The sequence below is a fragment of the Talpa europaea genome, assembly GCF_964194135.1.
Source record: "Talpa europaea genome assembly, chromosome: 6".
Classification (NCBI taxonomy): domain Eukaryota; kingdom Metazoa; phylum Chordata; class Mammalia; order Eulipotyphla; family Talpidae; genus Talpa; species Talpa europaea.
Window position 1 is genome coordinate 40,573,741 of NC_140072.1, and position 71,115 is coordinate 40,644,855.

At 45.3% G+C, this 71,115-nt stretch overlaps 2 protein-coding genes and 1 pseudogene across 3 annotated transcripts; 2 read left to right on the top strand and 1 right to left on the bottom strand.

The window, feature by feature from the left end:
• Positions 1-4,373: 4,373 nt before the first annotated feature.
• On the top strand, positions 4,374-37,242 carry KANSL3 (KAT8 regulatory NSL complex subunit 3; the record flags this gene model as incomplete). Its single annotated transcript, XM_084234802.1, has 21 exons — positions 4,374-5,390; positions 7,801-7,971; positions 19,332-19,422; positions 19,562-19,747; positions 24,327-24,458; positions 24,697-24,813; positions 25,047-25,148; positions 25,263-25,334; positions 26,639-26,713; positions 26,871-27,028; positions 29,627-29,690; positions 30,078-30,278; positions 30,458-30,614; positions 31,810-31,887; positions 33,482-33,670; positions 34,141-34,225; positions 34,613-34,743; positions 35,583-35,692; positions 36,113-36,335; positions 36,616-36,749; positions 37,225-37,242. Exons 1-21 carry the CDS (start codon positions 5,176-5,178, stop codon positions 37,240-37,242), a joined length of 2,709 nt encoding a protein of 902 aa, XP_084090928.1. The 5' UTR covers positions 4,374-5,175.
• A 14,530-nt stretch (positions 37,243-51,772) lies between these two features.
• LOC311171740 (NADH dehydrogenase [ubiquinone] 1 beta subcomplex subunit 8, mitochondrial-like) lies at positions 51,773-52,907 on the top strand (annotated as a pseudogene). Its single transcript has 2 exons — positions 51,773-51,828; positions 52,293-52,907. The product of its transcript is annotated as an NADH dehydrogenase [ubiquinone] 1 beta subcomplex subunit 8, mitochondrial-like (transcript).
• A 14,452-nt stretch (positions 52,908-67,359) lies between these two features.
• ARID5A (AT-rich interaction domain 5A) lies at positions 67,360-70,575 on the bottom strand (the record flags this gene model as incomplete). Its single annotated transcript, XM_084235044.1, has 5 exons — positions 70,506-70,575; positions 70,120-70,172; positions 69,549-69,646; positions 69,015-69,174; positions 67,360-68,592 (listed from the first exon to the last, which is right to left on the bottom strand). The coding sequence occupies exons 1-5, from the start codon at positions 70,558-70,560 to the stop codon at positions 67,360-67,362; spliced, it is 1,599 nt and encodes a 532-aa protein (XP_084091170.1). The 5' UTR covers positions 70,561-70,575.
• Positions 70,576-71,115: the final 540 nt, after the last annotated feature.

Genomic DNA, 71,115 nt, shown 5'->3' on the forward strand with positions numbered 1-71,115 from the left:
TCTTGTTTTTCCGTATCTTCTTATGTTGCTTAGCATAATCTCCCACACCTCCATCCATGTTGTCACAAATGGCAAGAGTTTATCTTATATAAACTCCTGTGGTGGTATTCCATTGTGTATATACACCACATCTTCCTGATCCATTTACCTGTTTTTGGGTGCCTGGGTAGTTTCCAAATAGTGCTGCAATGAACATAGTGTTTCCTCCTTTTTCCAGTCTCTTCTCCAGCTTTTTCTTTTCTCCTTAGCTCCACCCTTCTCTGGGTGGGGCAGGGAACCTGGAACTTTCCCTTTTCCTGGGGACTACTCTGTTACAATAGGAGTGCATAGCTCCTCTCAAATTAGTGTTGTAGTATTCTTCCAGAAGATACCTAGGAATGGAATTGCTGGATCATATGGTAGATCCATTTTTAACCTTTTGAAAAACCTCCATAAAATTTTCCACAGGGGTTGTGTAACAGGGTGGTCCCCAGGAAAGGGGGAGGTTCCCTGCCCCACCCAAGGGAGGGTGGAGCTGAGCAGGAAGAGGAGAAGCTGCAGAAGAGACTGAGGAAGGAAGCAGGATGGAGCCAGGAGACCTGGAGGAGGCGCGTGGAGCCTAGAGACACGTAAAGAAACTGCGCTTGTCTTTTGGTCGTGGACTGGGTGACACAGATGTGGGTGAGACCCGTGGGGAGGTGACCATGGCAGCTTTTATCTTGATGTTGATTTTGCTCTTTTCCTTCCGGACTTGTCCGGTTGTTTGTGACCCTTTGCTGTGGGTCCCCACTGGAAGATGCTTTAGACTTGTAGCAGGCTTTGGGGCCTTGTTCTGGGCCGATCCCATATGGATGGACTTTTACCCACGAGGGGACGGGTAACTTTGGGTGCTTCATTTAGAAACTAGACTCTTTGCCTTACCTGTATTGTTTCCTAGTTTTATTAAAGTTCCTTCCCATTAAAGTCTCCTATGTTTTGTATTGATGCGGCGGATGGCAGAACCCATGTAGAATAGGCAGGTTTGCGGGGTTTGGGCTGCCCCTCTCCCTGTCCTACAACAGATGGACCTATCTACATTCCCACCAACAGTGTAAGCCCTTTTTCTCCACATCCTCACCAGCACTTGTTGCTTTTGGTGTTTTTGATGTGGCCTATACTCACAGGTGGTATTGTTGTAGAGCAACCCCGATACAAAACGGGGTAGAACTAGTGCGCTTATGGTGACCAACGCAAGGAATGTTACTTTGGGCTGGTCAACCGCGGGTGTAACTTGGAAACCACGCTGGGCGCCAAACTGTTGTAGAGCAACCCCGATACAAAACGGGGTGCCTGACTGTGGGTCCTCATCCGCGCGCTTAAAAGGACTTATCAATGCTCTACTGCAGGCACACGTGAAAGGTTAATAAAAGGTTTATTTACAAGGGAAGGGGAAATGAGGAAATGTACAGCTCTGGGAGAAAAGCGGGAGACAAAGTTTTAAATGAGTCCTACCCGATCCGCCGATCAGGAATCCCAAAATGGCGCTCTGAGAGCTGGCCGCCAGCCAGGAGCGGTGAAACCGGGAGGCGAGCGATTGCGAGCCAGAGAGCCCAAGGCCCACGTGTTTGGTTTTTATATCCAACCTGGCTGCCCAACTCCACCCTCAGGTCCCGGCCACCCTCCCCTTGGTGGTGATGGGATTTGTCTTCCCCAATGTCCTGATGGTTTTAGTCTGGAGTGGGGGTGGAGTCCACAAAGCCTGTATGGGATTAACTGAGGACATCACTTCCCCCTAACAGTATCTATTTGTGGTTTTGATGTGCATTTCCTGGATGATAAGTGATGATGAGCATTTTCTCATATGCCTGTTGGCCATCTGAATGTCTTCTTTGAAGAAATGCCTGTTTAGTTCTTCAGCCCATTTTTTTGATTGTGTTGAATTTTTTGTTCTTGTTGAGTTGTATGAGTTCTTTGTGGATCTTGGATATGAGTTTCTTTTGGATGTATGGTGTGCAGATATATTTTTGCCCATTCAGTAGTGTCTTTTTGTCCATGAGAGTTAAGGGAATAAAGGGGAGGCCTTCCCCTTCAAAGTAGAGCCCAGACTACTTGGGGGTGGGAGTATCAATTCTAGAGCTTAACTCCTTGGCTTTCTGACCCCAGCAAGACCACTGTGTCCTTTCAATGCTACATGTGCAGATACTTCACTAGGCTGCTGAGAAAATGGAAAGGGTAATGCACTGTATCTGGCAAGAACACTACTAGATTTCAAGGTGGTAATTACCATGAAGGACACCAGCCTATTTTAGAAGAAGAAAAATTTCCCTAGGAGTGGGTTGGATGGTGTCATGGAAGGAAAGACTCCTAGAGAAGTATCTGCACATGTAGCATTGAAAGGACACAGTGGTCTCTCATGGGCAGATCTGTGGTCTGATTGACCTCTGTATTTCAGCACTCAGGCAAGTTTTGGGCAGATCTTTTTTTTCCTCTTAATTATTTTTAATAGACTTCATTTTTTTTTTTAAGATTTATTTACGCATACAAGAGCTGGGGTACAGGCCAGAGATGCAGGGGGTGAGAGGATTCACCAGAGACAGAGTGGGGAGCAGAACAGGCAGACTGACCGAAGTACACTGCTGAGGGGAGCAGCGGGCAAGACAGGAGAGGTCTGCTGCTCCATATGGGTTGCTCCCTGGCCGGCCAGGAATCGAACTCTTGCTGCAGAGGCTGCGGATTGCTTCATAGTGCAGTGCTTAATCCCTTGCACACAGGGAGGCCCAAATAGACTTAATTTTTTAAAAAGAAGTTTAGACTCAAAATATCCTGTATTTATTTGTTTGTTTGTTTGTTTTTGCTTTAGCTAAGATAGCAGAAGGGATGATTTATTGTACCCGTGTTACATTAAGCCATGACTTAGAAGGTCCAGAAGGTCACACACAGAGGTCCAGGGCAAAAGACAAAAAGGCATTGCTTTGGTGCGAGCAAGATGGGTCTCTCAAAGGTGGTCTCTCAAAGGTGGTCGCTGTGATGAGATGGTATTGGGTGTTTAGGTCCACCGAGACAAGTTCCAGATAGTATAGCATTCGGTCCAACAATGTGTACCAGCATCTCTGGCTTCTGGCTTTCTTTATTTCTGCTCCTGCGGCTTCCACGGCTATCACGGCTGCTACCTTACTTGGACCCCTGCCTCATCTTTCTTTTTTATCAGCTTCAGTCTGCGCATTCACTTCTTTCTCCGCTCGGCTCTCATAGCGCAGAGGCTTCCAAGAAGATGGTGCTAAGGCCGAGAGAGGAGCAGCTTTTTTGTTTTTATTGTGGGTGTTTCTGAAGGGCAAATTTTCAGCGAGTACCTGGTGGGGCGGAGGGCAGCCAGCTCCCACCCAGGTGGACAGTCGGTTACGCCCCCTCCCAGCGCCGACCAGGTAACAGGCAAAAGCACAATGAAATGGCGAGAGCGAGAATACGGCCCAGGCGCCAGCCTCCGCCTTCGCCCTAGCTTCCTAGTCGCAAATGCAGGAGGCAGAAACTCCCGACTCCTGCTGACTTTCCCTCTCCGCGAGCCGCCTGCGGTCTGGGGTCTCTTCCTGATGTTGTGGCCGCCGTTGCATCCTTTCCGGGTTTCCCCGCTCACCGCCCCTCCCGTCCCAGGGGAAGATCCGTTTCCGCGTTTTGTTTGGTTCCGGGAGCGCCGGGGCGTGGAGGCGGTAACGCGCACGCGCACTGCGATCCGGCCCGGGCCAAGCGCGCGGCCCGACGATTGCGGGTGAGGGAAGGTCGGCCCCGGCGGGGTGGCGGGCCCTGGGGGTCGGGGCCGGGGTGGGAGCGGGAGGGGGCCTGGCGAGGTCCTCGGGGCCCCCGGGCATGCCGAGACCGGGGGCTGGAGCCCGGGACTGGGAGATCCGGACCCGGACGGGCGTGTGGGTCTGGGGAGGGACTTGGGCCGCCGTGACGCGGGAGCCCAGCCGGCCCGGGCGGGCGGGCGCTGGGCTGCTCCTCCTCATCGCGAACTCGCGGTGACCTTGGCTAACTCGGTTCTTCTCGCCGAGCCGGCGCCTTCATCGATTACGCGCGAATTTTAAGCTCTGCCTACTAGATGGGCCGTTTTGAGGTTCACTGGAGAGACCCCATCGGGGTACCTGGAGCGCCGGGCGGTTTGCCGGGACTGCTTCACCTGGGGTGAGGGAGAGCGCTCCTGGGGACTGCGCCTGGGCAGTAGGCTGTGGGGAGGGCCTCTCCCGTGTATATGTTAAATACTCTGGAGTATTACGAAGTAGTTGCAAAACTGTTACTTACCATTAAACAAGAAACTTCAAGGAAATGAGCGCTTGCTGGGATTAGCTTCGTTGAGGCCCACGTTGCTGGCTGTTACTGGGATGCTCAAACTCTGGCTGCCCAGCCGGCTCCGTAAAGCTTTAGAAAATGCAGCAGGGGACACCCGTAGCTTTGGAAGAATTAACTTTCCTGATTCGTGTTTGTCAAAACCCCTCCAGCCCACTTAGGAAATTGTGGTACTGGATAAGCAAGTCTTCATATTTGTCCACATGAGGCCTTTGTCCACTGTGAAGTCACTTAGCTTTCCTGTTAAGGAATTTTGCAGAGATTGAGTATGAGGAATTCAGGGCATCATAGTTTTTTTTTTTTTTTTTTTTTTAATAGAGGCATGTTTTATTTATTTATTTATTGTTTGTTTGTTAGTTTTTGTTTATACATGCACTGGGTACAGTCAGAAGCACGGGAGGGTGAGAGAATTCACCAGAGCCAGAGCGGGGAGCAGAGCAGGCAGAAGGACCGAAGTACACTGCTGAGGGGAGCAGCGGGCGGCAGGAGAGGTCTGCGCGCCATGTGGGACCCTCCTCTGGTGGCCGGGGAGCAGCCGGGGATCGAACCGGCGCCTTAGAGGCTGCGGGCAGCTTCGCAACCGCTGCGCCACCGGGGAGGCCCATCATAGTTTTTTTTTTTTTTTTTTTTTTTTGTTTGTTTGTTTGTTTTGTTTTTTTGTGGTGATGTGAATCTCAGGAATCCTCCCTTTGTGGGTGAGGGTCTACTACAATATATAAGGGCTGTTCAATTATGAATGATAAGGTCACAAAAGAAGCATATTAGATATGTGAGATTAGAAGACAATTTAGAATGTTTGAATTGACTTAAATTGAAACTTTCATTACAGGTGATGACCAGCATGCAGACACCTCTTTGACTTGCTGCCCCTCTACTGACATGGCCCACCGGGGTGGGGAGAGGGACTTCCAAACTTCAGCACGACGCATGGGCACCTCCCTGCTCTTCCAGCTTTCAGTGCATGAAAGGGAACTGGACTTGGTTTTTCTGGATCATAGCTATGCCAAGCCATGGAGTGCCCACCCAGATGCCAGTAGTGCCCGCCCCACCCGCATGCTCTTTGTTACTCCCCGAAGGCAGCATGAAAATACCATGTGAGTTTGGGCTTCTCTTTTAAAGGCTACCATGGGCCCTGACTGGGCAGTGATCATATGGTGGGCATTAGAGAGAATTTTATTGGGGAAGATCACATGGGGGCTTGGATGTTTATTCTGACATCTCTGATAAGCAGCAGGAGGATATCAGACCTATATGTAGACACGTGTTCAAGGTATTTTATGATTTAGGAAAGCAAAGTGTTCAAAGGAAGACAACTAACCTTTTCTACTTAAATAATAGGATTTAAATGGAAACAGGAATGTGAAGATGATTATGTAACTGATGAAGGAAAAGACTGAAGAGTTGATTTAAAAAATTGCCATACAGAATCGCTTATTCTTTTAATTCAGTGTCCTGTTCCAAAAGTGTACTGTTCCAACATTAGCAACAATTAAGTTTTTTCTGTCGGTAGTTTTGCATCTCCTGACTTTGCCTGCAATTTAGGAGCATTGTCCCAAGACCTTTCTTTCTTAACTTGTTAGAGAATAGTGACTTTTATTTGATTTTTTAAAAAATATTTATGCATAAAAGAACTGGGGCACAGGCCAGAGGTGTGGGAGGTGAGAGGATTTACCAGAGACAGAGCTGGGACCAGAACAGGCAGATCTACTGAAATATACTGCTAAGGGGAGCAGAGGGCAAGACAGGAGAGGTCTGCTGCACCATATGTGTCAGCTCCCTGACTGGGAATTGAATTCATGCCACAGTGGCTGGTGATAGCTTGATAGCACTGCGACTTTAACAACCCTATGCCACCAGAGCAGCCCTTAACTAGAATTTGAAATCTTCTCTTACTTAGGTAATAGTTTGTTGCTGACAGTGAAACTCCTTGTTCATATTTCATTATATTTCTCTTAAAATAAGATTCTATGGGCTTGGTCATTTCAGTACGTAGAAAATTATTTGCTCTTATAAACTGTCTTCACATATAGACCCTGAAAGTAGTTGTTGGGATATGTTTTAGGAATGCTTTAATAGGCCACTGTAGTTGGAAGATGGTTGCAATAGGGATTAAGTGAGAGCTAGGGGAGAAGTTGTCAGAGGCTACCAGCTCATGTAGATATTTATTTCTAAGAGTGCCAAGAAACCATTGAAAGATTTTAAGTTAGAGACTAGGTCTGTATTTTGAAAAGATCACTTTGAATTTTTGTTGGATAGATCCTGTAGAGGACTGGAATAGAGGAAAACCTTCAAAGAGGCCATTTCATTAGTGGGACCCAGAGATTAAAATAACTTGGAGAAAAATGGATGGCCTTGATGTATATATCATAGGTAGAGCCAATAGGATCTTCTGTGATTGATTGGAAAGAGGAGTCAGGTAAAGGACAAAGGTGAAATTAAGATGACTTTTAGATTTTTATCTTGAGTAGCTGTGGTGACATGAGTTGGGAAATATTGGTGGAAAGGTAGATTTGGGATGGTGAAATCAGGAGTGCTTATAGGCTGATAAGTCCAAGTCCCTAAGCCCAGCATCTCATCCAGAGAAGATAAATCATCTCTTTCACCCATCACCACATTTAGCTGCGAATATTTCACTTCATTTCATAATAAAGTAATTATTCCAGTCATTGGAAATGGGTAAGATTATCAAGATTCAAAAAGTTAAAGTGAGGTTTGGTACACAACTAGTAGACTGGTGTAGTATTTTGGGTGACAAAAGTGGTACAGTAAATCCTCGTGGCACTAGGATTTCATTAAAATATGAAAGACCCTTCAGGTGTCCATTTCTGTTTTTGTACTGGGATCCTTACCACATGTGAGTTAATAGAGAAGGTGTCTGCATTCCAGATGATCTGTATTAGGCAATCATAGGCTTTTAAAACATGCAGTTAACTGCTGGTTGATTGCTGATGAAGGGGAAAGTTTGCGTGAATGATTTAAAACTTGAGACCAGCACTGTCCAACAGAATTTTCTGCACTAATGGACATGTTCCATGTGCTGCCCAGTGTGGGAGACGCTAGCCAGACATGTCTATTGAGCACTTGAACTGTGACTAATATGACTCAGGAACTGAGTATTTTATTCTCTTTAATTTATATTTAAATAGTTGCATGTGGTTGTCACTACTATGTTAGAAAGCAATCTAAGCAATCAGCTAGTTGCTTATGGAATATATTTGCCTTTTTTGAAGGAAATTTGCTTTTTGTCAGTTTTTGCCATAGACTTACCTTAAAGTGATTTTGTGTTCTCCTAGCAGATCAAACACCAGTATGTCAGAGGTCAGAAATCTAGACAGTATAGGAAAGATAACTTTGGATCAAAATTTTCTTGTGAATATATAATGGAGTTCATATATACTTTAAAGCTGGCTATATTCAAGAGACATTTTTGGGCAATCAGGTTATTGTTAATTAAGCTATATTGGGTAAACTACATGTCCTATTTATTTCCTCACCTGTTTACAGTGAATCAGATGTCCCAATAGATGTAGAGACAGTCACATCAACTCCTGTGCCACTCTACGACAATCAGAAGGCACGCACCGTGATGAATGAGTGTGAGCGCCACGTTATCTTCGCCAGGACCGATGCTGATGCCCCTCCACCTCCAGAGGACTGGGAGGAGCATGTGAACAGGTAGGCTGCTCCTCAGGGGACTGTCACTACACGGTTAATGGTCACTGCACTGTAAATTTTTAATCATCACTTTCATTGAAATACATTTTTTAGGAGCTTATTTCATTTGCATCCATACAGTTAGAATGTTCTCCTAACTTTCAGCTCACTATTTAGTGAGCTTCTCAAGAGCAGGGCTTCCATCTCAGCCATCCTTGTATCCCTAACAATTAGGACATTGCCTGGTATGAAGTAGGAATAGAATAAATGTTTATTGAATAAATAAGTGAATTAAAGTTAGTTGTGACTAACTCTGTAGCTTATACAATACATAATGATATGGAAGTTACCTACACTATTAAAAAAAGCAACAAAAACATTAAACATGTACATTTGTAAGATACTACGTTTATGTGCTATAACTAGGACACTGAAAATGTTCTGGAGCCTTGTGAAAAGCTAACATGTTTGATTTAAATGGCTTTTAACAATGGCTATGCAATCTTTGGTTCTGAGGGATTATTTCAGCCCATTTTCATGACTTAGCTGGCTAGTTTTATTCCTAGTGCTGAGGACTCACTAGAGTACTTTAGGTCATTGTTGTTCGTTTGGCAGATACTTAACTAATTTATGAATTATGAAGATTAAATTCATATACCATACAGTTCACCTATTGAATGGTGTACAATCAATGGCTTTTAGTATATTTGCCACCACAGTCAATTTAATGAACATTTTCATCACCCTAAAATGAAACTGTTAATAACATTAACAGTTACTTCCCATTTCTCCCCAACCCTTAACAGCCCCTGGCAACCAACAGTCTACTTTCTAGCTTTCTAAAATTGCTTTTTCTGGATGTTTTCATTTAAAAACAATCATGCGATATGTGACCTTAGCATAATGTTTTCAAGGTTCATTCGCATGGTCGTGGGTGTCAGTATTCATTCCTCTTTGTTACAGAATATACTGCATTTGGTTTATCCATTTATCCACTGATGGATATTTTGATTGCTAACGCTTTTTGGCTATTATGAATAATGCTGCTGTGGGCATTCGTGTACTTGTTTTGATGTGGAGATGTTTTTTCAGTTCACATATGTATAGGAGTGGAATTGCTGGTCATAGTAACTCAATGTTTAACTTTTGTGGAACTTCCAGACTTCCCAAGGGCCTGTACCATTTTACATTCCCACCAGCAATGTATGAGAGTTGGCAGTTATTCTACATTCTTGCCTACACTTGCTACTGTCTGTCTTTTTAAAAAGTTATTGCTGTCACCATTCTAGTGAATGAAATGACCTCATGTGGTTTTAATTTGCCTTTCCCTGATGGCTCACTATCTCTGTGTTTATCTGCTATGTATAAGGAAATGTTAAAGTCCTCACATCAGGAATTAGTAGGTGTCAAGCTTGCCATAATGTTGGAGAGCTCTTATTTTATAATAATTGAAAAAAAAGGATAATTTGGTAGGAAGAAGAGTAGGAAAGTTTGAGGTAATTTTATGATTTATGAGTCTGGCCAGAAGCAGGGAATGAGATTGAGCAGGTATGCTTGTGTGATCAAGGTAGGAGCTATTGAAGAAGCAGCATATTTGTACCTAAGTTGAAGGGCTTGTGAAGAGTTGTTTGGGGTCTTGAATTGTAATTAATGTGCCCCAAGTAGGACCATTGTTCTGTAGATCTTCAGATAAAGAGGAAAACTACAAATGACCATCAACTACTGGAACACCACAGGAGTTGATGAACTCAGCGAAACAGTTTATCTTCATTGTTACAGATAATAACAGTAAAATATAATGGCAATGGTAGTAATAAAAAAAAGCTGCCACTTACTGAGTGCTTTCTAGGTGCCAGGCATTGTGCCAAGAGCTTCATACATATTATATCTATTTTAATCCTCATAGTAACTCTCTAAGGTATATCTTTCTAAAATTGCTTAAACAATTCAGAGTTTAAGAAACCTTAAGAAGTGATTGTGTATTTGTTCAAAGGAAGCAATTTGACTCCAGAGCCCAGCGTTCTTGACTACTGCACCCCTCTTTTTTTTTTTTTTTAATAAATTTTATTGTTATATTCCCCATACAATTGCAGCCCCCCATTCTGACCCCAATCCCTCCCCTCCCGCCCCCGCCCCCCTAAAAGTGTCTCTGGTTCATAGTTTTTTGTTGATTTTGATTTTCACTTTCTTATAGTTATTCATTTTCCTGGTCCCTTATTTAAGTTTTCTAGATTCCTGCTATGAGTGAGACCATCCGGTATTTTTCTTTTTCTTTTTGGCTTATTTCGCTGAGCATGATCCCTTCCAGCGCCATCCATGTTGCAGCAAATTGCATGTGTTTATCTTTTTTGAATGCTGAGTAATATTCCATGGTATATATGTACCACATCTTCTTGATCCAGTCATCTATTTTTGGGCATTTGGGTTGTTTCCAAAGCTTAGCTATTGTAAACAGTGCTGCTATAAACATAGGGGTGCAGGTGTTCTTTGGAATTGATGTTTCTGTGTCCTTTGGGTAAATACCTAGGAGTGGAATTGCTGGATCATATGGAAGCTCTATGTTTAGTAGGTCCAGAAATCTCCACACAGCTTTCCACAGTGGTTGGACCAGTTTGCACTCCCACCAACAGTGCAGAAGAGTTCCTTTTTCTCCACACCCTCGCCAACATTTGTTGTTGCTAGTTTTTTTAATATGTGCCATTCTCACTGGTGTAAGATGGTATCTCATGGTAGTTTTGATTTGCATTTCCCTGATGACAAGTGATGTTGAACATTTTTTCATATGCCTGTTGGCCATTTGCATTTCCTCTTCAGAGAAGTTTCTTTTAAGCTCTTCTGCCCATTTTTTGACTGGATTATTTTCTTTGTTGTTGTTGAGTCTCATCAGCTCTTTGCAGATTTTTGTGATCAGTCCTTTATCATTAGTGTTGGGTGCAAAAATGTTCTCCCAGTTGGTGGGGTTTCTCTTTGTTTTTGTTATTGTCTCTTTTGCTGTGCAGAAGCTCTTTAATTTGATGTAGTCCCAGCTGTTTATCTTTGCCTTCACTATCACTGCTTTGGGTGATGTGTCTGTAAAGATGTCTTTGATGTGCAAATCACGTAGTGTTTCGCCTATATTTCCTTCTATATATTTTATGGTTTCAGATCTTATGTCTAGTTCTTTAATCCATTTTGAGTTGATTTTTGTGTATGGTGTGAGGTGGTGGTCAAGCTTCATTCTTTTGCATGTAGCGACCCAGTTTTCCCAGCACCATTTATTGAACAAACTTTCTTTGCTCCAATGCATATTCTTTGCTCCTTTGTCAAAGATTAGTTGACCATAAATCTGTGGGTTTATTTCTGGATTTTCTATTCGATTCCATTGGTCTGTATGTCTGTTCTTGTTCCAATACCATGCAGTTTTGATGATTATGGCTTTGTAGTATAGTTTGAAGTCTGGGAGTGTGATGCCTCCATTCCCTTCTTTTTTTTTTCAGGAGAGCTTTGGCTATTCGGGGTTTTTTGTGATTCCATATGAATTTCATCAATAATTGTTCTATTTCTTTGAAGAATGACATTGAAATTTTGATTGGAATAGCATTGAATCTGTATATTGCTTTTGGAAGGATGGCCATTTTAATAATGTTTATTCTTCCAATCCATGAGCAGGGGATGTCTCTCCATTTCTTTGTGTCTTCTTCTATTTCTTTTAACAGTGTTTTATAGTTTTCTTTGTATAGGTCCTTTACCTCTTTTGTTAGATTTATTCCCAAATATTTGATTTTTTTTGTTTCAATAACAAAAGGGATGGTCTTTTTGATTTCTTCTTCTTCAGATTTATTGTTTGGACTACTGCACCCCTCTTTAAAGGGAGTAAAAAAAGAGGCCTCCCTGGTGGCACAGGGGTTAAGATGCAACCTATGGAGCAATCTGCAGCCATTGCAGCACAAGTTCGATTCCCAGCCGGCCAGGGAGAAACCCACATGGTGGGACAGGCCTCTCCTGTCTCGTCCGCTGTTCCCCTCAGCAGTGTACTTCGGTCCATCTGCCTGTTCTGTTCCCCGCTCTGTCTCTGGTGAATCCTCTCACTCTGCATCTCTGGCCTGTACCCCGGTTCTTGAATAAAAATAGATAAATCTTTTAAAAATAAAAAGAAAAATAAAGGTAGTAAAAAGAGAATAATTAGTGATGGCCGCACAAGGTAGCCTCACAGTTACGTGTCCCTTTGTGGTGTTATTGTTGTCTTGTCCTCAGTTTGCAGTTTCCCAAACTGCGTTGGAGAACTCAATGGTGTTTTTTTTATCATTTCACCCAGTGTCATCATCAAGAGGTTTTTGGGGCTCCTTTATGCTCATCAAAGCCATCAGAGACTTAATATACACATGAATACCAAGTTTCTTAATTTGTAAGGAGAGATATAACTGAAAGGCAAATGAGATACTGAGGTGACCTGGCTAGAGCCTTCATTCACAGTGGGATAGTCAGGGAAGCCATTCTATTCCAGAAGTGGATGGCGAGTGGAGAGACCTCTCCTTCCACAGGTAGCTGGATGAGCTACCTTTCCTCACAGGAAAGTCCTGCAGAGTAATACAGATTCTTTTTCTTTTTTCTTTTAATTTTTATTTATCTTTGCAGAGAAGAACTGGGGTTTAGGCCAGAGGGTGAGAGGATTCACCAGGAACAAAGTGGGGAGCAGAACAGGCAGATTTACTGAAATACACTGCTGAGGGGAGCAGCAGGCAAGAGACAGGAGAGGTCTGCTGCACCATGTGGGTTAGGTAACTGGCCAGGGATCTAACTCAGACAGTTGGGGTGGGCCATCTCTGTGGTAGCCCTTAGACTTAATCTGTAGGCCACCAGGAAAGTCTTTTTTCCATCTTTTTCCATTTGAACCTCCATCCTTCTGTTATAACAGAGGGATTGATATGATTAATTAGTGTTCAGTTTCTCTCAGATGATTTGTGTTTTTGTGGCTGAGATTATAGAAGCATCCTTCTCTCATTAGCATCAGACTTATAAACTATCTCTTCAGGTAGGTCACTTTGCATTGCACACAGCTAATTTCATTATTTGGTGATACTTACTGACTAGTTTTTTAGTCACTGTTTTTTACCTCATCCCCAACTTCTGGATCTTTAGCCTCTTTGGACTTTGCAGTTCTCTCTTCTCTGATTATAGTCATCTTGTTGCCATTCTTTCCTTTGACTTGATTGTTAAATTGCTGCTTCCTTCCTTCCTGTATAAAATCATGTAAAATTACAGTTTCCTACATGAAAAATTCATGGTCTATAGGATAGCTCCCTAAAAGTGTTATTTTCCCTCAGAGAGCTTACGGATGTCCCTCTCAATGGAGTCAGAAACTTAATTTCCCTTTTTAATGTCCTTTTTTTGCTCCTTTTGATAGCTTTAGATAGTTTTCTATGTAGACAACATGAGGCCCCACATAACTGGCTTCTCTAGTAATGCCTGATATTTTATGAAATAGTTTAAGTATCCCCCTTAACCTCATTTAATTTTCTAGGGTTGGCAAGCTGGCTCATGTACCATATCTGGCCCATTGCTTGTTTATGTATGGTCCACGATTTAAGAATGGTCTTTACACTTTTATGTGGTTGAAAAAAAAATCGACAGATGTGTAGCTTTCAGATTTCAGTGCCCATAAATAAACGTTTTATTGGAACACAGTCATGCCTCTTCATCTGCTTGTTGTCTCTGACTGCTTTTGCACAACAACTGCAGAATCAAATGGTTTGTTTCAGACACCATGTGACCCACAAACTGAAGTTGATATCTCCAGTCCTTATCGAAAATGTTTGCCGACCTCTGGTCTAGATCATGTTCTTAGGGCTCCCTCCATGCCAAAGTCCTGTGACTCGGAAACCTTTGAAAATTATTTACATTTGTTGGTATAGTAGTGTTATCCCGAAGAAGTTGGGCCAGCTTTTCTTCCACAGATGTTTGTCAAATGCATACTTGTTCAGAGTCATTAATAAAATATTCCTAATACATGATTGCTCAAATGGATTTTAGGACATTTCCAACTTTTCAATAAAAGAATTAATGTTGTGCAACAGGTCGTCTTAACTTAGATACCAGAACTTCTGAATTTAGCCAAAAAAAGAAAGCTATCCTCTTTTTCTAAATTTACTCTAATTGCTTCTCAATATTGTATGTATGTTTGTCTTATCATTCTTAGGTTGAACGTTTGAAATTTTGAGTCTAAGATTTGTGACTTGTTTATTTTCCCTTTCTTCCTTCACTCTCTTCCTGTTTCTCCTTTTCCCCTTCATTCCTTCCTTCCTTTCTCCTAGTGTTTAAACAAAGAATTTTTATAATCTCAATAAGAAAAGTGTGACCTATTCAGTCTCTGTGTTCTCACTCTGTTTGAATTCTGCTTAAAAAAATACTTTAGACATTCTGGTATTAAATTGATCTCCCTTGAAACAGTCTCAGAGAAAGAATACCTTTGAAAATATCAGACTTCCCTGGAACAGCCCAGTGTGACTTTTTAGCTGCTTTGGATAGGATGAACCAGAGGTCAGGATATAATTCAGGTTCAGTCAGAGCATGGAGAAAATAAGATTTCTGATCTCATCTAAGAAATAAAGAAAAGGTATTTTTGCACTCACAAGAATTGAATAGGTTTAGGTGGGGGGATTATGTTGACTCACCACAGTTCCCATCAGCTATTTGACTGTTTAGACTTGTATTTAAAATTCTGTCTCCTGTTTTTAAATTTTGCTTTAATTATATCTCTTGCATGCTCTTTACCTTAATCTTGGGTTAGATCATTTTTTATTCTGCCCACTTACTTTTCCAGCCCCCCTGAAGCTGACAAAATATAGAGAACATGTTTTAATTCATGGAATCACTTTGTTAATATATCCACCAACAATCTTAAGAACTTTTGAGGGGATTTTAGACTCTCAACATTGTGGCTTTAGATTTAATTTCAACTGTCTTTGGTGTATTATAGTAATTTTCAAATAGTTTTCTAGTTCCCCTCTCATTTTGTTCATATCATTTTCCTTGGTCCCATCATTTTGGGCTTCAGAATAAATACAGAGTAAGAAAAACAAATAGAGAAAACATCCTGTTATATAATAAAGAACAGGATAATTTTGGAAATGTTGTTGGTGCCTCATAAATAAATTATACTTCATTCTGTGTTCTTGGAATTAAAAGTTTACAACATGATCAATAGACTGTGAGAAAACTCAGGAGACTGTTGTACCTAAAGAAGTTGTATTTGTTGCTTCACCTGTTTGATTATCAGTGAGCATTGTTGCTGAGGGTAAGGATACAGTGTGGTACCATTTTCTTTTTTTTTTTTTTAGTGTGGTACCACTTTCAAGTTGTCATGGATTCTTTTTACATATTCTTTTCAGGGAACTGGAAACTTGAGAGCCATAGTACAGATGCCTTTGTGCCGTAGATAGTTGTATGACTATGTGTGTACATAGGTAGATGTATATGTATATGGTGGGGAAGGGAGGAGTGGTCACTGTAACTGGTGATAATAGCTATAAAGGACACAACCTAAATGCCCACCAATAGGGTAGAACCAGACATTAAAAACAAAAAGGTGTATTAACATGAAAATAAATCGTGTATCTCCATGGAACTTTTTCAAACTACGTGTGAATATCCTTGTTGAATATATTACCACCATCACCAAATCTCTAAGGCCACCTGAGAATCTCTACATAAGAGAGATACAACTCATGTGGTATGGTGTGCATTTAAGTAATGAGAAGGTGGGGCCTCCCCTGGTGGCACAGGTGGTTGAGCACCACGCTGTGAAGCTGTCCACAGCCTCTGCAGCGCCGGTTTGATCCCGGCTGGCCGGCGAGGGTCCCACATGGCACAGCAGACCTCTCCTGTCTCATCTGCTGCTCCCTTCAGCAGTGTATTTCATCAGTCTGCCTGTTCTGTTCCCCACTCTGTCTCTGGTGAATCCTCTTACCCTCCTGCACATCTGGCCTGTACCCTGGTTCTTGTGTAAAATAAATAAATAAATCTTAAAAAAAAAATAATGAGAAGGAAAATGAGTCTGTAGACTAATGGTCTAGAGCTGCTGGGGTCCCTACGTAGAAGCCTTCCTGGTCCCAAGATCCTGAATCCCAGCATTGACTCAACATTAAACAGGAATTAAGTCTTGAGAACTAGCAGGAAAAGGATAATTCCAGGAAATCTAAAACTGCTTCTTGTACCCAGAAGGGAGTTTCAAAAGGGTGGGAAGCTTTAGAGGTTAAGAAGGGATTGAGCTGTAGCAAAGGAAATTACTGAAGTTAGAGGATGCTTCTGAAGTATTCTGTGATCATGGACTTCAACTGCTCTCATATTTTTTGCCCCATCAATAATCACAGCTAACTTGAAGTTTTTATTGCTAGAAGGAACCTTAGAGAACCATTTAGGCTATGTCTATTTTATAGTCAAGGCGACTGAGGTCACAGATCCAGTTCTTTATTGTAGAGCTGGACAGAGTTCTGGCTTCTACCAGGTGTTCTAGATTATAACTGTGATAAATTAGAAAGCCGGAGATGTGGTAGGTGGAGACTATTTTATAGAAGAGAAAGACGTTGAGCCATTATTTTCCTTCTTTCTAGAGATTTTATTCTAATTTCCAAGGACAGTGGTTATAACAAAAGTTAATTTGTCCTCTGACTTTATATTTACTGATGACCTATGATGGGAAGGAAGGTAGTCTGTTAAAAAGTTAGAGAAATTAAGATTGTTGTTTCAGATCGCTTCCCTGCAGTTTGACCACCCTCATATGGTAAAAGGCTTAGCGTACAGTTGAGTCTAAATCATGTTTCAGTGTCCTCAGTACTCATCTGCTTAGTATGAGAGGAAGTGTTAGAGTTTGGGTCTGTGCTCACCTGTTCACGGGACTCAGACTATGAGAACGTATTTATTCAGCAGATGTTAAAATCCCTACTGTGTGTTAGGTACTGTTTTACATGCTGAAATATAGTACTGAAGTAAATTCAATATCTCCCTCCCGCCCCCCACCATCTTAGCCTTTACGTTCCAGCAGGGGGAGACAGATTAAACAAATAAATATAGTGGACAGAATGTGAGGTGGTGATACAGCTGGACAAAGGGGTAGGGAATCCCAGGGTGGGAGTTTCATAGGTGAGTTAGGGGAATCCTCAGTAGAAGGTGACATATGAGCAATGACCTGAAGTGTCCCCTACTGTTTCAGGTGGAGGGAATCAAGGACAAGGACCCACTATCTGATGCAGGAGTGTGCGAGATCTGTGGGGGTGAACAGGGGGAGGGGAGTTAGGGGTCAATGCGGTTGAAGCTCAGTAAGTAAGAAGCAGTCATGGATAATGAGGTTGGAGAGGCAGTGCGTCCAGACTGTCCACTGCAGGGCTTTTAACTGACTGACTGGGGTCACCAAAGGACTTTGAGCACAGTGACATGATCTCACTTATTTTTTTTTTTAATATATTTATTTATGCATACAAGAACTGGGGTATATAGGGGCCTCCCCGGTGGCACAGCGGTTGAGCGCTGGATTGTGAAGCTGCCCACAGCCTCTGCAGCGCCGGTTTGATCCCCGGCCACCGGGCGAGGGTCCCACATTGTGTGCAGACCCCTCCTGCAGCCCGCTGCTCCCCTCAGCAGTGTATTTCTTCGTCAGCCTGCCTATTCTGTTCCCTGCTCTGGCTCTGGTGAATTCTCTCACCCTCCCATGCTTCTGACTATATCCAGTGCTTGTATAAATAAATAAATCTTAAAAAAAAACTGGGGTATAGGCCAGAGGTGTGGGGGGTGGGGCGAGAGGATTCACCAGAGACAGAGTGGGAAGCAGAACAGGAGATTGACTGAAATACACTGCTGAGGGGAGCAGCGGGCGAGACAGGAGAGATCTGCTTCACCATGTGGGTTGCTCCCTGGCCGGGAATCGAACTCATGCTGCAGTGGCTGCAGATTGCTTCATAGTGTGGTGCTTAACCCCTTGTGTCACAAGGGAGACCCTAGATAGATACTTTTAAATCACTGATTTTTCCTAATATTTTGATAATTTTATTTTTTCGATATTTAACTTTAAAATTTTTTTTTGGTGTAGAGTGATCCAGACTTTCTTTTCCTTTTGGGTGTCAAAGCTCTGCTTACTTTATCCCTATTGATTTCAAATGCTATCTTGATCTCATTTAGGTCTGGCATTTACTTAAATTTAACCACCATTTTATTTTTATGGTAGGAAGAGCTAGTCAGCAAATATTAACTGGCATCTTCTATTATCTTCCTAGTAGTATCTTTAGAAGGATTACTGACCAGAGTTGGAGTGTCAGTGCAGTTAAGGTTGCCAGTGGGATAGAGAGGGTCTTTAGTAAGGTCCATACCACTGTGTTAGGTGTGATGAGGTGGGAACAAGAACAGGACAGGTTGTGGGCCTCCCTGGTGGCTCAGTGGTTGAGCGCTGGGTTGCGAAGCTGCCCGCAGCCTCTACAGCGGGGGTTCGATCCCCGGCTGCTCCCCGGCCACCGGAGGAGGGTCCCACATGGCGTGCAGACAGCCCACTGCTCCCCTCAGCAGTGTGCTTCAGTCCTTCTGCCTGCTCTGCTCCCCGCTCTGGCTCTGGTGAATTCTCTCACCCTCCCGCCCTTCTGACTGTACCCAGTGCTTGTATAAATAAATAAAAATATTAAAAAAAAAAAAAAGAACAGGACAGGTTCATAGATGCAGGGAGTTTGTAACTTAGTTGGAGGAGGATACACAAAGCCTTCAGTAGACAAGGGAAACCTGCATATGCCAGTGTCATACGCTGGATAATAAAATGTTAATTTGTATGGAACAGACAATTCAAAAATAAATTTGTTAAACCTGCTATATACAAAAAATATAAAAACTACATGAAAGGAAGAGATGTTAGTGTGGGGCGTAATGTTGGAAAGTGGAAAAATAACCTCTTCACTGGTTATAATTCTGTTATATTTTTGTTCTCAAATAGCCCTCTTATCGTAGTCTGAGATTTTAGTACATTAAAATGCTTGCTTATCCTGTCTGGCATTTTGTGTGAAATATTAAATTTGTGAAATTCAAATATATCTATCTCTGCAATGGTGTCATGCTTTTATTTGCTAATGAGATTATTTTCACCACCAGGAAAATAATTAGCTTTGGTTGCACTGAAAGGACTTTGTGACTGGTTTTCGCTTACAGTGTGTAAACTAACACAGTGAATCACAAATGAGGTGATTCATTGGCAACATCGGGACCAGAGTCTAGGTCTTGTGTTTTAGGTCAGTGTTCTTAGGCTAAGCTACTTCAAATTACACTGTTTCATGGTGACAAGAAAAAAAGAACATATGACCTTTTTTATACAAAGTATGTGCATGGGGAGTGTCTCAGGGTCTGACTTTAACTCCTCAGAGTTTCCCTTATAGGACTGGCTGGACCATGGCCCAGAATAAGCTATTCAATAAGATCCTCAAAGCTCTTCAGTCTGATCGACTTGCCCGCTTGGCCAACGAAGGGGTAAGACTCCAGAAATTGTCCATCTGTCCATGGGGGGCTCTCCCTAGTTTTCACTGACTTGACTGATTTGTTAGCCCTTTACCCCCAGTTGTTGACAGGGTAGCCTTCATGTTTTATCACTCCACCTAACATCTTTCAGGCTTGCAATGAGCCAGTGCTGCGCCGTGTTGCTGTGGACAAGTGTGCAAGGAGAGTTCGACAAGCTCTGGCAAGTGTAAGCTGGGACACTAAATTGATCCAGTGGCTGCACACCACTCTGGTGGAGACCTTGAGTCTGCCCATGCTGGCAGCCTACCTGGATGCTTTGCAGACACTAAAAGGGAAGGTAAGGCTATACTTGGCTTTTCCCCTGTCCTGGGGTAGCCAGCCTCTGCTGTGGGTTCTGGAAGTGGGATTGGCAAAGTCATTGCCTGGTTAACCTGGAGGGCATGATTAAGCTAACGGCTTGCTATTAAAAATAGGAGACATGGTGTCATTACACATTTCTGTCTGGTGTAAACATCTTCAACCCTGCTGTCTCCAGTGTGGGGCCTGAAAACCAGAGTATACCTTTAGTTTCTGCTGCACTGTAGCCTGTGGTTTAAGTCACCTCTGAGGTGAGATGAGAATTATGGAGAAGGTGAAGGATTTACCAGGGAATAGTATCGAGAGGGGGGCAAGGAGCAGACCCTTGGTGCTTAGAATATGCAGGTCAGGGTGGGGAGATGCTTACAAGCTGTGAGGCATGGTGGCTTCCTCCCTATCTCTTCATGGGATCAGCCTCCAGTAGTGACACTCTGACTTTAATGATTCTTCATAAAATGTATCACTATATTTTCCTGCTTTCTTTCTTAGACAACACTGCACAAAGTTATATTTAGTAATTTCAGTTTATTGTGATTTCAGTTATTGCACTAGATTGTGTTCAGTCTGGTGTCACATCCAGTATCATGGAGCATCAGTTCTGCAGGCAGATTGCTTATCTTATTAACTTGATCACTAGTTAACTTGATTTAGTGTCTCAGTTTCCTCACCTCTAATAGGATTTTTGTGAAGATTCAATTATAGGATAGAATGCTTGGCATAAAATTTGCGATATTATAAGCCCATGGTAATTACTTACGATTATTAAGTGTTACCTCCATAGAATCTTGAAATTTTTAGTGTTTTCCTCTAAGACAAAATGATGTCAAACAACTTGGACTATTTCATTTGTTGACCTTTTTGCTTTTTCTCAATAAAGTTTTTCTCTCTTCTCCTTTGCAGGAAGCTGGCCCATCTTTGTTGTCAAAAGGTGCCTGGCCAACAGCTTCCCCCTGATATAGCCCCAACATTTGTAGACTTATTTTTTCCTGACTGTTTTAAGGTTGAAGCATCCTTAGTTCAAAGCAAAGAAAGACTAGTTTAGCATAAAAGTAAAACCCAGGGCTAGATATGTTCATGATATGCAAGATAGGGCATTAGTTTATTCATTCAATACATTTTTTTAAAATCCTGCAATGTACTACACTTTGGGGTGAGCAAAACAGCTATGCCCCCTGCTCAGATGGAGCTTATTTTGTAGAAGAGAAGAGACTTATAATATGTAGTCCCAGACTTCCCCTGTACTGCTTCTCGGTAGTGGAAACCCAGGAGGTGAATGGTGGGCTGGCATGGGCGCAAGTAGGTATGGGGCTAAGACAGAGCCCTGGTAGAAAGTGGTTGCCTGTGAGTATTTTAAGCATTTTAAAATGCCCTCTACTGCATTACATCAATGATAAAAGAACAACATTGGTGACTATTTGTAGGGGATGAATGTTGGTGGTACCCAGAATCGCACTTCTCTAGTGACTTCCTGTCTTTGCATGGCCAGTGTGATTTGTGTGTAATTTCCTTTGTAAGGAAGTTTAAACTGCTCCCACATTTAAGTCACTGTCTAGACATTCCCAAATGAGTGAGATGATGTTCAGGTTTATAAGTGTGATGGACCACTGGGGTGACTCCGTAGGTATGCACAGCACACGCTGCCCTGCCCTGCTGTGAGGTTATAGTGTGGGTCAGTTAGAATGGAGTGTAATGCACCATCAGCAAGGGCCTCAGACTTTGAGGTGCTGTCCACTCTAAGCTGTCTGTCCAGAGTAGTTTTTCTACCATCAGGCTCATTATCTTTCTATGTCTGTCAGATTAACAAATACTTTGGTTGTTTCTCAAAGCTTTTTTTTCCCCCAAAGAACTACCCATTCATAAAAGAACTGGGGTACAGTTCAGAGGCATGGGAGGGTGAGAGAACTCACCAGAGACAGAGCGGGGAGCAGAACAGGCAGATGGACCGAAGACACCGCTGAGGGGAGCAGCGGGTGAGGCAGGAGAGGTCTGCCATTCCATGTGGGTTTCTCCCTGGCCGGCCAGGAATCGAACACGTGCTGCAGAATCTGCGGACGGCCTCATAGTGCAGCACTCAACCCGCTGCACCACCAGGGAGGCCAGCTTTTTTTTTTTTTTTTTTTAAAGATTTATTTATGCATACAGAGCTGGGGTGTAGGCCAGAGATGCAGGGGGTGAAAGGATTCACCAGAGACAGAGCAGGGAACAGAACAGGCAGAATCACTGAAATACACTGCTGAGGGGAGCAGCAGGCGAGACAGGAGAGGTCTGCTGCGCCATGTGGGTCACCTACCTGGCTGGGGATTGGACTCATGCTGCAGTGGCTGCGGTTACTTTCATAGTGCTGCATCTTAACCCCTTGCACCACTAGGGAGGCCCCTATTTCCCAAAACTTTTAATTTACCTGCTAGGTGAAAATGCACATGGATGCGATCGTGCTTTTGGTCCAATTATTTTGACCACTAGATCTATTACTAAAAAGGCAGAAAAGGTATAGACCTTAGTCTCTTAATTGTTGAGAATGATGCAATGCTGTAAAGATGGGGAAACTTGGCCTGCCCAGCTTTGTAATTGATTATTTGTGAGTATTCTCTATTGACAGAAAGTGAGTTACAAGGCTTTTAAAAGCTTTTAACATCGAATTCAGGTCTGATCTTCTGTCTCAAGGTGTTGAGTATCTCACAGTTATAAATTACAAAGAAATGACCACTTTGCGTGAAGATCCTTTGCAGTTTGGCCTTTGTCTGTTACTAGCCTTGTGTCCTTCTACTTCCCTACTTGAATCCTTGACTTCTGTGCCTGGAATAACTGCTGCACTTTCTTACTTCTATGTGCCTTTGTTTGGAAGCCTTTTCCCACATCTTCTGCTGTTGGAATTCTGAATCCAGCTCCCTTCACATGATGTATCTTCAAAATGAAAATTGCCTGTTCACTTCCCCCTTTTCTCTTGGAATCAGCTCTGGTTTGAATCAGCAGTGCAGGGCTTTTGTTTCTTTATGGCACTTACCTGTCTCTCTTGTTATTTGTGTGTTTGTCTTCAAACACCTTCGATTAAATCTTTACAGTACTGAATTAAACTGAGAAAATCTCATATTTATAGTCCCCTAATTTCTCATGCAGAAACCATTCAAGTCTCCCTTTTTTTAAAATTAGGAATATTGTTCTTGTTTGTCCTTGCCTGGAGCAGCTTCTCTTTTGTGGTCTGTGAAGTCACCAAGATAATTTTTATTCTCCAGACTCAAAAAATTGTTTTTCTGAAAACTGTCCTTAACGTTGGAAAATCTTTTCTTTCCCTTGGGTCACTTTGACCTTTTGTGAATAGCATGGGATTTACAAATCTTAACGTAAGCATCAGCATGTCTGAAACCTATTTATACATCTATAAGGTCACATTTTTGGTGAATAGTAAAAAATGGCATGTATCAATATAAATCCAATATACACAATATGGTAGGATGTATTTTTGGTGGGGGCACACTAACAGATTTTTTTTAACAGGTCATAGCTTGAAGACTATACTCTAAAAGAAAATGCAAAATATTTTTTTTAATTTGTGAAATTAACTGATGTTCATTGACATAAGTTAGAAAGTATAGAAATCTAAAAAGGAAAGTCATCCGTAATTCCATAAAGATCACTATTAACATATTCTTATAGGGTTTTTTTTGGGGGGGTAAAGATCATTTTTGTATTTTCTCTTTAACCTTTAACATGTTACTGAAATTACTTCTTTATATTACAGATTCTTTTAAATATTTTAAATTGATTCTTAATATCAAATATGTAATTTGCTTAGCCACTGTCATATATATACATACACATACATTTAGCCTGTTTCCATTTTTTGAATATTATTGTGAGTCAGTGTGCATAATCCCCCCCCACCTGTGTGTGTGTGTGTGTGTGTGTGTGTGTTCTGGTGCATATTCTTTTTTTTTTTATAGACAATCAACTTTTATTTATTTTTTTTTTATAGCTGGATAATATTCTATTTTGCAGTATGAACCACATCTTTTTAGTCCACTCATCTGTCAGTGGCACTAAGATTGATTCTGTAACTTGGTTATTATAAACAATGCCACAAAGAACACAGAGTACATATATTCCTTCAAAGTGTTTTTGTGTTCTTTTTTTTTTCCGAATCATCTGTATGTTTTATTTTTTATTTTTTTTAAATAATAAATTTTATTTTTATATTCCCCATACAATTGCAACCCCCCCATTCTGATCCCAATCCCCTCCCCTCCCGCCCCCCACCCCCCTGCATATTCTTAAGATTCTCAAAAGTAGAATTCTTTGGAAAAGATAGAGGAATCAATTTAAGTCTCTTACATGCATATCACCTGATTGCTTTCCAACAGTCTGCAGCCATTTGTTTTATGATCAGAGCGATACTTTTAAGCTGTCTACTTATTTATACTTTTGCTCTAGAGGAAGGTTTGAAAGGTTTAATTAAAACCTGTCTGTGGCCCATATTGGGGGTTCTTCTGCTCACTGATTGCACATGCTGAGCAGGTCTCTTGCATCACACTGGAAGCATTTTTGCTCTTCCTTGCTTCTAGATCCCTTCCTTGATTGACCGGATGCTTGTGTCATCCAACACGAAGACTGGGGCTGCAGGAGCTGAGGCCTTATCCCTCTTGCTAAAGAGGCCCTGGGACCCTGCTGTGGGAGTGCTTTCTCATAACAAACCAGTAAGTTGGATGCTCAGGACTTAACTATGTTCCATAAAAGTTTTAGAATCCAGCCTTTGAACCTTTGCAATGGCTTGTTTAACATAATTTTTCATTAATAGCCAATTGCATGTAGTGCTTACATAGTCTCATAAACAAATCAGAATTGGTTGGGATAAGAAAGGTATTGGGATACTTGGAATTTCATTGAAAAGCACCTCTCAATTCTTAGTTCTCTGGTGGGGTTCTTTCTCCTTAGAGCAAACTCCCTGGCTCACCTCTCATCCTCATTGCCTCCTCCGGACCCTCCAGCTCTGTGTTTCCTACTTCACGCCGTCACCGCTTTTGGCAGTCTCAGCTTTCCTGCTTAGGCAAGGTATGTGTGGGGTAAGAGGAACAAGCTCCTCAGTGTATATTGTTGGTGGATTGCATAGACAAAATGTAGGAGATCAAAATGAATCACCTTAAAGGTGGAGCATGCCCTAACCTTTTCTTTTGTTTAGAATTGAACGCCGCTTGTCCGAAGTTGAAGGGATTTAGGGTAGATTGAACAGAATTGAGAGAAGATTTGAAACTTAGCTCTGCTGGCTGACATTTTCTTTCCTTCAGGTCATCCCTGTAGCCACCCATCTGCTGAACAATGGCAGTGGGGTGGGAGTTCTGCAGTGTCTTGAGCATATGATTGGAGCAGTGAGAAGCAAAGTGCTAGAGGTGAGAATGCCTCTAGTTTAGATCATTATGGTGCATCCAGCATTCTGGATTAGTTCTGCACTCATCTGTGGCCTCCTGTCTTACTGTCTTTTTTTTTTTTCTCTTCTCTCGAAGATTCACAGCCATTTCCCTCACAAACCCATTATTTTGATTGGCTGGAATACAGGAGCTTTGGTGGCCTGTCACGTAAGTAATTCCCATCTTTTTTTTTGTTTTTGTTTTATTAAAGATTTATTTATGCATACAAGAACTGGGGTACAGGCCAATGGTGTGGGGGGGGGGTGAGAGGATTCACCAGAGACTGAGTGGGGAACAGACAGGAGGAATGAGTGAAATACACTGCTGAGGGGAACAGCGGGCGAGTCAGGAGAGGTCTGCTGCACCATATGGGTAGCTCCCTGGCTGGGGATTGAACTCATGCTGCAGTGACTGCGAATAGCCTCATAGGTTGCTTCTTAACCCCTTGTGCCACCAGGGAGGCCCAGTAATTCCCATCTTACTTGGAGATTGTCCTAGGATAGAATATTACTGCCACTACTGATAGCTACCATTGATACTCCAGGTACTATACTGGATTTGCTTTACCAATGTAGTTGCATTTTAAGCTATAGAAGGAAAAAAGTCCAAATGTAATGTCATTTTATTTATATATTTTTTGGCATGAATCTCTAAAAAGAAGACTCCCTTTCCTTGTCCCTTACACAAATACCACACTGTACTCCCACCTGAAAAGCAAAACCAAAAAAATCAATAATTTAGTTGGCAAAAATTTAATAGCTTTGGAATTTGATGTTGTATCCATGTTCTATCCCTTTCTAAGACATCCTTATTATTATTTTATATACACATATTATTATTTTATATATATATGTATATTGTTTATAGGTATATGCGTGTGTGTAAGTGTCCCTGACCTATCCAAAGCTCTAATTCTCAAGCAGTTCAAATAAATAAAGTCTCTGCTGCTTCATGTGATCTAGTCAGATATGACATCTAGGGCCACAAGAGGAAGAATGCCATCTCTTCATACTTTCTGATTCCAGGGGTAGTAGAGTTCACAATCAGCAACTGTTCTAAGAAATTTGGGGGATTTGAGAGCTATCCATTAAACTCAAAAGGGGGACATTTGCCTCGTGTAGAGGAGAAGAGCAACACTTGTGTTCTCCTGGTTGCATTTGCTACTAGTGGAGGGAAAAGTGAGCAGAAGGACTCTGGTCTAGGGAGTTGAGAGGGTGGATGTATTAAACCCATCATCCTATGGTTCAGGTGTCTGCTGAGGTCCTTTCAGGGTCCAGTTTTATAGTTGCCTCCTTGTAGCACATCTTCTGTTCTGTGCTCCTACGGCTGCTGCCATGGTTATCCTCACTGTCCTCATCTGTAAAATGAGGGCTGGGGCAGTCGGGTTGTTCTAGACCACCTCTGGATTCTGCACAGGATGTAGCTGCAGTGAAGTTAGTTGACCTTGAGACATACTGTTCTGTTATTTCCAGGTGTCTGTGATGGAGTATGTCACTGCAGTTGTCTGCCTTGGGTTTCCTCTCCTTACTGTGGATGGCCCCCGAGGGGTAAGAATGGGGTGCAACTGATTGTTGGGTGGTTAGCGGTGAGAGTAAGGGAGTGCATGTCTGGCTGCAGTTGTCCAGTTGACTCTTCTGAATGGATTTGCCAGGTCAGTGCTCCGTAAATATTAACTGCCCATTGTAAAACCTGTACCTGTTTTAGGATGTGGATGATCCTCTCTTGGATATGAAGACTCCAGTCCTCTTTGTCATTGGTCAGAATTCCCTGCAGTGTCACCCTGAAGCCATGGAGGACTTCCGGGAAAAGATTCGGGCTGAGAACAGCTTGGTAGTTGTTGGGGGAGCTGACGATAATCTCAGGTGGGTAGGTTCCCCCAGAACTGTGATAGTGTTAAAGAGATGCCTATAGGTGCCAATATAACTATAGGTTATCCTGGTTCAATGAAAGGGGGACATTAAAAGCTTTTATTTTTTACATTTTTTAAACTAACTTCAAATTTATAAAGTTGCAAAAATGGTACAAAAGTTCCTGTTTACCCTTTACTTGAATTTCCCAAATGTTATCATCTTACATAGCCAAACTATTATGATCAATCAAGAAATTAACATGATGTGATACTATAATCTACAGATTTGGGCTTTATCACTTGTCTCATTAATGTTTCTTTTCTGGTCCAGAATTCAGTCTAGGATCACATGTTGCTGTTGGTGGCTATCTCTCTTAAGTCTCCTTTAATTTTATCCTGTTCCTGAGTTTTTCTTTGTCTATATGACCTTGACATATTTGAGGGGTTCTGGACAGTTATTTTGTACATTGTACCTCAGTTCTGGCTTTTGACATTTTCTTAATGTGATTAGGTTGAGTGTGCATTTGGGGCAGGAATGCCACAGCAGTGATGTGCACTTAGTGCATCTCCTAAAGGGTGGGTGATTTTGAGGTATTTTATCACAGATGATGATATCACAGATGATGATATCCTTGATCACGTGCTTATATTAGCATCTGCCAGGTTTCTTCTCTCCACTGTAAAAATATTTTTCCCTCAGTATTTAGTAATTATCTTGCGAGGAGAAGATACTTTGAGACTGAAAATATAATCTTTAACATGGTGCTTTCACTGGCATAGACATTTCTTTACATTTTGTTCCACTAAAGATGAATATGAACATAGATTTTTTTTCTTTGTATTAAGCATTCTTTTATATATTTGGAGTATAAACAGCAGAGTTTAGGAGGGGGTTTAGGAAGGCACTGTTGGTCATTGAGATGGCCATCTTTCTATTGACTACATGTAGAACCTTCAGTTATGTCTTCATGACATAACTAAATGTACTAAAAAAGGACCTCCCTGGTGGCGCAACCAGTTAAGATGCAACCTATGAAGCTATCCGCAGCCTCTGCAGCACCAGTTCAATCCCTGGCCATCCAGGGAGCAACCCACATGGCGCAGCAGACCTCTTCTGACTCACCCGCTGCTCCCCTCAGCAGTGTACTTCAATCAATCTGCCTTTTCTGCTCCCCATTCTGTCTCTGGTGAATCCTCTCACCCCTACACCTCTGGCCTGTACCCCAGCTCTTGTATGCATAAATAAATCAATCTAAAAAAAATGTACTAAAAAAGAGTTTGTGACATTGGGCCTCTTTTATTTTGAATGTTCAATCTTGAGAGATTAATTTCATTTGATGTTTTAACTAGACAGTTTAAAGCAAGTATTGTACCTACCTGTCAGTTTCCTATCCAGAGGCTCAGGGGAGAAGTCTTTCTGGCTTTTTGTGGACTTAATATCTAATCCTTTGGTACTCAAGGCAGTGTTTCCTTGTAAATACATGGTAATTCAGATGTTCTTATAGAGAGAAGAATAGATTGTATTGAGTTGCTGTGAGGGAGTGAGAAGAGAGAGGAATACCTTTGCTGAGAGTTATATTGTGAGGCTGCTTATGAGACATTTGCATGATATCAGGAGCATTGGACAGAATTAGGAGACCTCTATTCTTGGCTCCTTTACTAAGAAGCATGGGTAAATTGCTTAGCACTTGGAACTCATCTATAAAGTGTCTCATCTATAAAGTGAGGGTGTTGCAGAAGCTCAGATGCCAACAATCAGTAAATTGGGATCAGAATTTGAAGGCTCAGAATGTTGTTCACTCTGTTGGTTACTCCCTCTGCTGAACATATCCTCCCCCCACATCCCCTACCAGAAATCATAGTTTTGAAAAACTAGCTCTCAAAGAGGAGAACCAGCTGTGGTCATTTTCTCTTATCCCTTTAGAACTACCTGTGGCCATTTTTTTTAAAGATTTATTTATTTATGCATACAAGAGCTGGGGTACAGGCCAGAGGTGCAGGGGGTGAGAGGATTCACCAGAGACAGAGTGGGGAACAGAACAGGCAGATTGACTGAAATACACTGCTGAGGGGAGCAGTGGGCAAGTCAGGAGAGGTCTGCTGTGCTATGTGGGTTGCTCCCTGGCTGGCCAGGGATCAAACTCATGCTGCAGTGACTGCGGATTGCTTCATAGTGCTGTGCTTAACACCTTGCGCCACCAGGGAGGCCCTACCCGTGACCATTTTTCCTCCCTTTCTGCTAACCTCATGTCAGCAGCTCCCAGTCACCTCAAGGTTTGAGTATGTGTTGGGGCATTTCTAGATGAAATCTTAACAATCAGGTAGAATTTGTCTGTTAAGCCAACATTTAGGACTTCTCAAGTATACAGTCCCAGTTACTTTGCATATTTTTTTGGGTCCTTTATTTTGTGTAATCCTCACAACTCCATGAGAGAAGTATTCTTGATTTTTCATTTTGCAGATGGGGAAGCTAGGTTCAAAACAGTTGTATAAACCTACCTGTGGGCTCACAGTATCTTTTCTATACCTAGAAAATACAGAAGAAAAATCCATTATTATTTTTCCATATGAGGCCATGGGATATTTAGAAATTAAACTTTTTGTTTCTTAGAATAAGCAAAGCAAAGAAGAAATCAGAAGGGTTGACTCAGAGCATGGTGGACAGATGTATTCAGGTATGGTGCTTTCTGTGTTTTTCTCAGTTAGGTTTGCCTTTCTATAATACTTTGAGGTTTGTCTGTTGGCAGCAGCCTCTCTGACTCAAAGGGGTCTCTAGGGTCTCAAACAAAGAAAAGGAGGGGACAAAGGAGGGGGGAAAAGGAGAGTAAAGGAACAAAGATGCAAGCAAAGCATGGGGGAGAAAAGCTTTATTGGAGGAGTGTTGGCATGTGACTGCCCCAGAGTGCCACCTCACAACGGTGTCTGATCTTTGACTGAGGCTAAGGTTTGTGCCAGAGGGACCAGTACATCTGATGTCAAAGCCAAGGTGAATCCATTTTAGTTGGAACTATTGAGGAAGTTTCTGTTCTCCAGATGGGGACTTAAAGACCTCTTTAAACTAGGATGAGATTGTGGACTTTCTGACTGGAGTGCTCACTCGTGCTGAGGGGCATATGGGCTCTGAGCCTCGGGATCAGGATGCTGAGAAAAAGAAGAAGCCCCGGGATGTGGCTCGCAGAGACCTGGCCTTCGAGGTCTCTGAGCGGGGCAGTCGACCTGCTTCCCCAGCTGCCAAGCTGCCTGCCTCACCTTCAGGCTCAGAGGTAAAGCAGGAGGGTGGGAACCATCTGGGGAATCAAACTGTAGAGTTAATTCCTTTGCTTTCTGGGGTTGCCTGTTTCCTTTTTGGTGCTATAGGCCAGGGAATTCCAGGGGGACATGCTCACTGATGATCAAATCCAAGCAACATTGACTTAGCTCTTGTCCTTCTCATGCTACTCAGGATCTCTCCAGTGTGTCCAGCAGCCCCACCTCCAGTCCCAAGACCAAAGTGACCGCAGTGGCCTCTGCCCAGAAGACGAGTCAAATTGGGAGCTCACAGTTGCTGAAAAGACACGTGCAGCGGACAGAAGCTGTGTTGACTCACAAACAAGCCCAAGGTATAGGTGCCTGGCCCAGGGGCCTCTTGGGGTTCTTTCAGTCAACAACTGATGGCATGTGGCAATTGGAAAGTATTGGCATTACTGTTTTTTGACAGGGGCATGTGAAAGGCACTCTCCTCCATATTTCTATTCAGGCAAAATTAGCTTGAATTGAATATGTAGTGCTATTATCAAGGGTAAAACATCACAAAAGGACTGTAGTGGGACTGTATAGTTCCATTAGTTAATGCTTTGTCTTGGTGTTCTGATGAAGTTAGACCTTATGAGCTGACTACATGCATATTAGCCTTAAAGTTTTCTCTAACTCCCAATTGGGGAAACTAGATCTATCATTCCAGGCCCTGCCTAGCCTCTCCTGCAATCAGGGAGTTCTGTTGTGAACAGGGTGATTGGTTTTATTCATCAGGTTCTAGGCCAATTCAACTGGTTCATGCCCTTTGTTTTGATCTTAAAGAGCTAGGATTCCCACACTGGGACTCTCAGTGAAGTTTATAAGGAGTCTTTGCAGATAGGTTTTAGATCAGCCTGAGACATACTTGTAGGGTTGAAATAGAGTTTAGAGCTCAGTGAGTGCTCCATTAAAGGGGAGTTTGGTAGATAGGGGGAAGAAGAAACAGTTGCTGTACTCTGCCCCCCACTTCGATCTAATTGGACAGCCCTAAAGTAAGGGATTTTTGTCATTGGTGTCTGATGTGTAATTGGAACATCTTCTTGGGGTTTAATAGAGAGCCAGCAGTCTGCTCTGCTTCGGAGGGGACAATTAGTTGAGATTCTTAAGACGTTCTGGACGACTGATTGGTGAGTTGGCTTCAGAATGAGACTCAGAATGTTAGAGGAGGGCAGCAGTGTGGCACCTTGTGTTGGCAGAGCTACTAGACAAGGAGAGGGGTGATGGTAACAGCTAATATTTATGGAGCCCTTACTAGGTGCCACACCTTCTCATTGGCACTTGCTGTACTAACTAAATCTTAGCAGTGGCCCCAGGAAATAGGTACATTTACTATCTTCAATTTATAGATGATTCCACAGAACTGCAAAGTAAGAGAATCAGCTTTCAAAATCATGCAATAATTCCAGAAAAAAAACCCATTTTGCATTTTCTAGAACCTTTTTGTATCTTTTTCTGACAGCCTCTCTTTTTCTTCTCTCTCTGGCTGGCTGTGATTCTGTAATTCTTTCTGATTCATTCTAGCACAGTTTGCTGCTTTTCTGAAACAAAACATGCTGGTGAGGAAAGCTCTTCCTCCTGGCACCTCCTCCTGTCTCTTTGGTGAGTATTGCTCTTTCTCTCACCTTTCACCTGTGCTCTCTGCTTCTCTCCCCTTCTCCCTCATATTCTTCTCCATTCTTTCCTTGACCTCTGGCTTTCTCCTGTTCTCGCTACCTTTTTGTGTCTTATGATTCTATTTTTGCTGACTCATTTTGTTTAATCTACAGTCTTTGTGTTGTCTCCATTTCTCATTATTTTCCTCTCATGGTGTTTTTCTCTCTTTGTCTTGCATGGTGGTTCTGTCACTGTGGTTCTTGGCTCTGCTTCTCCTGTGTGTACCTGTGGCCCCTTGCCTGTGAGCCTAAGTTCCCTTTCTCCCTGCTTCTGGTTTCCTGCTTCCATCATGGCTGCTACAAGCACACCAACCATTTATCAATATAAAACCTGTAACTCCTTTTCCTTTTATCTTCCTTCCTATTGAGATTTTAGTCACTACATGTGTTGCCTCAACAATCCTTCCAGCTGGTTGTACCCTGACTGTTGTCTTGAGTAGTACCCTATGGCCAAATGGGACCTCCCCACTCCCAGCCCAGCCTTGTATGACTGCCACCATCCTCTTGCTTGACGCTAAGAAGAGGGACTGGGGTGAGCTCCTGGGTTTAAAGAGGAAGGGAATCTAGAAGGACAATTGAATGATAATTTAAGAATCCAAGAGACTTGACCATGTACACGATGAGTCGTTGGTGGAGAGAGAAGCCTGTGGGTAACAGATGGCTTTTCTCCATACTAGTAGAAATGACCTGCAGACTAGGTTGTGACATGGGCCATGTTGCCCTGTTATCTTTGGGTAGGAGCTATAGAATTGTCTTGACTGAGATGTTCCATCACCTACTAGCTGCTTAAAGTCAACCTTAAATCTTGGTGATCATTCCTCTCCTTGCCTCCATTTGACAAGCAAACCCTCAACCTTGGTCCCTTAGGGTAGGGTAGGACTCTTGAGAGCTGTGTGAAAATTTCCTTTTCAGAATGGTCTGGATAGTCTGCTCCTCTGTGGGTTCTTCATAGAATGTTTACTGCGGTGAGTCCTCTGTTATTTTGTTGACCTTTGCTAGGCAGGATCAGGGTATCTTCTTTTGTTCCCACCAAGAGCCCCTTTTCTTTTTCTTTTTTTTTTTTTAAGATTTATTTATTTATGCATACAAGAGCTGGGGTATAGGCCAGAGATGTAGGTAGTGAGAGGACTCACCAGAGACAGAGCAGGGAACAGAACAGGCAGACTGACTGAAATACACTGCTGAGGGGAGCAGTGGGCGAGTCAGGAGAGGTCTGCTGCGCCATGTGGGTTGCTCCCTGGCCAGCTGGGGATTGCTTCATAGTGCGGTCCTTAACCCCTTGTGCCACTAGGGAGGCTCCCCTTTCTTCTAAATCCAGGCCTAGGTGAGGGATGGGGATGGAGCCATCGTCAGAGAGAGTCAAGGTGGAGTCCACCACAGGGGGGCTTGAGTGAGGTGGGACTCAACACTGGCAGTTTTCCTTTGAAGTGTGACCTGGTAAGCGTGATGGTTCCACATACGGCCGTGCCTTTGCTGCTACTGTCGGTAGCTGTTGGGTTCTTTTGGAATGTGGAAGACCTCCTCTCATCTCCATCTCTTAGTTCCCATTTCATCAGAACAAGTGGAAGAAGCTGAGAAAGAAGATCTTAGGGTCCAGCTGAAGCGGCACCATCCCTCCAGTCCTCTTCCTAGCAGTAAGACCTCCAAGCGACCAAAGATCAAGGTGTCTCTTATCTCCCAAGGGGATGCAGTTGGAGGGCCTTGTACTTCCCAAGGAGGAGCGCCAGAAGGTGAGTTTTTCTTGTCCTGTTTAAATAAACACCAAGCTCTCCTAGGGCCTGTAGCATTGCCCTCTTTACTGTTTGGAATGCCTCAGCCTCTACTCCAGTGTGAGAGGGCATGGGCTGCATATGGGGGGAAAAGAAGGCAGTGACCTGATCTGAATGAGAAACAGAAACTGAGGTCATTCAAAGCATTATAGTTCAGCATCCTTTTATTTTAACATTGATAATTTCATGTCTTTGTCAAATGAGGACTTACTATATTTTGTTCTGTTTGATTTCAACTAAAGATAATAAAATATTTAGGTTTAGAAAAAAAAAATAACTCCAATTCTCCCTACTCTAATCTCTAGTATATTTATTCTTTCATTTATCTATTTATTTTTGGTTATTCTTTGTCTTTTAATATCTTCTGGAGCCCTGAAAGGTAGAAGCCAAATGACTGATTAGTTGTCTTGTTGGGGTTTTCTGTTTTGCAGCCACAGGAGGGAAGCCCATTGCCATGACACTGGGGCAGGCTTCCGCAGGGGCCAAGGAGCTCACAGGGCTTCTCACCACAGCCAAGTGAGTCTATTTCTTGGTGTGTCTGTTTTTTTCTCTTTACCTCTCGGATCTTTTTAATGCTCTGGGAAGATGGTGGCTTCTGGATGCTCTCTCTTTGAGGAATGGACTTCTTTCCAAGTAGGATTTTTGTTTTTCTTTTGGGTCAACTTAGAGCTCATTCTTATTTAAAGTGTGCACTATGTCCCGTGGCTGTTGCTTAAAGATCCGAAGTCCTTACTTTATAGATCTTTAGAAGAACTAGAAGCTAAATTCAGAAGGGGCGATAAAGAAACTGAAGGTTCTACCCTGGTGTCCATTTCCTTGCTGGGCCGCACTCTTACTCCTCCTTGTATTTCCATATTCTCCTGCCCTCTGATTCTTGGGTAATGGAACTGGCTTTGTTTCCAGGTCAAGTGCTTCTGAAGGAGGAGTCTCAGCCAGTCCCACTTCCTCAGTGGTCTCCAGCAGCACTGTGCCCAGTGCCTTACACACACTCCAGAGCCGCCTGGTGGCCACTTCTCCTGGCAGTTCCCTCCCAGGTATCTGGTAGTCCATCATTTCCTATCTTTTGGGTCTGTTACTGAACCATAGTCCTAGGAAAGCATCCTTGGAACTAAATCTGGAGGATATTTGTTGGATCTGAGACTTGTCTTAGGTTTGGCATGAAGCTGGAATTAGCTTTGAGGTGGGGGAGTTCTTAGCCTCAAAATTTAGGTCAGTAAATACTATAGTCTGCAGGGAGTATATCCTGACAATAAGGGGAAAAAATGCTGGTGGGAGATGAATGTATTATTTTCCGTTTTGTGTTTCTAAACCTATCTGATTGAATAGAACTGAAATGGTGTTATACTGGGCATTAGCAACATAAGACATCTTTCTGCCTGTGCTCATTTTTCCAATTTCTCTGCCCTGATCATACAAGGAAAAGCTAGTTGCCTGAGCCCAGCCGGGCCAAGGCACTACAGATACCCTTCTCCTTCAAGAGGATCTTATTCTTTGCTTTGAGGCCACTGGATTGTGTGTAGGATAAAGTGTAAGTCAGGTTTTTGAAATTCTTTTGCTTAAAAGGTTTTCCTTTTCCCTAGAAAGAAAGGAGGGAATTTAGATGTCTGAAAAGTGGGATTCAAGTTCTCTTTGGTTTTCCTAAAACTTTCAAAATGTAGAACAGGTGATTTAGAGCAGGATAGGATGCGAAGAGTAATTCCAGGCCTTTATGCATGTCTGAGGGACTCTCCCTTTCTGATGTCTTTCTGAGAGAGCTGGGAATGTCCCAGGGAAAGATCATTACGTTGTCATTGGTTGTTGTGCGTGGATGAGCATGGCTGCTCTTGGGACAACTGATTGAGCCTGTGCTGATGCCTGTTGTGTCCTCTCTTAGGTGCCACATCAGCCAGCAGCCTCCTCCAAGGTCTCAGCTTCAGTTTGCAGGATATCAGCAGCAAGACCTCTGCCATCCCAGCAAATCCCTCTCCAGGGCCAGCTCCGCAGGTGCATATCTGCCTTTCATTGAGCTGGGCAGGCATAGGGAGTGGGTTCCCTAAGCTTAGTTGATTATGGCGGGAAAACTGGGACTGGGATCTGGAGCCTGGGTCAAGGCTAATCACAGCCTTCTGATTTCACAGCCAGTAGGCAGTGTAAGGCCTCATCACTTAATGAGTGATTGTGGGCAAGTTTCTTGACCTCTCAGTGTCTTTGTTTCTAAGTCTGTGAAATGAGGATAATAATAGTACCTCCCTCGCAGTTGTTTTGAGGTTTAAATGTGATATATGGAAAATGCTTACAAGACAACCTTGTGTATAGTAGGCACTCAGCACATGGTAGCCTTGAATAATATGTTATGGGCGCTCCATACTTGAATGTTGCTATTGGGCAACAAGTTCTGATCACCTGGGCTTGTGTGTCCCACAGGCCGCCAGTGTGAAGTTGCCCACTCCCATGCAGAGCCTGGGTGCCATCACCACGGGTACCAGCACCATCGTCCGTACCATTCCTGTGGCCACCACTCTCTCCTCCTTGGGTGCCACTCCTGGTGGGAAGCCCACAGCCATCCACCAGCTGCTCACCAATGGGGGCCTCGCTAAGTTGGCAAGCAGCCTCCCTGGTCTGGCTCAGATCTCTAACCAGGCATCAGGTGAGTCTCAGGATAATCGTGGGGACTTCCAGATAGGGATCTTCCCCAACAACTCCCCATCTCACATGGGCAGATGTGATGTTGAACAAACCCCACAGGGTCCTGGCATTGACCCTCAGGGATTGAGTTGTGTGGGCCCATTCCCCAGAGAGGTTGAAAGACAGACTGGTTCCTGTTGCCTTTCAGTTTGGCATGGGGAGGAGGCCAAGGGGGGTGTATTTTGTGGGGAAGAAATTCCTGGAAAGGAAAATGGAGGCTGTGACAAACCCTTCTCTCTCAGGCTTGAAGGTACCCACCACCATTACACTGACGCTGCGTGGCCAACCAAGCAGAATTACTACCCTGAGCCCCATGGGCTCAGGAGCAGCCCCATCAGAGGAGTCCACCTCCCAGGTGCTGCCCTCCAGCTCACAGGTGAGTCCTCCTGGGAAGACTGAGGGCATAGGTGCCAGTATTGGGAGGTTTGGGGGTAACTGGTTAGTAGATTGGAAGCTCTGCCAATGTGCTGGGCTCACAGATTCAGACTTTGGGGTTTGTAGCTCTGTAGCTTTGATCATGTCTGAGATTTATTTATTTTTTTTTTTTAAGATTTATTTTTATTCATGCATGTAAGATCTGGGGTATAGGCCAGAGGTGCTAGAGGTGAGAGGATTCACCAGAGACAGTGGAGAGCAGAACAGGCAGATCTACTGAAATACAGTACTCAGGGGAGCATCGGGGGAGACAGGAGAGCCCTGTGGGTTAGCTGAGCCATGTGGGTTAGCTCCCTGGCCAGGGATCAAATTCATGCCCTAGTGGCTGGCGATAGCTTGATAGTGGCTGAGACTTTAATCCCTGCGCCACCAGGGAGGCCCGAGTCTGAGACCTCTTTGAGTCTCCTGTTCTGTAGCTCCCTGGATTGTTGTGAGGATTAAATATGTGAATGTGTTCTAGAATGTAGGTGCTTGGTATTACATGTTTTTGTTTACTTTCCTGCTCCGTTCCTTTCCTCTTCCCACTCTCTGTTTCATCATTCAGAAGCTGTGGGTAAAGATTAGATGGCAAATACTCTTTCTTTGACTGACAGCTTTCCAGCATTGTGTCTTTCCAGATCTTGGCATTTATTGATGTCCCTTTAAGGTGCAACTAGTTTTTTATGGCTTTTACCAAGGAAGTCACCATCATTTCCTTTTAACTGATCTGATTTCCATTTCTTTTAAAGTAATATGTTTCTGATACCAAAAGATGATGTGAGCCACCCAAAGATCTGAGATTAAAGAAAAAAATTTGAGTCCAGTATTGAGTGTGCTTTCCTTTCATATCCACTCTTTTGTCCAAAGCCATCCTAGGTAAGGTCTGTGGAAAGCCTGGCCCTGGCCTTCCTGTTATTCCCACCCTACCAACTCTGCCTGGAAACTGGGTTGAGGGAGGCTGGAACCCTTCCGCCTCTTCTTTTTAGGGGGAAATACTGCACAAAGATTGTTGCCTTGCATTCATTGGGATCATAGCTACTACCTTCTTTCTGCCTTTTTGCAGAGAGGTGGTGGTGGTATTATTTCCTTTATTCCTTATTTTTTTCAGTTACAAACCTATTATTTTAAATAGTTTAAATAATTTAAAATATTATTTTAAATATTATAGAAATAATATAATTTAGAGACTGAATATTTCCCATGGCACTACTTCCAGAGATGATATTCACTATTTGTAGCTTTTTTTTTTTTTTTAAGATTTATTTATCTATTTTTATTTATACAAGCACTGGGTACAGTCAGAAGTGTGGGAGGGTGAGAGAATTCACCAGAGCCAGAGCAGGGAGCAGAGCAGGCAGAAGGACCGAAGCACACTGCTGAGGGGAGCAGCGGGCAGCAGGAGAGGTCTGCACGCCATGTGGGACCCTCCTCCGGTAGCTGGGGAGCAGCCGGGGATTGAACTAGCGCTGCAGAGGCTGTGGGCAGCTTTGCAACCCAGCGCTCAACTGCTGCGCCACCAGGGAGGCCCCACTATTTGTAGCTTTTAATATGCTTTCTTCTAGATGATTCTCTCTATACCAAGTACTTTTTATTTTCTTGATAAAAATGGGAATCACAGAATATGAGCTATTTTGTCTCTAGCCTTGTTTACAAACTATGTTAGGACACATTTCCCTGTAGATTACATAGCATACTGCCTTGTATTTCGCTAGTAGATGGATGTACAAAAGTATTTTTTGTCACCTCAGTAGTTACAGTCGGGGTGTGTTTTGTTTTTCAATATTGTGAATAATACTATGGTGAAGACCCCTTGTCATGATTCTTACACCTCTGGGGGCATTTCTACAGGCTAGAGACCAGTAAGTGGAATGAGTGCATCTAATAATGTCCATCCACCTGGTGACTAATTGCCCTTCAAAAGATTTTGCCAATTAACAATTCAAGCCACAGTGGTGATAACTTTTTTTCTATCTTTATTGATTATGGAAATTAGTATTTTTAATTTTATTGATTGGGTAAAAAGTAAAATTGTTTTAATGTGCATTTTTCTAATTGTCAGGTTATATGTCTTTAAAAGTATGTTAGTCCTTTCTTTATCTGTTAATACAAGTTTCATATACTTTATTCCACTAAAATTTTTTTGTTTCCATTTGAGGTATTAAGTGCTTATCTTTTTTTTTTTTTTTTTTTAAAGATTGATTTATTTTGTGTAGAAGAACTGGTGTAGGCCAGAGGTGCGGGGGTTGAGAAGATTCACTAGAGACCGAGTGGGGAGCAGAACAGGCAGATCTATTGAAATACACTGCTAAGGGGAGCAGCGGGCAACACAGGAGAGGTCTGCTGCGCCGTATATGGGTTAGCTCCCTAGTCAGGGATCGAACTCAGTTCCTAGCATTGATAGCGCTGAGACTTAACTGCTAAAGCCATCAGACCTTAAGATAAGTGCTTATCTTTTAATATTTATTTCTGGGGGCTTCCCTGGTGGCGCAGGGGGTTAAGCACCACACTATGAAGCAATCCACAGCCTCTGCAGCATGAGTTTGATCCCCGGCCGGCCAGGGGATCTCCTGTCTCACCTGCTGCTCCCCTCAGCAGTGTACTTCAGTCAGTCTGCCTGTTCTGTTCCCCACTCTGTCTCTGGTGGATCCTCTCACCCCCAGCATCTCTGGCCTGTACCTCAGCTCTTTTATGCATAAATAAATAAATCTTTAAAAAAAAATTTATTTCTGGATTTTTTTATCAGACATTTAAAATTTTTATTAGTTAAAATTTCCAACTGTCTTTATGGCTCTGAGGCCTTTTGTGACTTAAGACAGCTATTCCCATTGCAAGAATATCTTTTTGGGGGTTTTATATATATTTTTTTAATTGCAGTGAAATATACATATATATAATTTACTGCTTTAACTTTTTAGGTTTATAGTTCAGTGGCATTAAATACATTCATACTGTTGTGCAAGCATCACCTCCTTCTTCTCCAGAACTCTTTCATCATTTCATACCAAAACTTTTTTATGTTCTCTTATAATGCTTTTGTTTGTTTACCTTCAGTTTTTTAATCCACTTGGAATTTATTTTTGTATATTAAGTGAGGTAAGCATCTAACTTTATCGATGAGACCATCCTTTCTTCATTCATTCGAAGTCTTATGCTTTCACGTTCTATATTACTGTGTACTTGTAGGCCTCATCTATACCTTGAACTGTTTATTACCACACTAGCTTTATATTATTGTTCGACAGTGCAGGTCTTGAAGTTGAGAAAGTATTGATTGTGTTTCTAGTTTGCTATGGCCATCTTTTTTCTTTTCTCTTTCTCTTGATAAATAATGGGTTTTGAATTTTGTCCATTGTTATTTTTTAATCAAATGAGATGAATGAGTATCACCTTCTAATCAGTTAAAATGATGAATTACTTTAATAGATTTTCTAATGTTGACCTATCTAAATTGCACATTCAGTGGCTTGTTCAGTATGTCCTGTTCTCTTATTTTTTCAGGCCTAAATTTATTTTTAATGTGTACACAACAAAACAAAAATAAGTCAGCGTTTCGGAGGAAAAGCATGTCTGTGTTTTTGATTTGCTTTTATTTTACTTAGGATTTTGGCCTCTGCATTTATTAGTGAGATTGTCCTGTCCCTTCAGCCCCTTTTTGTGTGTATGTGCTTTGCCTTGTCTAATTGTACAATTGGGATAATTCTTTTGTGATAGAATGTGATGGAAAATATTTTACCTTTTTTTCTCATATTCTAAGACATTTATATAGCACAGAAATTATTAATTCCTTCATGGTCTGTTGTAGAGGACCTGTGAAGCCATTTGAGCCTATTCTCAGGCAGTCTAGGCCTTTGCTGATGCCTCTTGATGTGCACGTCCCCACTGTGTGGTGCCTTCCCCTTCTATTAGGTGATCTTCTTCAGGGAGCTAGTATTGACAAGAAAGTAGCAGAGACCTTTGCGAATCCTTTTTCACTGCTAAATTGAAGCACAGAATAAAGATCAAGATCTGACTTCTCCCTCATGGAATTAATTCAAGAACATAGTTTTCATTTTAGTAAAATAGGAGTATAATTACCAGGAGGGCTTTGATGGTGATTCTTTTCTTACAAAGAGGTATTATTAGATGAAGACTTGCTGACTTGAACGCTTCTAGCAGTTACCTCAATCGTTGTTCATACAACCAGACAATGTGCTTTGGCTCAGACCCTCCGTCTCCCCCCAGCCTGTGGTCCTAGACAAATCATCTAACCTCTCTGGGCTTTCGTCTTCTTATCTAGTCTAATGAGGAGATTGACCTGAGTCAGTGGTTGTTGTGGTGGTGGGATTAGTAGAGGCTGTCTCAGAATCTCCTTAGGCTTTAGGAAGATGAATTTTTAGAGGTTGGGAAACAAACCACCATTGATGCCATTTATGACACAACTGAAAATTTGAACACTAATGAGATAAGTATTATATTAAGGAGTTGTTAGCCTTTTTACATGTGATAATGGTTTTTTAAGTTTGAAAAAATAATTTTTTTTAAAGTTTTGGGTCACACAGTACAATGTGTATGGATTTTAAAAGAAATAAGATCGTTAACATCAACTAGACTTCTCTAAGGTCTGTGCAGCACTTAATTATCTGTTTTGTTTCTGGATGAATATTATTGTGTGTTTACTTTATAGAACTGGAATATTGTGTATTTCAGAGCTGAGAGACTGAGAGGAAAGAGAGGGAAAGAGACTTGTCCCCTGCGTCAGAGTCCCAAGTATAGGGACTCTTTCCTGTGGTAACAGAGCTTACTCTTTTCTGGCATGTTGGCCATACCATCACCACCTCTCTAGCTGTCCACCCACCATGACCTGTTTCCAGCCTTTGTAGAGCTCCTGGCAGAGTGAGTGCATACTCATCAGGACAGAGGTGTGATCTGTGCATAGCCCTGTCTTTGGGCAGGGTGAGCAAATAGGATACAGCTCCATTGACAGCTTGAGGTCAGTCTCCATTGAGGTTTTGATTGTTAAACCCTTCCTCATTACTCTTCTGTTGAGCATTCCATCTGCTCCCTTTATTGCATTCTCAAAAGCTTCTTAGGAGTTTTCCAAGGTGAAATCTAGAATAGTGAAATCTTATGACGAAGCTCTATCTTACTTCCTTCTTTCTGAGGTGCAGGGCTCAACATCTCATGGCGTTCTCCTCAAAAACAAAAGAATTAGACATGGTGTATAAAAATGTTATTGTCAAATAAGTCATTTAAGACTTCCCTTTGATTCTGTCATGCTTAACAATTCACCTATTTCCTTTTCCCTCCATTTTCTTCCTAACCTTTGTAGTTGACTACATATTATACTTTAAATGCTTTATGTGGATTGTCTCAATCTCCCAACAATCCTGGGAAGTAGTGCTAGTATCTGTATCTTAAAAATGAGATGGAGACTCAGAGAGCTTGTCACTTTCCCTAAAAAGTTGTGGAGACTCTGCCTCTAGAGTACATGTTCTGTTAACCCGTTGGCTGCTCCAACACATGCATCCAGCTTTCCCTGTCTTGAGGAATGCCTCTTAGAAGAAATTCTCAGAAGAGGGATGATGGGGCCAGAGGGTCTGGATGTGTTAACCTGGCAAAGTTCTGACATTTGCTCACTACCTCTCCTCTCCTGTCACAGCGTCTGCCTCCGGCTCCCTGAAGATGCCGTGGGACATGTCCCATATCAGGTCGTGATGCTGCAACACGGCGTGCCCTGGGAGTCGTTCTCTCCTGCTGAGCTGTTCGCTTGTCTGAAGACCTCTCTAAGAGTCATTTTGCCACCCACCAGCTGTCTTCAGAGTTAGATGGCTTGGTCTCATGACACCATTGGGCTCGGTAATAACGGCGCCAGCAGGGGGAACATTGTCCTTCAGCCTCTACAGGTCGGGTTCCCAGAGTCCCCGGGCCTCCCAGCAGATCTGGCCGTGCGTGGATCCAAGGCACCTCTTCCCCAGTGTTAGCTGTGACTGGACCCAAGTGTCAGTGTTGGAATGCTCGCTGCATTTCATACAGGAGTTCGTTTTGGAAGTGTGTGCTGCCCACTTGCTGAGTTGGGAGGAGACGTCTGTGTGGTCTGGGGCTGCAGGAGTTAGGATTGAGAGTCCTTTGCTGGGGACTAGGATCATCCAGGCCAAGTGACTTGTTGTTGACTGCCAGAGGGCTTGTTGTGAACATCACTGTTGCCGTCACTGAGCAACCATGGGAGACTTTTCTTCATGCAGCTCTACTTAGGAACCACACAAGATACCGAGTAGCCTGCTGAAACCTGGAAACTCCTAATTCCAGGCCCACCATAGGGCAAAAAGAACTGAGTTGCCATCTTTCAGTCCATTGGCCAATACAGATGTGGAAAGCAGTAGTCGCCAGGAGGTAAAAGCTGGCTTTTTTTTTTTTTTCTCATGCTTTTTGTAGTTCCTGTGTCCAGAGAGCCTGCAGGTCCAAAGAGGCTGAAGAAGAGGAATGGAACAGCAGATGAAGTGACTTGAAGGATGTGCCAATAAGTCCTGGGATGAAAACAATTTGGATTTAGGCTTTACATCTAGTATCTAAGGAACTCTTTATTCAACAGGAGATGAGAAGAGTTTGCTAAGTCAGAGAAAAGAAACCCCAACCCCTGAAATCTCTGTCTCCAGTGCCTAGAAGTGAACTAGGGATAACCAGCTGAGTTATCCTTTGGCCATCACAGGGAGCTTGGGCATCAAGAAGACAAGGCCATGTTTCTGTTCCGTGCATTTTTTGTGCTCTTGTTTAGAAGTGTGAAGATTATTGGCAGTAACTCTACTGTACGTGGCTCTTGGCATCAGCCTGAGCCTTAGAGGTGAGGGTTTCTGGAAAAATGAAGCTAAAGATGGAGCTCCGAGCCTTTCCTTACCTGCTTACAACAGTGTGCTAAGTTGTTTCAGATTTGGCTTAGAATCTATCCTCCAGAGCAGATTCCCTTCCCCCTCCATACTGCAGAACATTTTCAGCCAAGGTGGTATATATGGCAACCCACTCAGGAAAGGCCCATGGCATGCCATAGCTGCAGTGTAGTCCAGCATATGTCAAAACCAGTCCACCTGGTTCAAATCTGTGCCAATCTAAGTGGCAGTCAGAAGGAAGTGCTGGTGTGCACAGCTGTCAGATGAAGCAGGTCGGAGTACTACAGGCAACTGAGGGTTGTATGTGATGGAGTGGAGACAGCATCTTAAACATCTTACCCTCCCTTCCTGACATTCTGCAGAGCTGGTCTCATTAGCGATTACACACATTGAGGGTGCATGCTTGCATTAGCTGGTAGGTAACTGCTTTCTGAAATTCAGGAGGCATTTCAGAATTCAAATGGAAAATTTGAGAAAACATGAAATCTGAAAGAGCCCCAGAGGTCAGGGGCTTGATAACTTTATAGGTAGAAAAATAGCACACCAACAGGAGCCAAGGACAGTAAGACTGTGAGATTATGAGAAGCTTTTAGGAATCCGTTAATATAAGCAGAGGGCCCTGAACTACCCATTCATGACTTGGGAGACAGCACTGGAGGGGCTGCTTCTGGTGTATGTGGGGCCACTAATGCACCTTCCCGCATTTGTCCAAATGCTAGTATGCTTCCCCAGGATGACTTCCTGAGTCTTGGGTTGTCCACCTTGAAGAATGCCAAAACTGGAGAAGGAGAGTTGTAAGAACATTGACTCTTAACCTTGGAGAGACAGGCTAAGGGCAGAAGTGGTTCAAGTCTATAGTTATATCCCCCCGTTACACTCTTCTCCAGCCATGCTTACTGAAATGTAAAAGGAAACTTTCCTCGATAGCAGACCTGGAGTCTATAATGTCAAAGGTAATACTACTGCCTAAAATGTAGGAGGAAGGCTTTCATTAAATTCTGGGGTGACAGATGTATGTCGATACCCTCTGAAAGAAGTCCTTGTGCTTTGGGAAGAGGTCACTGATGATGGAACGCCTTCCATCTTTTTTGTCCCCGCCATTAGCAGACTTGGGCAGCGTGGGTTTTAGAGCTGAACCACTGGGATGGTTTTGTTCTTATGTTAGCAAAAACAACTTTGAAAAATTAAAACTTTGGTGGCTTCAGCTTATTTTCAGTTGATTTCTCATATTTACACTGGTAACTGTCCAAGTGAAGGGGGGCACAGAAAATAATAGCTAAGATACCGTGGTAATGCCTGTGATCATCTCACAGAGGCAAGGTGCTGTAAGGTGGCTACTGTCATTCCCTTTTTACAAGTGAGGAGACTGAGTCACACAGAAGTCACATGGTGAAAGTGGCAACAGCAGGACTGGAAGCCAGGCAGCCTAACATCAGTGTTTATTCTACTCTACACTGTATGGGTTTCTAAGAGGGGAGACCTGAAGTGGAGGTGAGGTGATGGTGGCTTGACCTTCATGTGACCCCTTTCAGTTTACGTGCCAGCAGGTCTGCGGTGACTGTTGGAGCTCTGGGCTGGGCCTGAGTCAGTAGGTGGGGTCCCTCATCCTTGGTCCTGAGTGTTTAGAATCCTCTGCTCATCATCTACCTCCACCCCACCCAACAAAGAAGGAAGGGAGTGCAGAAGTGCTCATCCCCATCATATTGAAATTTTGAAAAACAAAAACTGGTTCTTAACTATAGATAATTTTAAAAATACTGCTCTAGATCTCAGATCAAATGCTATCTCCTTCAAGAAAATTTGGGGAACCAGTTTCTCAGCAGGTTCCACCACTGATAGAAAAGGAAGAGTTTGTTTTTCTTCAGGTGTGATAATGGTTTCATGGCTACATTTTGGAAAATACCTGCTAAAATATTTATGGATAAAATGATTTAAAATCTTGGATTTGTCAAAATCATTGGGAGAGGAATAAATAAGTGGGATATAGGCAGAAAAAGATTAGCTGTATGTTGGAGACTATTGAAGCAAATCCACTTCTATTAACTTCTGTGTTTGAAATACTCCATAATAAAAAGTCAAAAAACAGGGTGTGTTCCCCCATCCCCCAAAAAAAGAAAACCCAGAAAATTAACATTGGCACAATATATGCATATAGTATAGTTCTGTCGTTTTATTAAAAATTCACAATTATTCCATCATCACAAATTTCTCCTTGCTACCCATACACTTCCTCGTCATTCTTAACCTGTGACAGCCATTCGTATAGAATGATCCATGAATAGAGCCCTACAGTATGTGACCTTTCAAGGTTGGCATTTTCCTGCTCAGCATTCCCTTGATGTCTGTCCAAATTGTGTGTATCAATATTTCCTTCCTTTATACTGCTGAATGTATTCCATGTTACGGATCTAGCAGTTTCCGTAACCACCTATTGAGAAACATCTTGATTGTTTCCACTTTGAGGCTGTCACAAATAAAGCTGTCGTGAGCAATTAAGCTGATTTTTGTGTGATTATGAGTTTTCATTTCTCTGGGATCAATGTCAAGTGTGGTGACTGATCATGTGGTGAGTTTTCAGTCTTCTAGAAAACTGCCAAACTTAGAGCATAACTAACATTTTACATTCCCTCCAGTAACAGAAGAGATTTTCTGCATTTTTACCAGCATTGTCTTTATTTTTTCTTGTAATCTTCCTCTAATAGGTGCATAGTGATACCTCATTATGGTCTTTCACATTGTTTGCAGTTTGTATGCAGTCCAGAACATTGTGGGCTCTTTTGGTATATGTTCTGGGAGCACTTGAATGTATATTCTGTTATTGGATGCAGTGTCCTGTACATGCTGATGAAATTTGGTTGATAGGGATTATCTAGTTCTTCTGTCCTTGCTGGTTTCCTGTCAAGTTCTATCAGTTGTTGAGAGATTGTTCTGAAGTTTCCAACTGTAACTATAGAATTGTGTGTCTCCTTTCAGTTCTATTCAGATTTTGCTCCACATACTTTGCAGTTCTGTCATGCACACGAACTCATTTTGGTGGATGATCTTTGTCGTTATGTAATGTCTCTTTCTCTGTACCTGGTAATTTTATTAGTTCTGAAGTCTACTTTATCTAACATTCAGATGTCAGGCCTGATGTTAGTTTCTGATTTTTAATTTGTGTTTTTAAATCATCTCCATTTAATATAATTATAGGTGTCTGCCACTTTAGTTTTTTCCTTCTCTTTGGCTTTTTGTTTCTTTTTCTTCCTGCCTTCAAGTGGGTTACTTCAACTTTTTTTTTTTTAGAATGCCATTTTAATTTATCTCAAGTGTTTTTTAGTGCATCTCCTCCTCTCTTTGTGCATGTTGCATTTTGTATATGAACTTGTAAATAAAAACATGGGTTACATATGTGTCTATGCGAACATATTACACAAACTTATTAGTCTACTGATAACCATCTTTTACCAGTTTGAGTGAAGTGTTATTCTCTCCACTGTTCTTTCTTCCTGGTATTCCAAGATTTCTACTTTCATCATTTCCTTGCCTTTTTGAGAACTTCCTGTTGCTGCTATTTTCAAGAACATCAGCTGGCAACAAATGCTTTTAATTTAAATATTCCCTCATCTGAAAATATCTTAGTTTCCTCTTTATTAATGATGGATATTTTCACTGTGTGTGATATTCTGGGTTGACTGTTCTTTTCTTTCATCACTTGAAAAAAATGATACTTCCTGATGAGATATTTGCTGTCATTCAAATTGTTTCTCCTGTAGGTAAGGTGTTATTTTCTCCCTCTCTCTCCCTCTCTCTGTGTGTGTGTGTGTGTGTTTGTTTTGTTTTTGCTTTGTCTTTAGTTCTCAGACTTGACTATCATTTTTCTTGGTATGAGCTTTGGGTTTATCTTATTTAGGGTTCACTCAGTTGAATCTCTAGGCTTATGCCTTTTTGCCAAATTTGAAGGATTTAATTGTTTTCTCTGTTCGTTTGTGTAATTTTTATTGTTCTGTTTTCGAGTTCAAGTAATTCCTCCTTTGTTCTCTTCTGGTGAACCCATCCCTTAAGTTTTTCACTTAAGTTGTAGTATCTTTCAGTTCTTAAATTTCTATTTTGTTCTTTGCATTTCTGTTTCCTTGCTGAGATTTTTGTTTTCATTTCACTGGTGTGTTTGGAATTGCTCACTGAAGCTTTTTTATGATGACTGCTTTAAAATCCTCTACAAGTAGGGCCTCCCCGGTGGCACAGTGGTTGAGCACTGGGTTGCGAAGCTGCCCGCAGCCTCTGCAGCGCCGGTTCGATCCCTGGCTGCTCCCCGGCCACCGGAGGAGGGTCCCACATGGCCTGCCGCCCGCTGCTCCCATCAGCAGTGTACTTCGCTCTGCTCCCCGCTCTGGCTCTGGTGAATTCTCTCAGCTCCCACGCTTCTGACTGTACCCAGTGCTTGTATTAATTAATTAATTAATTTTTTAAAAAAGAAAATCAGATGATTTTTATAAAAATAAAAAATAAAATCCTCTACAAGTGCTAGAAATTCTAGTACTTGTATCATCACAATGTTGATAGACATTGTCTTTTCTCATCCAAGTTGAAATTTTGCTGATTCTTAATAAATTCTTGAGTGAATTTGATTGAAACCTAGATGTTTTAGTTATTTGTGAAATTCTGAATGTTATTTAAATTTTATCCTTTAATAGGCCTTGGCTGACATTGATCTGGCAGCTTTGTTACTACACGGTGATGTAAAAGTCTAGGATTCCCTGCTCAGCTCTCATTGCTACTAGGGTTGAGAAGCACCTCCTCTTTACTGCTGGGTGGGATTTTAAGTTTCAGCTCCCCATTAAGGCTCCACTGGAATGAGAAAGATTATCTTGTTACAGTTCTTCACATGGCCTCTGCTTACACTTCAGGAGTTATGTGTCTTCCTTGTTCCTGGCCAGTGGTAAGTGTTCTGACTTTCCACTAGGCCTTTTCTGACACCACACCGTGGGAGGGGAGCATGCCTTTTACCACCAGGTGGGGGTGGATATTAAAGCTAATCACAGTGTGGATGTAAATTGGAGGCCTCATTACTAATCACAGGAATGAAAGTTCCCCATTGACCATCATTGACACCAACCCCTGAAACATTTGAAGACATAAGAGGGCAACAACTGGACAGTATATATCTCCTGAAGCATAGATATTTGGTTAGATAGACCAAGAAGTTAATATAGATGGGTATTTGTAAAGAAGTGATCAAACTAAAACACTAAGAAAAAAACAGAATCTGATAAGAACATTAGTTATGGAAAAAGATACATTAAAAAAAGATATCTGGGATAATAAAAGTGGAAAGGATGTGGCTAAAGAATGAATTAGTGAGTTGGAAGATTTTAATTAGGAATCTTTAAGTCATCAAGAAAAGCCAGAGAGAGCCTCCCTGATGGCACAGGGGTTAAAGTCTCCGCACCATCAAGCCACCACAGCATGATTTCGATCCCCAGCAAGGGAGCTAACCCACATTGGTGCGGCAGACCTCTCCTGTCTCCCACTGCGCCCTTCAGCAGTGTATTTCAGTAGATCTGCCTCTTCTGCTCCCCTAAACTGTCTCTGGTGAATCCTCTCACCTTCCGTACCTCTGGCCTGTACCCCAGTTTTTGTATGCATAAATAAATAAAATAAATCTTTAAAAAAAATAGAAAAGCCAAAGATATGTAAAACAGTAGAAATAATACAACATGAGCATCTCAGAGAAAAATGAAAATGAAATTTTTTAAACAGGAGACTATCTAGAATTGAAAGAAAACAGAAAGGCCTTGGTTTGAAAGGATTGACATGAAGTCTGAAACAGAAAACTCAGGATAATTGTCAAGACAAAATCTGAATAGTTCCCATAAAGAAAATGTAGATCTACTATGAAGTTTGAACCAGAATCAGCCATGAAACATATGAAACTTGGATTCAAGAAGTCATTCTTTAATGTTTTTTTTTGTGTATGAAAAGAGATGAGTGTACAGTACGCATGCAGAAAGTACACAATGAAAAATGTACAGTGTGATGAATTTTCACAATGAGCACAGGACACCACCACACTATCTCCCTCCACTGCAGAGTAACCTCTCTACCGCTTCTGCCACTGTAGATAGATTTTGTCTGATTTTAAACTTTATTTTTTTTTAAAGATTTATTTATTTATTTATACAAGCACTGGGGTACAGTCAGAAGTGCGGGAGGGTGAGAGAATTCACCAGAGCCAGAGCGGGGAACAGAACAGGCAGACTGATGAAATACATTGCTGAGGGGAGCAGGGGGCAAGTCAGGAGAGGTCTGCTGTGCCATGTGGGTTGCTCCCTGGCTGGCCGGGGGATTGAACTTGTGCTGCAGTAGCTGCAGATTGCTTCATAGGTTGCGTCTTAATCCCTTGCGCCACCAGGGAGGCCCCATATGTTACCACTTTTTAAAGGATATTTTTTTATGACCAGGACCCTATCTCTAGGAGGCTGAGAACTGGCCTGGAGTTCCTCTAGTGACATTTCTGCTGAGGGATGCTACAGTGCAAGCCGTCAGCAAGCCATAGGATGGGTTCTGCTGCTGTTTAGATGCCAAGAGCTGCATAGCCTATCTGTGACTATGCTTAAGTGAATCAACAAAACCTTAAGTCTTCCACTCTGAGTGGACAGGTGTATACCCTATTTCATAGAGTGTAGTAATAGAGCTATTAGCTAACATCTTAGCAAAAAACAATGGCTTCCTCAAAGTGCACGTCAGCTAGTGAGGAGACTACTTGGACAGGGTTAAAAAAAAATACTGGTGGGGGGACCTCCCCTGGTGGCACAGCGGTTGAGAGCTGGGCTGCAAAGCTGCCCACAGCCTCTGCAGAGCCAGTTCGATCCCCGGCCCCCCACCCCCCACCCCCCACGAGGGTCCCACATGGTGCCACAGACCTCTCCTGCCACGCCAGCTGCTCCCCTCAGCAGTGTATTTCGTCAGTCTGCCTGTTCTGTTCCCCGCTCTGGCTCTGGTGAATTCTCTTGCCCTCCCGCACTTCTGACTGTACCCAGTGCTTGTATAAATAAATAAATAAATCTTAAAAAAAAAAAAAATACTGGGAAGGTGAAGGACACAATAACAGAAAATTGCTATGACCCATGACCCAATGGAGGGGTGTTACTGGGTTCTGGCAAGAGCTGTAACCGTGGAGTTGCTGTGAGAAGGACACAGGTTGTTTAGGGAGAGGAGGAGATTGAGAACCTCTCCTGCTGGAATATCCCATTGACTAAACCCAGCTGGAAGCTGGAAACAAAGCAGCAATGCTGTACATGTAGGTCAGCCTCCTGGGATGCAGCCCCAGGACACAAGAAAGGGGACAAGTATGGATCTGGAAGAGCAAATGGAACAGCCAACACAGCAGATGTATTCTTCAGCTATATAAGGCCTTCGTGTTGAGTAGAAATTTTGGCAACTACAGAAAAGTATAAAAAAGGAAGTTTATAATCTCATCAACCAGATGTATAACTCCATTTTATGTTTATTTCTCATCTTTTTCTGTACATATTTGCTAATAGTTAAGATCAGCTTCGTGTAGCTTTTATCTATAATAAGCTGGTACCACAATTCCTCATGGGAAGAGTTTTTTTTGTTTGGGGAAGCTCAAGAAATGGAAACCTAGACACCCTAAAGGTCACAGGCTCTGCTTTCCTCTGTCCCTGGAAATGTCATGTTCAAGTTACAAAAGCTGCTAAAATTTTTTTTGAGTGGGTCAGTCTTTATGGGGCGGGTGCGGGGGAGGCGGGAGGGGAGGGGTGCTGGGGAGAAGGAGCAGCCAGGCAGCAGGCCTGCAGTGAGAATTATTTTGAGGAAGAATTACGATGAGGAGAATATGATCTCCCATTGGTCCCGTCTATGAGGAACCTACCAAAGAACATCAAGTGGAACCAAGTGTTTTGTTCAACTGCAGCAGTCAAGTCTAGGAAAAAGAAAACTTGCCCAATTTTCCTTTACTGGTCATTTGGCCTCCAATTAATGAAGTGCATTAGGACACTTTGTAGAACTGGTGTCAACAATTTGAGTGCCAGTGGCCAGAAAGTGAGGTTTACTGGAGTTATGAAACTTGGTCATTGTGAAAGTAACCAGGATATTCCTGAAACAAGGAGGCCAAACTGCTGTTATGTTTGAGGAGACGCAGATGGCAAAGGAAAACAAGGATTCCAGAGATCTGTTAAGGTGAGTGCGAGAGACTGATACGGTTGAAGTGGTAACTTCAGCTCAGGAAGCCATGGTGGTGGCAAGATAGGCAAGAATTGCAAGAGTCATTTTCTCTAAAACTGTAAATCCACAACCCACTCCTACCTCTACTGAGAACTTTCTGCCTCAAGCCTCTGGTGGCAGATGGTTGTAGCCCAAGGGTGTCTCTGTCTCCCACCTAGGAGACACCTCCAGTCTCCTGCAGGCCTGCTGCCTGGCCGCTCCTTCTCTACAGCACCCCTCCTCACCCTCCCTCCCCCCGCACCCTCCCTCCCCCCCCCCCCACCTTCCCCACCCTCCCCGCCACCCTCCCCATAAAAGGCTTTTGTAACTTGAACAGGACATTTCCAGGGACAGGGACAGAGGAAAGTGGAGCCTGTGACCTTTAGGGTGTCTAGGTTTCCATTTCTTGAGCTTCCCCAAACAACCGGTCTCATCCCCAGCCCTAAAAGAAAAAATATACTAGAAGATGGCGGCGGCCAGGGCGGGGGGGGGGGGGGGGGGGGGTGGGGGGTGGGGGTCTTGGGAGTCCGATGGCTGCAAAGGGCGGTCCAGAACGTGGCGCCGCTGGGAGCACGGACAGCCTCCCACATTACCAAGGACATGCTCCCGGGCCCTACCCCCAGGACCCCCGAAGAACAGGCCACTGCCGCAAAGAAGTATAATATGCGAGTGGAAGACTACAGCCCTACCCGGACAACGGCATGGGGTATGGCGACTACCCGAAGCTCCCTGATCGCTCACAGCAGGAGAGGGATCCGTGGTATGACTGGGACCATCCAGAACTGAGGTTGAACTGGGGTGAGCCGATGCACTGGGACCTAGACATGTATATCAGGAACCGTGTGGACACGTCCCCCACGCCTCTTTCTTGGAATGTCATGTGTAAACACCTTTTTGGCTTCGTGGCCTTCATGCTGTTAATGTTTTGGTTGGGTGACACTTACCCCTCCTACCAGCCTGTGGGGCCAAAGCAGTATCCTTACAATAATCTCTACCTGGAACGAGGCGGCGATCCCACCAAAGAACCTGAGCCGGTGGTTCACCATGAGATTTGAGGAGACTTCGTGGGCTTTATGCCCCCTGACTAACTCCCTCATTCCCAGAGATTTAACCTTAATGGAATCCCTAATAAAACTTAGTGCTATGGAAAAAAAAAAATATATATATATATATATACTATACTCTAAATATGCTGAGAGAAGTAAGAAGATGACGAAGGATTAATTACAGTGAGGGGCGAGAAGCAACTGGATTTGAACACACCAATGTCATTCCTTTTGGATGGACCATGTCTTCATAAAGAATAATTGATGGTGGCCTCCCCGGTGGCGCAGCGGTTGAGTGCTGGGTTGTGAGGCTGCCCGCGGCCTCTGCGGTGCCGGTTCGATCCCCGGCTGCTCCCCGGCCAGCTGGTGAGGGTCCCACATGGCGCGCAGACCTCTCCTGCCGCCCGCTGCTCCCCTCAGCAGTGTACTTCGGTCCTTCTGCCTGCTCTGCTCCCCGCTCTGGCTCTGGTGAATTCTCTCACCCTCCCGCGCTTCTGACTGTACCCAGTGCTTGTATAAATAAATAAAAATAAATCTAAAAAAAAAAAAGAATAAATGATGGCACACCCAAAGCTAAATGGACACGCCCAGTGATGGCAGTGCGGTGTCCTGGCCATCCTCAGTGTTGCCTCATTCCTTGAGGTAACACTTATGAACGTCTGGTTTCTGTACTCGAGATTTGCCCAGAAGTCACTGTATTGCTGCTTCAAGTATTTAGCCGTAGGAAGACAATTTGGCTTTGTCTTAATGAATAAGTCTTTTTTAGCAGTTTTAGGTTTTGAGATCCACCCCCCACCCCCACCATTTCCCCAGTATCGACATCCTGCAGCAGAGTGGTTTATTTGTTAAATCTACATGACCATCATGATCCCCCGGAGTTTGGGGTTCACTGTGTGTGTTGTGCCTTGTGTGGGTTTTGACAACTATATAATTGCACAGACCCATCATTAGCATATCATACACAAGAGTGTCACTGTCCTGAAAACCCCCTTGCTCCACTATTCAACTCTCCCTATCCCTTAGCCCCTAACAGCCACTGGTCTTTTCATTGTCTCCAAAACGTTTCCTTTTCCAAATGTCATGGCTGGAAAATCACAGAGTATGTCGGCTTTTCTGACTGGCTTCTTTCACTGCAAGATCTCAAGTTTCCTGCATGTCTCTTTATGCCTTGATAGCTCATTTCTCATTCATATTGAATAATCTTCCAGTAATAAAATTGTACCACAGTTTTATTTACTTATTCACATATTGAAGGCCATCATGGTTGCTTCTCGGTTTTGGTAATGATGAATAAAGCTGCTCTAACCACTTTTTTATTTTTATTTTTTTTAAACTATTTATTTATTTATGCATACAAGAGCTGGGGTACAGGCCAGAGATGCGGGGGGTGAGAGGATTCACCAGAGACAGAGTTCTAACCACTTTTTTAAAGGGAAAGAAAGGAAAAGAAACTGAAACTGGTTCTGTGACTCTGACTACATAGTAGGTCAAGTAAACAGAGTCCTTAAACTCTTTGCAGGAGAAAGTAAATTTATATTCACTGATGCTGGGCAAAGGAAGAGTCTAATGTTGGTAGCCAAGGAATATCATAAAGATAGTATAACATAAACTGATGACTGGGGCCTCCCCTGGTGGTGCACCCGGTTGAGCGCTGCTCTGTGAGGCTGTCTGCAGCCTCTGCAGCGCAAGTTCAATCCTGGCCAGCCGGTGAGGGTCCCACATGGTGCAGCAGACCTCTCCTGTCTCGCCCGCTGCTCCCCTCAGCAGTGTGTTTCGTCAGTCTGCCTGTTCTGTTCCCCGCTCTGGCTCTGGATCCTCTCACCCTCCCGCACATCTGGCCTGTACCCCAGTTCTTGTATAAATAAATAAATAAATCTTAAAAACAAAAACAAAAACTGATGACTGCTCTCCCAGTGTCCTTACTAGTGAAATTTCGATTTTGTCGAAGAATAAGGGGAAAATCCCTTTGCTGGGGAAGGAAGACTTAGCCCTCTTAAGGGGTGGGCATGTAGCTCAGTGCTAGCTAGTGAATCCTGAGTGGAATATGCCAGGGGCTAGCAGTAAGGCTTTTCCTCCTGATAAAAAGGGGGAGGTCTGCCTTGTGGTGGCCTCTTTTTCCTGCCTCCAAAGGACTTCATTCTGGGAGCTGCTGCAGCCTCTTACACCCAGGAGAGGAATGCCAACATAGCACTGAGTTATTGTTAGGAGACACACTGAATCAGGATTCTGTTCTAACCCTCACTTAGCCTCTACTTCATTAGTTGATGCTGAGTGCTGCTTGCATCCTGGCCTTGATTTGTCCCCCCAATTAAGGAGTAGAATAGTAAACCCTCAGTGCTCCTATTCATGCCTTACCCCAAGCAGTTATTGCTATTATTTTTTAAATTCTGTTAAAACACACATAAGAGAACTTACCACCAGAACCATTTTTAATTTTTTGATTCCACAGTGGCATTAGATATTGTGCATTCATGCTGTCAGGCTGCATCGCCACCCAGACCAAGTGGTGCACAAGTCACGTCAGCCAGGGCTGGCGGTGTTCCCCACATGCAGGAAGGCGCGCAACGATGGCTCACCACCTCTTGGTGTGTGCTTTTGCAATCACAAGCATCAGTCAGCAATCAGAACACAGATCCCCAACATTTGAAGGGCAGAGTCCCATTGTCCACTTAACCCCCACATGCTGTGTGCCAGCTGCTCCAGGAACACTGGCACAACCACCCTTCCCTTGATTGGGGTGGGGCACTGGCACACAGTTACTCTGCCAAGATAATTGCTCATATTCCCTCAAAGGAACCAAAATTTACCCTGCAAGTCTTTCCCTGGAAATTGCAAGCCTTCAATAGAATCCCAGAGTTGCACAACAGTTACATCAGACAGATGCTGCCAGTGCGCTTATTAGGTGGGGCCATAGATGCCTGGTGCTTCCTACTCGGCCATCTTTCCCTACTTTTATAGATGAGAAAGAACCTGAAGCACAGAGAAGTGAAGTAACTTCTCACACAGCTGGTGAGAGGATGACCGCTGAAGACTGGCACTTTAGCTCTAGAGCCTGTACTTGTGAGCTACACTGGTTAATTCCACTGACGTGGCACCCGTGGTTTGAAATGGGCGATGCTGTTATGTTTGGAAACCAAATCCCGTAACTCATGCCTGACCGTGACAGTAAGCAAAGGGTCAATTGGCTGCAGACACTCCCATCACACTCCTCCCAGCGCCCAGAGGTGGCAGCTGTGGGTGATAAGAGGCAAGGTCATCTCTTTACAAAATCTGGTTTGGGAAGACTTGGATAGTGTGTGGTTTTGAAAGCAGCTAATTGGATGGGTAGATGGCATCTACATACTGTGAGAGGCCCAGCAAGGCCGGGAATCTGCTTCTATCCACAACCTGCTGGCTTTGAAGTGATCGCTAAGGAAGCTGGGAACCAGTCTTTGTTTCAGACTGTCCCAGAGGGAACTTCTCCTGGAGGGTCCCTGCCCGGGCTGCTCAGGTGAAGCCTTCTCGGAGGGCGTGGAGGAGCAGCCCCAGGGAGTGGGCCAGAATGCACCGGTGGAGGAAAGCTAAGAGTTGGAGCAGAGCGGGCAAAGGGTGAGCAGCAGGAGAAGGGGAAATGAAACAAGGGGAAAGAAATTTTTAAATATGTGGGCTTGACTTTTTTCTCTTCCTAAGCAGTTTAGTCCATATGTCATGCAAGCACAGCAAGAGTCATTTGTGTGGGGGGTGGGGAAATGCTAAACAGAAGCCAGCCCCACAAGTCCCCTGGGCTTCACACATTGTCTTCCTTGTCATAATCATGTGATAGTGACTCCAATTTCCCCTTGGTAATTGGAATCACTCACCCCAGCCAGTCAAGTCACCTCTTTCTGTGCCTTTTGTTTTAATGGAATGAGGGGCTCAAATGAGATTAAATCACGAGGGTGGCACCATCATGATTAGGATTAATACCCTTATAAGAGGGGATCCACAGCTTGCTGGTCCCCCATGCAAAGTCACAGCAAGAAAGCACCCTCTGTGAGGAAGCAGACCTGAGCAGACATTGAATCTGCTGGTGCCTCGATCTTGGACTGCCCTGCCTCCAGAACGGCGAGAAATACTTTTTTGTTCTTTATAAGCTACCCAGTCTCTGGTGTTTTGTTATAGCAGCTCAAACGGACTAAGCATCACTGTGAGCCAGTGCGGAGGGGACCCTGCCAGTTGCCAAGTATGTCTATTCCACTTACACATTCAGGAACTAGAGGCACAACTAAGGGGTGTACCTACAGAGGACTGGGTCCCTTATAACTCAAACTTGAGCTAAAATTCGTCTATCCCCTTAATCATAGGTAACACAGGAACAGAAAGTAGGAGCCAATGAGAAGTAGCTAGAAGAAGCAAGTCCCTTTTTACTCCATCAGCATTGCAGGCTCCTATTAGCAGAGCTAACAGGGAAGCATCAGGCAAAGCAAAACTGTGGTTTGCTGAATTCTAGACCCAGGAACACAAGCCAAAAAGACTATGAATTTGGAACTATAATATGTAACATTAGTACAATGTATATGACACGATGAAAACTTAGTAACTGGCATACTTTTCTTCTCATTCCTCTATCAAAAAAACATTCTTTGTTGTTTGTTTGTTGAGGCCAATTCTCATGCTTTTGACCAACAAGGGATAGAGACAGCAGGAAAATTCTAGGTATAAAAATTTTAGACAGCACTGCAGGTCTTCAGAGGCTAGGATAGAAGAAGCTTCTTAGATGAGACTGCATTGTAGTTCTCTGAGGCCATGGAGCTCCACAGCCAACAATAAGAAACATTGGCAGAGTCCTTTGCCTCAGTGTCCAGAACTGGCACACCTGGATTCCCCCTGCCCCCACTCATGCCTCTTTCTCTCTCTGCCACCTTCAGCCTTTTGGACGCTGCGGGCAGCCTTGCAGGCCAGCGCTCAACCGCTGCGCCACCAGGGGAGGCCCTGGACACTTTCTTTACGAAAGACGTATTCTGGGCGATTTTGATTGGCATTCCTCTTTTCTGCCTCTCAGCTCTTCCTTGGTCGCCTCATGCACTTTCAAGACTTCACACTAAGCCAAAGGCGTGATGCCAGCTCAGGCAAAAACTAAGGCAAGGACAAAGGCAAATCACACCTGATTGCTTCTGTCAAAGAGCCTGCAGCCAAAGGAGGCTCACTCAGCCCTGCCTCCTCTACTCATGATGCAATTTCCTTGTCCTTCCGGGCACTGCCACTTGCCATGACCACATGGTCTCGCCTCATCTCTCTCAGCCTGTGGGAGCACTGACGGTTCACGATAAAACCATTATTATATCCTGGAGGGACTCCGGCTCACATGCCTCCGTTCACTCATTAGGCAAAGATTCTGTCTGCGGGTTATTCTAATCTCCTGATCAACCCACACCCTCTGCCAGTTCCTTCATTCAGGGCCTCATCCCGTCATCTCTATAAGCACACAGCCTCTATAATCCATCTTCCACCCTGCAGTTAGGTTCATGTCTTATTGTGTGACGCTATGTAATTTATCCCTCAAAATCTGCATTGACCTTTACTTCTCTGCCAGTGCTTGCACAACCATGTCTAGACTTGACCTTCCGTGCTTGGATCCCGACTCCTCTGCCCCAGCCCACGTTTCTGCTAAACTGTACTACTTACTAATTCTTCATGGATCCCATGACTCTCTGCTGCCACACATTTATTCAGTTTTTACCACTTGAAATAGCCTCGCCGTCAGCCTTTATCAGCTTTCCTTTCCAATTCTCTGTTTTCTGCCTCCCCCGAGCTGAAATTCCACAGCTCTTATTTTTCATTTTGGAAAATGGCAACATCACTAACACCGTACTCAGCAGTGTGGCTTCATATGATGATTATTTATGTTCATGTCATGTTGCATTCCTTGGCCGTGGGTCCTTTCGGGGAAGAAATGATATATTCTTTACATTTGCACTCATCTTAGTCACTGGCGTGGGACCCAACAATTGTTGAGTGTGTAGATAATCTCATCTCTCTTACCAGTACTTCTCCGCTTGTTTCTTCTTTATTGGCATTGTCCCCTTAGCCTTGGAGAATGTTCACATTTTTTCCCCCCCATCAGAAACAAAGCCAGGATTCCTCTTGCACCTCACATGAAAAGGACTGGCGTGGAAGATAACATACACTGGATAATCCAGGAGAAACTCTTTTTTTTTTTTTATGAATGATTATACATTAAACTATGTGTTTAAGTACTATCTGAGCCCCTTTCAATTCTTTAAGTAAGTACCTAGGAGTGTGATCACTGGATTGCAGGATATTTTGTTCAGCATTCTGAGAAACTGCCAAACCGTTTTTCACAGCAGTTGCAACATTTTACTTTTTCTTTTTTTTAACAATTTTTTTTTTTTAAGATTTATTTATACAAGCACTGGGTACAGTCAGAAGCACGAAAGGGTGAGAGAATTCACCAGAGCCAGAGCGGGGAGCAGAGCAGGCAGAAGGACTGAAGCACACTGCTGAGGGGAGCAGCGGGCGGCAGGAGAGGTCTGCGCGCCATGTGGGACCCTCCTCCGGTGGCCGGGGAGCAGCCGGGGATCAAACCGGCGCTGCAGAGGCTGCGGGCAGCTTCACAACCCAGCGCTCAACCGCTGCGCTACCAGGGGAGGCCCCCAGGAGAAACTCTTAATTAATCAGAAGAACATTCATTAATAAGGAGTGTCTCAAAGAAAAGGAAGGGGACTTGGGCTTTTATAAAGGCGCTTAGATGGGGGAGTCATCCCTGCGAGCTGCAAGTCTTTAATTCCATTTTTCTTAACCCAAAGTCCCTGCCCTTCCAAGTTTCAAAAGTTTGTTGCTGTTTTCCAAAAGTTTGAAGCACTTGTCTGGGCTATCCACTAACAGCTAGGAGGAGAGCTTCATTCTGGGACAGGAAATGAAGACTTAGAGTGTAAAAGCTCAGAGGAGGTTGAAGCAAACAAACCTTCCTTTTTTTCTGAGCCAGTGAGCGTCTGACTTAGATTCCCAGGTGTGGACTGCCCAGACCTGCAGAGGGTGACTGCAGCCTGGATCCTGCCCCAAAACCCCACGTCAGGAGCAGGGTGCAGCACCTGCCCTGTGGGGTAGGCTGAACAGCAACGTCAAGAAGCAGTGTTGTCTTTGTTGTCCTCCACTTAATGAAATCTTGCTAACTGTCCCTGCCTTCTCAGCTCTGTGTGTGTGTGTGTGTGTGTGTGTGTTTTCTAGCCTTTCTCCAAAGTCAGGGTGCTGAGCGGACTGGTGGGAAGCGCTCTTCCATGCAGGGCCCCTGTGATTTAGGCCAACAGGGCGAGGAGCAGTTCTCCAGAAGTAGCCTGGGGATGGCTCCCAGCACTGGAGAGCCTCTGGGAACCCCTCAAAGCCCCTGGGGAAGTGTCTGATGTTGGGGTGTGGGTTGCGTCTGATGTTGGCTATGGGCACACGCACCATAATTTTTTTTTAATTGGTGTAAAAAAACAGAAAGTGTGAGTTTAGGACTGCTGTCTTCTGGGATTAGGTAGAACTGGGGATTGGTGGAGAACAGGAAACACTCATGGCCCTCAGGGAAGGTGGTGCTGGCCCAGAACAGGTCTGCCAGTGACCAGCCAGGAGAAGCGCTGGGTGCCATGGGGGCACATGGGAAGAGCGGGAGCAGTGGAGACAATGTTTTTGAGGTTGGTGCTTTATGTTTTCTGTGCCCCGGAGGACCTGAGCGGGGGCCATGCTGCTGGGGAACTGCAGTGGTGTCTCAGGGTTTAGCCCAGAGATAGGCTGTGAGGGGCAGGGATGCTGAGGGCAGAAGAGTTCCAGGGGAATGGGGAGGAAGCAGGGCTAGTGAAAAGTCTTACAAACTAAGGCCTTGAGGTTTAACTGGAGGACAATGGAGGGCTTGTAAAGCCAGGTTCTTGCAGGTGGCAGGGAGGGGTGGGAGTTGATCAGAGTTGGAATTTGGAATGATTCTTTTATCATCTGATTCCCCCCATACACAGGGCCACAAGCCCCATATCAAAAACACTAGTTTCTCTGGCCTCCCCAGTGGCGCAGTGGTTGAGCGCTGGGTTGCGGAGCTGCTCCGTAGCCTCTGCAGTGCCAGTTCGATCCCCGGCCACCAGCGAGGGTCCCACATGGCGCGCAGACCTCTCCTGCCGCCCGCTGCTCCCCTCAGCAGTGTACTTCGGTCCTTCTGCCTGCTCTGCTCCCCGCTCTGGCTCCGGTGAATTTTCTCACCCTCCGGCGTGTCTGGCTGTACCAGTGCTTGTATAAATAATTTTTTTTTTAAGTTAAAAAAAAAAAAACCACTAGTTTCTCTACAAATGACACCAGAATTGGTTCACTTCTATTCTACTCTGTTGGTTGAGCATGAATTATCCTCCACATAGTAAAGAGACCTTTTTTGAGGGGAAGGTGGGGGTAGCTGGATTCCTCCCAAGAAGCTGCTTCCTTGTTTCCTACCCAGGTATTCAACTAGGTAGCTATGGGTGAAAGATATCCAAACCTGGGCTTCTGGGATTTCACTCCATGGCCCAAGTTCTGCTTCTCTAGCTTTGCTCACATGGGAGGAGAACCAGACAGCTTGGCAAGGACCTGAGATGTGGCAGTGAAGTCAGGGACTTAAAGTTAGACAACCCATCATCAGTCAGACAGCAGCTAGTCATCATGCGTATGTATGTGTACATAGACATTGGTATATCTATTATCTATCTATGAGAGAGCAAAAGAACTACAGACAAAATTGCACCTCTGCAGCGAGTGAGCACCTTCCCCTCCAGGTCCTTGGCAGACATTACTAATCAATTGCATCTCTCTCTCTCTCTCATTCACACTGAGTCAACCCAAAGCAACAGACAATACGATCAATTAATTAGAGCTGGTACCTGGGATTAAACGGATTTGTCATTCGTGACCCAGACCCAGAAAAGATCCAAAGGTCTGGTGACTCAGTCTGAAGCCAGGCAGGAAAGCAGGGGTCAGCACACTTACACGAATTTCAAAAGCACTGAGGTAAAGGGCAGGGCAGGGAGTAGTCAGGCTGGCAAGCAGAACTGTGGGAAGAAGATGATGATTCACATTTGTCCAGAACTTGCATTTACAAAGAACTTTCACTGAATGCCCACAACTCTTGAGGTAGAAATGACTCACTTTCATATTCTAGATGAGGAAGTGGAGGCCCAGCGAAGGCTGGCTTGGCTGTTCAGCTGCTGTCACCTACTGTAGAATCGTGGCAACGACTGTTTCGGTCTACCTGGTAGACATACTGCTCTAACATAATAGGCCCATGTCTCAGGTAAGAGCAGGACAGATCAGATTATTTCTTGAAAGTGTATCCTTGAGTTGAGACCCACTGGAACAAAGCAGACTGCTAGATGTGGGAGCATGGCACAGTGACTAGGGAAGGGAGCCCTGTTTGTAGCATTTGCTGATTCTGGGTGGGTGGGGGAGGTGGCAGGTGTCCGTACTCTTCAAGCTACCAGCATAGCATCACTGAATGCAGAGCTGTAAAGAGATGAGGCAGCAAGAGCCCATTCCATCTCACCATGACGGTACCTCAGAGAGGGGCCACAGGGCTGTTGCCCCCGATGGCCTGGCTGTCCTGTTCTCCCTGCAGTTCTGTGAGTCCCAAAGGCTCCTTCCTGCCTGGAGTAGTTAGTTTCTGTTGCTTATAAGTAAAGAGTCCGAGAATCCTCGCTGAGCCCTTGGGGAGTGGGTCTCAGAACTTGTGTTCCGGCTTCCAGCTCCTTGTTTTCCCCCCTCCACACACACACACTGTGTTCCTTGTGAAGCGGAGACAAGGCAGGGCAGGAATCCCAAGTATCAAGCCAAGAACGCAGAGACAGGAGCCACACCAGCATGATGGAGGTGGAGAGGACATCACCTCTAAGACTCCTGCCCAGGAGTCTCTTCTCCTGATCTCCCGCCAATGTTCTCTTTCCTCACAAATAGGGCTGGGTAGTGGCTGCCACTTGCTGGAGTTACCAGGGCCCCAGAGCTAGGAAGGTCTTCTTGGGATCAGGAGCGTGTTCAGGGAGAAGGTCATCTGCCCTTCGCTGCTCCCTACACCCTATCTGCACCTCATTCTGGGCCACAGGACTGAACCCTGTCCAGCCCTTCCCTGCCCATAAACCAGGGGACACTGCACGATGACTTGGCAATGACCTGACTGCCCTCCTGTCTGGGAACTGTTAAGTTTACTAGCAGTGACATTCTTGGAACCACTGGCTCAGTAAACTCGCCTTGGCTCATTTCATGACAACAAAGAACAAAAGCTGCCCCCTAGCGTTTGAGCAGCTGCAGGATTTGGCTTGAAGGGTGGAAACATGGAGCCCACAGGAGACAGGGTGGTCAGCTGGTGGACTCCCGGTGAGGGGGTGGTTAGCAGATCAGCGGTACCCCCTCTCCAAGGGGCAGAGCCACTATTCAGTTCCAGGCTGTGGTCTTACTGAAGTTGCTTTTTTTAAAAAAAAAAATTCATTTTTATTTATTTATGCATATAAGAACTGGGGTGTAGGCCAGAGGTGTGTGGGGGGTATGTGTGTGAGAGGATTCACCAGAGACAGAGTGGGGAGCAGAACAGGCAGATCTACTGAAATACACTGCTGAGGGGAGCAGCAGGCGAGACAGGAGAGGTCTGCTGCGCCATGTGGGCCAGCTCCCTGGCCGGGGAGCTGCAGAGGCTATGGAGATCTTCATAGTGCTGAGACTTAACCACTTGCAGCACCAGGGAGGCCGGGTTTTTTGTTTTGTTTTGTTTTGTTTTTAAGAGAAGCCCAGTACCCATTTTTTCATGTGAAATCTCCTGATTTTTAAATGCTGGAAATTAATCACAAACCATTTTAAAAACCACATGTGTCATATTAAGCACATCTTCAGGTCAGCACCTGTAGCCACTGCTCAAGTCTAAATGGGAACCTCTCACTTACCTGCGGGACTTCCCAGCAGCCTCTCTGGGTACCTTCACTGTCAGCCAGCAACACTGCCCACTTGGGGCAGCTCCCCAGCAGCCCCACACTAGGTGAAGCACCCCTTTACTTCCTGGCCCTGTTGCTCCCCACTGGAGGTCATGCCATTTGATGAGATCCCAGCCTCGTGTCCTTGCTGCATCCTCCATGCACCCTCTAATCCTCCTGCACCCCATCCCCCCACCTTTACCCAACCCACTGCAGACCAGTTTATGTTGGGTTCAAGGTTTCCCACATCTCGTCTCTCCAGTCCTTGGCCTCTCCCCCAGGATGGTCTCCCCAACCCTCCCTCCGCACTCGCTCCCACAAACTCACAAATGACCACAATTTCAGCTGCTGTCCTCCCATGCCACTTGCTCTGACCCAAAGTCCCCTGCGCCTGCTGGGACCTGGGATCCATCAGTCCACGCCCTGTCCTGGCATCCTCGCTCCTTCTCACCCTCACTCAACTCTTTGGCCAACCCCATCATCCCTCTTGTGCCACCCCGGCTCGGGGCCCATCAGATTCTCCCAGCACCTCTCCCTTTCCCTGAATCCTGACTTCCTCTCCAACTCTACACACAGCTGGAGAAGGCAGAAGGAAGGACGCCTCGCCACACTGCCCTCACCACTCACCGAACTCCAGCCACTAACCTCAGGTGGGAACCTGGTGCTTTCCAGAAGCCTGGGCACTGCCTAATGAGCACTGCTCCTGTGAGCTCTTGGAGATCTCTATCTCCTTTCCTGCCTGGTGCCCACGCTCATTTTCCAATCAGAAAGCAGAGGTGGGGCCTCCTCTGGTGGCACAGCAGTTGAGCACTGGGCTGCAAAGCTGCCCGCAGCCTCTGCAGCACCAGTTCGATCCCCGGCCACCAGCGAGGGTCCAACATGGCGCAGAGACCTCGCTTGCCACGCCCGCTGCTCCCCTCAGCAGTGTATTTCGTCAGTCTGCCTGTTCTGTTCCCTGCTCTGGCTCTGGTGAATTCTCTCACCCTCCCGCATTTCTGACTATACCCAGTGTTTGTATAAATAAATAAAATCTTAAAAAAGAAAAAAAGAAAGAAAGCAGAGGTGGACCTCCCTGGTGGCCTAGGGGTTAAGTCTCAGCTCTATCACTGCTAAGGCCTGGGTTTGATCCCCACCAGGGAGCTGACCCACACATGGTGCAGCAGACCTCTCTCCTGTTCCATCCACTGCTCCCCTCAGCAGGGTATTATAGTCCTTTTGCCTGTTCTGCTCCCTACTCTGTTTCTGGTGAATCCTCTCACCACCCCACACTTCTGGCCTACACCCTCGTCCTTCAAAACAAAAACAAATAAAATGAAAAAAAAAAAAGAAAACAGAGGCATCCACAGCACCTCCAAACTCAGATCTGCACCCAGTATGCTGCCTTATGTCTTGTGAATGGACCCCAAGCCTTCCTCCTGCTCCATGGATTATCTTACTCACTGATGTGTCCATCCGAATACCTAAAACAGTGCCTGATACACCTGGAATAGACAGTATTTCAGCCTGACCACAGTCCTCTACTGCCACTGTTCAACTGAAAGGGGCCAGGACTGTGGGGGGTTCCTTCTGGACTCGCCTCCCTCACTGTGGCTATCAGCAGTTTGACCACAGATGGTTGGAAATGGGTCCAAAAAATGACCCTGAAACAGTTTATGCCCCAAAATAGGTGCTCGGCCACCCCACTGGCCTGTGTGTCCCTCTGGTGGAATACAAACTCAGAATGCAAAACAGGACGACCTGCAGCCCCTAGGGCCGCAGTGCCCAGGAAGCCTGTGCAGGATGCCCATGCAGGGAGCAAGTGCCTCCAGCCAGCCACATCCTGGCATCTGCAGGCTCGGATCTCTCAGAGCTGTTTCATTGTAAATGGGGTCAGTATCTTCCCTGGGAATTGTGGAGTCAAAAAAATAATCAGCAAAGCTAGTACACTGGAGCTGCAGGGCACAGGGGACGGAGGTTTTCCAAGAACCATGGCCAGCATCAAGCCCTGCGGGGGTCTGCTGACACCAGAACAGCAGTTACAGCTTCCTGTCCAGGGACCAGTCAGGACACTGTTGCTCCATGAAGATACACGCCTCAGGGCAGTCTCTAGAGGGCGCCACCATCACAGCTCTGAGCATTCTGTGCCCAGATCCTACACCAGGCACACCTGCCTACCTCTGTGCCAGGGTGAGGCTGCTGTGGCTTTGTAGACAGGGCCACCACCACCCCCATCTTGGGCAGGACTCTGCACGCAGCCAGTAGCCCTTATCTCCCTCTCATCCAGGGAGATCAATCTGACCCCATGACCCGTGGCCTAGCCCACTTGCTGGGAAGATGTCAGAGCTCAGAGAACTTGTCAACCACTGAGACTCCAGAGGCTTGGGAGTTGGGTAGCATGTGGGTACATGTGGGAGCTGGGAACTCAGGACTGGAGGTCATGCAGCTACTTGGGAAGTGGGGAGGTCCCCCTGTCGCGCCTGTGTGTTCACAACCAATTCAGGCTTCCTGCTCATACCCACTGCCCCAGGGGCATGGCTCACCCCATTGCCTGGGCTCACAACACAGCGGACCACCACCCTCTGGCTACCCCATTGCTGGCGCTTATTTGGAGGGCAGCTACCTTGCTGCCTGAACTCCAGCTCCACAGGCAGCCTCAGGGCACAAGGCAGGAGGCTGACAACCTGCCCCCTGGTGCCAGACAAGTTGCATGAGCCCTGGTCTGAGTTCTCAGTGTTGTTCTTGGACTAGCAGGACCCATCCCTGGAGAATTTGGCAGTGGGCCCACTAAGTGTGTGTCCACCACTAGGGTGGACCAATTCAGACTTCCTGCTCATACCCACTGCCCCAGGGGCATGGCTTACCCCATTGCCTGGACTCAGAGCACTGCAGCCACACCCACATGCACTGCCCTGCTCTGCCGCCTAGCTGCTGGGGGAAGCCAGGCAAGTCACTGGCCACTGAACCTTAGATGCCCACCTGTATAAAGCAGTCAGAGGCAGCTGACCTGAGGTACTCCCAGAGAGTGGATTGGAGGCCTAGGACTAATGTCACAGTTTAAGTATGTTCAGGAGGCTGTTTTGTTTTGGGGCCCACTCTCAGATCTGAATAGGTACTGGGCAGGTCCCTCCCTCCATGGCCCACCCATGAGCAAGCCCCACCTCACTTGCCCTTGTGAAGGTCTGTATCATGCACACCTCAGGTGGATTCACGTTGCTCTTTTATTAGATTCTCCATAGGCAGCCTGGATGCCTCAAGCTGCTCCCCAGCTCCTCAGCCCCATACCCCATTCCCGGCCTCTGCTCTGGAGACCCAGATGAGAGTTGCCAGCATTGACCATCTTCTCCCAAACACTTGCAACAACTGGGTTTCCAGTCCCTGGGCTCTGGCTGCTTCCTTACACAAAGTCAGTTCTTCCTTTGCCTCCTCTTTGTGCCAGGATGCCCAACAGGGGCACAGCTGAGCCCTCCTGGGGAATGGGCTGTAGCCCAGAGCACCCTGGCAGGGCCTACCCATCTCGAGCCGCGTCAGTCCCTCCATAGCACAGCACAGCAGGCTCTGACCTACAGCTTGGTGTTCAGGTGGAAGAAGTGGGGTGCTGTATAGGTTGTGGCAGGAGGTACATGCCAGGCAGACGAGGCTGGACAAAATCTGTGGCGAAGGGCACTGTCGAAGGATGCTGGGGGGAAGTGCATGAGGCCAGTGGCCATGGGTGAAGGGGCTGTAGTGGCCAGGAAGTGGGCTGGGAAGGCTGGGATGACCAAGGGGCTGAAGGGGAGAGTGGCCTGGCCTTTTAAGGGGTCCGGGGTGCCAGCGAAGTTCAGTGGGCAACGCAGCATGGTGCCCCTATAGGCCTCTGGAAGGGCAGGCCCTAGGGCTGGGCCCAGCAAGCAGGAGACAGCCAAGCCAGGCCTCACAGGTTTGGCCCCACATTCCTTGGTGTCTACCTCCTTAAGAAAGGGGGACACGGCACGCAGTTTTTTGCCACCATGGGCAAAACCCTCCTCCAGGCTGCGCTTATTGTTGAGGCCTGGACTGGTAGGGAAGGTAGGGAGGGGAACAGGGCTCTCAGCTGGGACCTTAGCCATGGGGGACACCCAGCAGGCTTTGGGTTTGGGGTACAGATTGCTCTTCCTGGAGCTGCCTTTGTGGAATGCAGAGGGTCGGTTGGCATCCCCGCCCCACACCAGCTGAGACTCTTTGACCGGTAGTCCCTCCTCTTTGCCAGGAGGTCCTAATAACACTCCATCCTTAAAATTTGGGAAGAAGTCCCGGGGATGCTGGCTGATGGGTTTCAGTACCTCAGTGGGACAGGCATGGAAACAGCCAGTGAAGATGGGGGCTGACGGGCGGAAGCCCTTGGGCGCCTCCTCCCTGAGGCTGCCCCCAGGGGCCTGCAACCCCTCTGGAGGGGTCAGCCGGTGCCTGGAGTTTTCAGCCAAATCTCCTGGGCTCCGAGGACTCTCTGGAGGACAAAAAGCTGGGGCCACCTGAGGCTCCCCACTGGGGCCACCTGCTCCATGGCGACAGCCCTCCTCTTGGCACTGCAAGGCCTCTGCCTTGCTCACCTGGGCCAGGAGCTTCTTTTTGGCCAGCGGTGACATGATGCCATGTGTTCCTTTACAGAAGCTGGACAGGAGCCGCTTGTAGGCCTCAGGGCAGCCGCTGGTACCCACAAAGGACTGAGAGGGCCCAGGGGCTGGACCTGGCTGTTCCGTGTCATCTCTGAGAGGCTCCTGGCTGGGAAGCTGGGTGAGGTCAGTGGTGACATCGGTTTTGGACTTTCCTGACATCATCTGGAATGAGAAAAGGCTATGCCTCAGGGCAAGGCCTTAGTTAGGAATCCTAACCTGGGGGGCCTGGGGACAAGAGGGATCCCAGGGAGATGAATACCCAGGGGTCTCTGCTAGCCCTTCCAGTGCCTTTGTGCAAAATTTTCAAAAGGTGCCCCATCCTCTGAATGGACACATTCTGGTGTCAGGGCGTCAGACCTGGTGAATGGGGTGCAGACTGGGCTCTAACCCCCAGGCGTCCTCACTGGAGGGCTCTCAGGTAGTAAATAACTTTCACGACTATCACAGGGTCCTGAAGCATCCTCCCTCCCCTCACCCCTACCCTACCCTGCCTCATTTCTGCCCTCAGGGCAGGGAACCTTCTAGAGGCAGGGGACAGGGAAGCCCAAAGTTAGCTACAGGCTGCAGCAGGACTCGGAACTCACCTGGTCCCCCCGCTTCTCTTCCTTGGACTTCTTTGGCCTCTCAGTGGCCCCGTCATCCCCCCGAGGATCCTTGGCCATCTTGTATTGCTTCTTGGGCTTAGAGGGGGGCAGTGGCTTGTCATCTTCCCCCTTCAGGTGCCGCACGTATGGGAGGACCAGCCTGCGGACAGCAGGGCATGTCCACCATGAGACCAGGCATCTGGCCCACATCCCCATCTTTCTAGACCTGCTTGGACTCCAAGCCCCTCTGGCTCCTCCCACAAACCAGGAATCCCCCCACTATACAAGACAACCTACAGTGACCAGGGCCTATGCTCTTCCTCATCTTTTCCAGGAGGCTGCAGGCTGAGCTCCAGGCGGTGATGAGTGGCATGCAGGCACACGTTCCTGCAGCTTAGACGGGCACATGTCCCGCCTCCCCCTGTGGACATCAGTTGTCTACCTGCACCCCTACTCCCAGTCCCACCATGAAGGTGGTCCAGGTCCTGGAACCAGGGGACCAGCCCTCCCCTTCCTGGGTCCTCCATTCCACACCTCTCATAGTGGCGACGAGTGCATGTGGCCGCGCTGGTGCTGCCCGGGCTGCCCCCCAGTTCATCATACACATTCTTCCAGAGGCGGCGGCCAGTCACCTGCAAGGGCACAATGTGAAGGTGTGGGTGACGTCTGCCCGCTGGCTGTGGTGTCCTTGAGGTCTTGGACTCCCTCTCAGCAGGAGAAGGAGCAAGGACTAGTTTTGGAGCTGCTTCTCCAGAGGCAGGGGCCCAGACGGTTGGAGGGGGCTGGCCTGGCTACCAGCCAGTTCTCCCTCCCAGGAGCCGCCACCTGACTGCTGGCCCAAGCAGCTTTCTGAGCACAGGGTGGGCAGAACAGATGGGGAAGAGAGGAAAACTTGCTTAGAGCAGCAAAGTACCAGCAGGCAAGGCAGGCCCCTCTTCACCACTGCATGTAGGAGAGCCAAGGAAAGGGCAGGATTTGGGAGTCTGCCTCTTCCTCCTGTCTGCAGACAAGGGCAGCTCTGTTGGGCTCCCTAGCTTCCCCTCTGGCTGCAGCAGGGTGTGCTGGGAGATGTAGCATGGTGAGAACTCAGAGGGGCTGTCCTTACCAGCTCATAGGCTCCCAGCTTCTCCACTGCCTTGTAGATCTTCCACAGGTTAACTGGAGAAAAGACAGGGCAGGGCCACTGTCAGTCTGTGTGGGAGGAGAGGGCAGCCAGCAGCCCGATCCTATGGCCTGGTCAGGCAGGCACAGACCAGCGCATACCAATGGGCGCTGTGACAGATGGCGGCCAGCCCTGTGCACAGGACCCCACTGGCAAGTGAGGATGGAAATCTGGCCCCGCCCGTTGCCAGCCCTGTGCCCAGAGGGGGCGCCCCTTCTATGTGCAACCTCTATGGGCTGGCAGCGTCCAGGATCACCCAGAGCGGAGGTACCTGCCTGGTTGGGGTCCCCTGCCGGGCCCCCCTCCCTGCCTGCACCCCAGGGACGCACTCTGCTTGAAGCCGAGATGGGGCACCCTCTCGATGGGCGTGTGTCGCTCCTTCATGAACTTGTAGAGGCTGACCAGGAAGGCCTGCTCCTCCTCCCGCTCCTGCTCCTCCTCCCGCTCCCCGCCTGCCTCGGGGGAGTCCTGGGGAAAGAACAGGAGGCATTGCAATGAGCCCCCAGTTGGTGTGTGGCTGAGGCAGGTGGAAACCATTGGTAGCTGGGGAGGAATGAGGTGCCTGGCCCCCAAGCCCAGGCCCCCCAACAACCAGCCTATTGCTCTAGGCTGGAGGGATTATTCCTGAGGTCCAAAAGGCGCAGCTGTCTTAGTGCCCAGGGCCACAGATCAGGGTCCAGGAGATGGCAAGGGACACTGGCTCGCACCTTCTCCCGCCTCTCTCCAGGCCCAGATCACTTCTTTCTCTTGCTCTGCAGTTGTTACTGTCTTAGCTCCCGTCCCAGACTGTGAGCTCTTGGTGGCAGGCTGTGTCCCAGGCCTCCCAGCAACCCCTGTGGTCGAAGCTGAAGGAACGAAAGTACTTGGTGCTTCCTGGCATTGTAGGGCCGCGCTGCCAGGCCTGCAACCACTGAGCCTTTGCCATGGCGGCCTATGTCC